We start from the raw sequence: 60,018 nt of genomic DNA, 5'->3' as shown, positions 1-60,018 counted from the left end.
TTCCCTCTCTTTGCCCCCCAGTAGGGGTATAAGTGGTGACACAGCAGAGCCAGGTTGCAGGGCTTTGTTATGGGATCCCAGCTCCTTACTTGCCTTCCCTGTTATTCATTAGCCAGGGGGCAAGCCAGGGAGCAGGTGGGAGCCCAGCACAGTTTGAGGTCTGTCTTTGTTTTGGGAGGGAAGGGAGCAGGTGATGGAAAGGGGTGGGAGTGTTATTAAACATTCCTCTGGCTAATGAGTTTGCACTCTCCTAACTGGAAAATAGAGACAAGGTGCACTGGCCCAACCCCATACACAGGGCAACCGCAGGCAGATGTGTCTTTCTCAATTAATCTGTCTGACAAATCCTTCTGTGGCTTTTATGTATTGCACAACTGCTACTTTCTGTCTCTACTATACCTGCTATTCCACTGCTACTATAGGCACCATCTCCCCCTACTATACCTGCTATCCCACAGCCCCAGTCCCTTCCCAGAGGCTATTATCCCACTGCTACTATAGGCACCATCTCTCCCTACTATACCTGCTATCCCGCAGCCCAGTCCTTCCGCAGAGGCTATTATCCCCCCACTGCTACTATAGGCACCATCTCTCCCTACTATACCTGCTATCCCACAGCCCCAGTCCCTTCCCAGAGGCTATTATCCCCCCACTGCTACTATAGGCACCATCTCTCCCTACTATACCTGCTATCCCACAGCCCCAGTCCCTTCCCAGAGGCTATTATCCCACTGCTACTATAGGCACCATCTCTCCCTACTATATCCTGCTATCCCACAGCCCCAGTCCCTTCCCAGAGGCTATTATCCCCCCACTGCTACTATAGGCACCATCTCTCCCTACTATACCTGCTATCCCACAGCCCCAGTCCCTTCCCAGAGGCTATTATCCCCCACTGCTACTATAGGCACCATCTCTCCCTACTATACCTGCTATCCCACAAGCCCAGTCCGCTTCCCAGAGGCTATTATCCCCCTGCTACTATGGCACCATCTCTCCCTACTATACTGCTATCCCACAGCCCCAGTCCCTTCCCAGAGGCTATTATCCCCCCACTGCTACTATAGGCCACCATCTTCTCCCTACTATACTGCTATCCCAAGCCCAGTCCCTTCCAGAGGCTATTATCCCCATGCTACTATAGGCACCATCTCTCCCTACTATACCTGCTATCCCACAAGCCCCAGTCCCCTTCCCAGAGGCATTATCCCCCCACTGCTACTATAGGCACCATCTCTCCCTACTATACCTGCTATCCCACAGCCCCAGTCCCTTCCCAGAGGCTATTATCCCCCCACTGCTACTATAGGTCACATCTCTCCCTACTATACCTGCTATCCACAGCCCAGTCCCTTCCCAGAGGCTATTATCCCCCACTGCTACTATAGGCACCATCTCTCCCTACTTATAACCTGCTATCCAAGCCCAGTCCCTTCCAGAGGCTATTATCCCCACTGCTACTATAGGACCATCTCTCCCTACTATACCTGCTATCCCACAGCCCCAGTCCCTTCCCAGAGGCTATTATCCCACTGCTACTATAGGCACCATCTCTCCCTACTATACCTGCTATCCCACAGCCCCCAGTCCCCTTCCCAGAGGCTATTATCCCACTGCTACTATAGGCACCATCTCTCCCTACTATACCTGCTATCCCACAGCCCCAGTCCCTTCCCAGAGGCTATTATCCCCACTGCTACTATAGGCACCATCTCTCCCTACTATACCTGCTATCCCACAGCCCCAGTCCCTTCCCAGACACCAGGTTTGGAGAAAAAAAGGATTGTGGGGCCCAACCAGAAACATAAAGTAGACCTGTCCAACAAAAGGATATTTAGCTCTTCTTATCATGTAATTTCCAGCACCCCCATCAACCAAAAGAGTTATACATCAACAACTGACCAAACTTTGCACTTATTTACCCTTCTTATCACTTCCACATGACAAGCTGATTTAGATTGATGGCTGATCCTGCCCAACTAATTTCCCTCAGTATAAAATATATCTCATAAAATCTTGACTGAAAGAGGAAGGAGAGAGATACCAGTCATGTCATTCCCATTATAAGCTCCCCCCTCGATTAAATAAACAGGCATATTAGTGGGTTAATATGATTTTTTTTTCTTACTAACCAGCTATTAGGGAGCTAAAAGTCTGGGGAAATAGACATAGGGAATCTACCCAAGGTTAGCAATATGGCAGCTCACTTATGTGCAAAATAAGCAATACTGTCCCACTCTACTGCCCAAGAGAAACAATCTGGTACCTCATACACACACATTATATATATATATATATTATATATGTAAGGAAGGAATGTTCTATGGTCAGAATAATGAATGCCTCCACACTTTGATGCCTCGGCCCTGTAGTTTTTCTGCATTTTTACTCCCGAATGTACCATATTTATTGGTTCCAGCTGGGCTGTGGTTACCACACTGATTCCTGGGGTGCAATGCACTTGAAAATTTTATGCAAATGCCCCATGCTAGGTCAGTAAGGAATCAATTGGAATTCCCACTGGTTCCATTCTGCAGCCTTTTCTCTTTGAATCTATTTACTTTGGGTTCACACCCAGGAAACTTTGTAAATTTGGACCTGTCTCAATTCAACTTGAAGTTTTCTCAGCGAGTTAGTGACTCCCTCACTTTGCATACAATAAATAGCAGCAGGGCAGAACCAGTAGGGCTCGCGACAGAATGAATTTTACTGCCCCATTTGTTGTGCACAGGGGTGCTTTCATAGGGAAACTAGGTCCCTTGAGGCCAAAAGAACAATTAAATATGCAATATACAGATGTATTCTAAACTTAGGCAAATACACTGGGTCTTGTACTTTGAAGAGCCCCCAGAGCTAGAAGTTCTAAATGCTAAGGAATGTGGAATAGTAGGGCAAGATGGAGACAGTAGGGCAAGATGGAGACAGTAGGACAAGATGGATAGAGTAGGACAAAATGGAGACATAGGGGCTAGATGGAGACAGTAGGACAAGATGGAGACAGTAGGGCAAGATGGAAACAGTAGGACAAGATGGACACTGTAGGGCAAGATGAAGGCAGTAGGGCAAGATGGAAACAGTAGGACAAGATGGAAACAGTAGGACAAGATGGAGACAGTAGGGCAAGATGGAGACATAGGGGCTAGATGGAGACAGTAGGACAAGATGGAGACAGTAGGACAAGATGGAGACAGTAGGACAAGATGGAGACTGTAGGGCAAGATGGAAACAGTAGGACAAGATGGAGACAGTAGGGCAAGATGGAGACAGTAGGACAAGATGAAGGCAGTAGGGCAAGATGGAGACAGTAGGGAAAGATGGAGACAGTAGGGCAAGATGGAGACAGTAGGACAAGATGGATATAGTAGGACAAAATGTAGACATAGGGGCTAGATGGAGACAGTAGGACAAGATGAAGGCAGTAGGGCAAGATGGAGACAGTAGGACAAGATGAAGGCAGTAGGGCAAGATAGAGACAGTAGGGCAAGATGGAGACAGTAGGGCAAGATGATGGATATAGTATGACAAAATGGATATAGTAGGACAAAATGGAGACATAAAGGCTAGATGGAGACAGTAGGGCAAGATGGAGACAGTAGGGCAAGATGGAGAAAGTAGGGCAAGATGGATACAGTAGGGCAAGATGGAGGCATTGGGGCTAGAAGGAGACAGTAAGGCAAGATGAAGACATTAGGACAAGATGGAGACAGTAGGGCAAGATGGAGACAGCTGGAGAAGATGTAGAGAATAGGGCTAGATGGAGACAGCAAAACAAAATGGTGACTGTAGGGCAAGATAGAGAAAGTAGGACAAGATGGAGACAGTAGGACTAGATGGAGACAGTGTGACAAGATGGAGACAGTAGGGCAAGATGGAGACAGTAGGGTAAGATGGACACAGTAGGGCAAGATGGAGACATTAAGGCAGGGGTGGGCAAACTACAGCCCGCGGCCCATGTCCGGCCCATTGGTCTTTTTAATCCAGCCCACTGACTCCACAAGTCTCATCACGCAAGACTTGGCATCTGGGGACTGTCGAGTGGAAATAGCGTAACACTGGCCTGGCCTGTCTGTCAAATTTTCAAAGTCAATGTGGCCCCTGAGCCAAAAAGTTTGCCCACCCCTGCATTAAGGCAAGATGGAGACAGTAGGACTAAATGGAGACAGCATAACAAGACGGTGACTGTAGGGCAAGATAGAGACAGTTGGTAAATATGAAGTCAGAGATGGAGACAACAAGGCATGATGGTGACTGTAGGGCAAGATGGAGAAAGTTGGACAAAATGGAAACAGTACGGCAAGATGGAGACAGTAGAGTGAGATGGAGACAGCAGGGCAAGATGGAGACAGTAGGACAAAATGAAGTCAGTAGGACAAGATGGAAACAGTAAGGCAAGATGGAGACAGTAGGACAAGATGGAGACAGTAGAGTGAGATGGAGACAACAGGGAAAGATGGAGACAGTAGGACAAAATGAAGTCAGTAGGACAAGATGGAAACAGTAAGGCAAGATGGAGACAGTAGGACAAGATGGAGACAGTAGAGTGAGATGGAGACAGCAAGGCAAGATGGAAACAGTAGGACAAGATGGAGACAGTAGGGCAAGATGGAAACAGTAAGGCAAGATGGAGACAGCAGGACAAGATGGACAAGTAGGACAAGATGGAGACAGTAGAGTGAGATGGAAACAGTATGACAAGATGGAGACAATAGGACAAAATGAAGTCATTAGGACAAGATGGTAACATTAGGGCAGAATGTAGTGAGTAACTAGATAGTTACCATGTCAGTAACCATGTATGGGGTTGCTCAGGACTGCCTGCCCAACCAATATGTGGCTAAAAAAAGTTATCTGTTGTGCAGGATTGAAAATCTCATCAGACAAGGACTGAATTAAATGTATACAATATGGCTGGGGGTCAACAATCCAATCTGTATGATTTGGGCAAGTTTAAACTGAAAGGTGAGCTTGTAGCTTTTCTTACACAGGTCAGTTGTATCATACATTACTGACCACCAATGGTGACTCTTCAGTCAACACTTCAAATAATCTCCCTGAATCTCATGCATTGAACTCAGATTGTAAGCTCTTCAGCCTAGGAATTTGTTGCTGGGAATAACCTTGTGCTCAGTGCCGTGTATAATAATTAACAATGTCTGAAAATAAAGATAATAAATCTGCAGCTTTTATAAAATGGCCAAAACACTAGAAACAAAACACCCTGTGCAGGTCTTTGTCTCCGGCGTGGAAGGTGGCTGCTCCCAAAGGTCAAACACTCCCAGGGCCCTTGTCATCAGACTAATCTTTATGGCAGGTTTTGTGATGAGACCATTAATGCGAACCCACCACACAATCCTTTCTAAACCTGCCTTGAAATTCCTCACCGGTTCCTCCTAATCCCCCTACCCCCCTCCTCAATCAGTCCCAACCTCCCGTCTTCTCTGGGCCAACAAAACAAACAGCCGGTCCCTTGGGGGGTGAATCCACTCTTAGAGAACCCATAAGGGGTTAAGGAGAAGGCTTAATTTTGCCAGTAGGAGGCTTGCTGGGATACGAGGGGGTCTTTCACTGTGCAAAGCCCCTTTTCCCTCCATTTTTACTTTAAAAATATCTGTATTTGTAGAGTGTAAGCTCTTTTGGGCAGGGCCCTCTTCACCTCTTGTATCGGTTACTGATTGCTTTATGTGTTACTCTGTATGCCCAATGTATGAAACCCACTTATTGTACAGCGCTGCGGGATATGTTGGCGCTTTATAAATAAATGTTAATGTAATGTAATGTATTAGTACTAGAACTTAATATATTTCCATTTAAGTAAGGGACCCACCAACATGGGGTTTTCATGAACTTATCATCTACTGAAGTAAAATGGTGGAGCAGAATATTCATTTTCTTTACATTGGGAGCTGCCATACTGTTTCGCTTACACAGTAGAGTAAAGTTGACCATCCGTGGGCCAATAAAAGGCCTCTCTAAAGCGAATCAGCAACATATACTTCTGTGTATGGGGCGCCATTTGCCACCTTGCCATGTGTATGTTTATCCAGACTGTGACTTAAGGGGGTGGGATGAATGCTGTTAGGAGCATGAGGATTGGGGCCCATTAATTGTCGTGCCAAACTGATATCTGGTTCAAAAATTGCCTGGATATCTATTGGGCAGGTTTAAAAATCCCACCGGACAAGGACCACATTGGCACTTGAAGGAGGTTCTTGTCTAACAGGAGCCACTATATGACCCGATTGATGGGCCAGTTGTCAGTGTACTATGGTCTGAAATAAATAGTGTTTTAGCAGAATTCTGCTTTATGGTGCTCTCCTCTATATTTGGATTGTATTGAAGGGCTCAGCGATGTGCCTTGTGAGGATTGATGCATCAAGCCTGAATAAGAGGCTGTGCGGTTGAATACCTATTTGTTGATGGGCCAGTTGGATCGGATGGATTTACCCTAGGCAGTAAGTTACTTGTTGGGTAACCTCACTGGAAAACTTGCCACTACATTGGCCTAACTACAGACCCTTTGGCTTGGTTCTCCCATCCTTGGCCTTCAAGAATAATGCCTACTTGTGATCTGAGTGGGCAGAACATGAGGGCAGGTATAGGGTCAATGATAAAGACCCTGGTAATCTAATGCAGACCGTGAATGTCCAGTGAAATTCTGAAGGTCCCCATACACGGGCAAAATATAGCTGCCAATATGGGTCCCTTGGACTGATTTGGCAGCTTATCGGCCCGTGTAGGGGCAGGAACGAGGGGCCTCCCTGACCGATATCTGGCCTGAAATTGGGCAGATATCGATCGGGCAGGTTAAAAGATTCAGTCGGATCAGGAACCGCATCGGCTCATTGATGCGGTCCCCAAACTGACTGCGACCTTAACAGTCATTCTAATTCGATCGTTTGCCCCCAGGGCCAAACGACCGAATTAGCCTAAATTTCCCTGATATCGCTGACCCGTAGGTGGGGATATCGGGAGAAGATCCGCTCGCTTGGCGACCTCACCAGGTGATCGGATCGTAACGTGTATGGCCAGCTTTAGGATTCTAAAGGAACATGTTTCATTGTTTCATTATTTCATTGTCTCATTTTGAAATTGTTTTTGTTCCGCAGAATGTTTAGAATTCAGTTTGGTTGCTAGGGTCCCACTCAGCCTAGAAACCAGACAGTGGCTGGAAGATGAATAGGAGAAGGGCTGAGCAGAAAGAGAAGCATAAAAAAAATAATATTATTGATTAAATTGTTCTATTTGATTTCTGCCCAGGTGGGACATGGAAGAACTTAGGGGTGGGGGGGAATGCTAAAGAAGGACAGATTGCCATTGTGGGCTATGGCTGATTTACAAGTGAAGGCGGCCAAGCAGAAATCCCACAATCCCTTTGTCACATTCCCAACTCAGTCGCTGGGCAGCCACCGTTTTATGGGCCTGGCGCTTCTCACGGGCAATGAAAGGACGGAACACTTTATAGGGCCACAGTGAAGCTTTCAGGAAGGGTATAGAGAATAACACCCCATAGGGGATATAAGGTTTATGGGACAATAGACCACCAAGGCCTCAAAACCCTCAGGCCTGGCCTTCAGCAGAGCTATTAACAAGGCCGCATTACTACGGGGCAGGGAGTTCTGAATGTGTTCCCGGCTGCTCATTGGCTGGGATCTCACAGGTCATTTCTTAGCTCAAATATAACCATATGGAATCTGATCTCTATAAATCCATGATAATAATTACAGGTATGAGGATCCCAGACTGTAAATGTACATAGCAGGGTCTCCCATCCTACACAGTAAGGAATGTGGATATTGCAGTTCTGCTCGATCGCTCTCTGTAAATACGTGGGCGAATGGCCGCTCCTTGACTCATCGCTTGCAAATTCTCTAAAGGTATCACCTGGGGTTTGGGAAATGTTCCATAATATGATTTAAAAGGCGCCTTACACCAATCAGAATGCAGACATTGATCACATGGCTCTAGGTTTCCAATTATACACTAGTAAGCAGTGTTGGGAGTGGGGCGTTTGAGGCCCCACTAGGGGGCTGTCACTCAAGGGCCCCCAACTACAGCCATGGAAACCCCCACTACCGTCACAAACCCTCCCACCATCCACATACCTGCTCTTATAGCCCCTGCAAACTGATCCCCCCCACCCCCAGACCAAGACAGGAGACCCATGGGCCTGAAGGACCAGATTTCGCCTGAGAGACAGGGTAACGGGATATTTGGGTCAGAATGTTCTATAGTGGAAGAGAGAGACCCAATGGAAAGTACCAATCATTTTACCCATGTGACAATTCCCTTTAATTTAGTTTGGACTGCAGTTTAGACTAAATGTAAAGGGTAAGTTAACTATAAAATGTATCCAGGTGTAGAGAAATTGAAACCACATTTAACACAGTGTGAGTAATAGGTTCATGTGTTGCCTTGCAGCTTTCCATAGGCTTCTCTGTAACCTTGAGTGAGCGAGTGAGTGTGGGAGCGAGTGAGGGAGTGAGGGAGCGAGTGAGTGAGAGAGCGAGCAAGGGAGCAAGTGAGTGAGGGAGCGAGTGAGTGAGCAAGGGAGCAAGTGAGTGAAGGAGCGAGTGAGTGAGTGAGAGAGTGAGCAAGGGAGCAAGTGAGTGAGGGAGAGAGTGAGAGAGCGAGCGAGGGAGCAAGTGAGTGAGGGAGCGAGTGAGAGAGTGAGCGAGGGAGCAAGTGAGTGAGGGAGCGAGTGAGGGAGTGAGCGAGCGAGTGAGTGAGAGAGCGAGTGAGGGTGCAAGTGAGTGAGAGAGTGAGTGAGCGAGTGAGGGAGCAAGTGAGTGAGGGAGCGAGTGAGGGAGTGAGTGAAGGAGCAAGTGAGTGAGTGAGGAAGTGAGCGAGGGAGCAAGTGGGGGAGCAAGTGAGTGAGTGAGTGCGGGAGCAAGTGAGGGAGCGAGTGTGTGTGAGAGCGAGTGAGGGAGCAAGTGAGTGAGTGAGGAAGTGAGCGAGGGAGCAAGTGGGGGAGCGAGTGAGTGAGTGCGGGAGCAAGTGAGGAAGCGAGTGAGAGAGCGAGTGAGAGAGCGAGTGAGAGAGCGAGTGAGGGAGCAAGTGAGTGAGTGAGGAAGTGAGCGAGGGAGCAAGTGGGGGAGCGAGTGAGTGAGTGAGTGCGGGAGCAAGTGAGGGAGCGAGTGAGTGAGAGAGCGAGTGAGGGAGTGAGTGAGTGAGGAAGTGAGCGAGGGAGCAAGTGGGGGAGCGAGTGAGTGAGTGTGGGAGCAAGTGAGGGAGCGAGTGAGAGAGCGAGTGAGGGAGCAAGTGAGTGAGTGAGGAAGTGAGCGAGGGAGCAAGTGGGGGAGCGAGTGAGTGAGTGCGGGAGCAAGTGAGGGAGCGAGTGAGTGAGAGAGCGAGTGAGGGAGCAAGTGAGTGAGTGAGGAAGTGAGCGAGGGAGCAAGTGGGGGAGCGAGTGAGTGAGCGAGTGAGTGCGGGAGCGAGTGAGGGAGCGAGTGAGTGAGGAAGTGAGTGAGGGAGCGAGTGAGTGAGGAAGTGAGCGAGGGAGCAAGTGAGCGAGTGAGTGAGCGAGTGAGTGCGGGAGCGAGTGAGGGAGCAAGTGAGTGAGAGAGCAAGTGAGTGATGGAGTGAGTGAGGGAGCAAGTGAGTGATGGAGTGAGTGAGGGAGCGAGTGAGGGAGCGAGTGAGGGAGCAAGTGAGTGAGGGAGTGAGTGAGGGAGCAAGTGAGGGAGCAAGTGAGTGATGGAGTGAGTGTGGGAGCGAGTGAGTGAGTGAGTGTGGGAGCGAGTGAGTGAGTGAGTGTGGGAGCGAGTGAGTGAGTGAGTGTGGGAGCGAGTGAGTGAGTGAGTGAGCGAGTGAGTGCAAGTGATCGGGATTCCCATTTCTAACGGAAATGTTTCAGGGTTTCAAAGCAAAAATCCAGTTTATTCAGTAATCCCATCCCAACATCCCTGGCTCACGTGCTGCCCAACACGGGACTCACATGTGACCTGGGCCCAACACTTTCATACAGGCTTAATCTCAAGTGAACCAAGGCAGCCCGGCTAAAAACAGAGAAAATTCCATGGATTGTATTGCAGCTTTACCCCCAAGCGATTGCTTGTACAGTTACACTCCATGTGTAATGCAAATATTTACTGTATGAATATGGGAACAGAGACAATATAACCCTTGCCTGCCCCTCTATATCCTGCTGCACCTCTGCACCGCCTGGGCTGGGCTCCTGTGTTTGGGAACAGTGGACATGCATTATTATATGGGATTATGTACCCCCTACTGTAAATGATAAGGATATTAGCAGTCACTGAGGGGTTCTGTGCCCATATAAAGGCACAAGGCTGCAGGCTGAGTTATACAGGGAACTCTGAGTATCACTCATGTATTATAAGGGATAATGTACCCCCTACTGTAAATGATAAGGATATTAGCAGTCACTGAGGGGTTCTGTGCCCATATAAAGGCACAAGGCTGCAGGCTGAGTTATACAGGGAACTCTGAGTATCACTCATGTATCATAAGGGATAATGTACCCCCTACTGTAAATGATAAGGATATTAGCAGTCACTGAGGGGTTCTGTGTGTGTATTATAAGGGATAATGTACTGTAAGACTATTAATAGTCAATGAGGAGTTCAGTAAGCATATAAAGGACACGTTTAGCTGGGGAGCGTTTGAGGTTGGACGCACCTGCGGTTAATAAGGTGTAGGCGGTGCCACTCCCAGGCGCATACCAATAAGTGCACTCCCTCTGCACCCCTGACCTCAAGCCATTCATCTTTACCTCCTCTACGCAATGAAGGTAAATTATTCTCAAAGGTAACAGGGGGAAGGCTGAACTGATACTCTCCTCTGTAGAACTCACACTCACAGAGCTGCTGTATGCAGAGTTACATCTCACCCTGTATGATATAAAAATTGAAAAAATGATCATGTATATCAGGGATCCCCAACCAGTGGCTCAGGGCAACATGTTGCTCCCCAACCCCTGGGATGTTGCTCCCAGTGCCCCCAAACCAGGGAATTATTTTTGAATTCCTGACTTGGGGGCAAGTTTTGGTTGAATAAAAACAAGATTTCCTACCAAATAAAGCCCCTGTAAGCTGATAGGGTGCATAGAGGCCCCTAATAGCCAATCACAGCCCTTATTTGGCTCCTCCATGAACTTTTATGGTGCTTGTGTTGCTCTCCAAGTCTTTTTACATTTAACTGTGGCTCACGAGTAAGAAAGGTTGGGGCCCCCTGATGTATATATACAAGCTGTGAATTAATCATGCCCCCTGCTCCAGCTTTCCAGGGGCCCCCAATTTAGCAATTTAAATACATGGAGACTTTCTGTGCCTCCCCTTCCCTTGGTTCTTGGAGTAAAAGTAATCGAATAAGATAATGAATTTATACCCCACACAGATTTCTGAACCAGCTCTGCTGACACTGGTTTTGCCCCATTTTTAAAAAACATATATCGGTCTGGACTGGGAGCCACAATAGTCCCTGGCACACAGAGGCCCAAACCAGGCCCGGCCCATTGAGTGTCTATGGCATCTTACAGCAGCCCCTCTGGCATTGGCCAGAACCCACAGATTGCCAGTCCGGGCCTTCAAATTACTGGTTCATGAGTTATTGGATATTACACGGAGGCAGATGCAGTAGTGAAAGAATTCAAATAAATATTTTAGAGTCTAGAGGCATTTCACATGAGAATCTCTGGAATCCAGGAGCAAGGAAGTGCCCCGGGGCCACAGCAGGGCATAACATACTGTAATAAACATAAATACACCTGGCTGAAAAACCTGTAGAATCTGTGGTGTGTCCGGCTGCTGCCCAAAGCAGGAACAGTTTCCCTTTGCCTAGTAATGCCCTACTGTGTATTACCTTAGCCTTACAACAGGAGGACAGGCACAGCTTTTATTGGCACAAGTGCACAAACGAAATCCCTTTAATATTTAATCAGCTAATTGGCTTTAAATTGAGCCGCTGAGTTTTCTGTTTCTGAGTGAGTCTGTGGCCAGTATGCAAATGGCTGGGGGTGAGGGTAGGACAGGAGATTTATTCCATTAGCCACTTTCAGCCTGTTTGGGAGGCCGCTCCTGCTGACACTCTGTCTGTAGTCACAATCTGCTCAATACTGTCCCCTTTACCATTTATACACATATATTTTTCTTATTTTGGTTCTGCAGTTTCCCTGTCTGGCATTTGGGCTAATCTTTTGGTTGCTATGGACAATCTCAACTATCTGGTTGCTATGGACAATCTGCGCCCAGCCTTCCAGACCTCATGCATCAAACTTGCAGCAATAGAGCTGCACTCTCAGCCAATGTCCAATTGAAAAATATATATAGGGGGGAGCACGAGACAAAATGCAAAATTTCTGCAAAAAAAGTGCTTTTATTTTTATGCCATACTGTCCATGTGCTATGGACAATCTACAAGGTGTTTGGAATTTCATTTCAGAACCTGACCCAATCGCTCATTTATAGTGACTTTTTTGGTCTTACTAGAGCTGACCAACCTGAGCTAACTGTTGATTGGTCCTTAACCATGATTTGATCGAACTTGCATTAAATTCCGACCCCTAGTGCTTGTGCCCCCCATATTTAATGAGACCCTCTGACTAATTAACATTTAAAAGTGATGTTTTCTCCTCCTAGACCAATGGGCTTTCGTTATAGTAACTCAATAATCTAAAGTGTTTGAGTGTAAACAAGACCTTAGATGTGTAAAGAGAGTGATAATGAGCATAACGAGTGGGCACAGGCAAGTGCAGGAAGTTCTCTGAAATGATTTAGATGAGGGACACTAAATTATAAGAGGCTCAAACCCATATTATATGAGTATAGTCCACATGCAGAAGACATAATTAGCAATTGGATGAGATGCAAGGTATGTGTCTGTGCAAAAAGCACTGCAGTCAGCAGCATGAACGCAAATCTTCTAACTGTTTACAGTGACATTTTGATTAAAAAGCTGCCCAGAAGGAAATAGGGGCAGGGGAGAAAATATCACATTAGCTTGAGTTGCCAAGGGAAGAAAGCAAAGCAAAGGAGCAGAAAACAAAACCATGGCAGTTTGGCAAATAGAATCCATGGGCAGAGGAGATGGGGAGTGACCCCTGTTCTATACACAGACATACATTATTAAAGGAGAAGTTCAGATTTCCTACAGCACTGAATGCAGGGAGCACAGCTACACAGGGTAGGGGGTGGCGAGGCTGGAGTAGGGCAGCGTGCCACCTGTGTGCACAATACAATAGAGTGCAGTGGGGAGAAGATATCTGATCCTTATGTGCCTATGGGACGTGTGTGTGTATGTGCAGGATCCCTAAACATCAACAATGGGCCACTGTATTAGGCTAAAGAAGGAGACACTGTCAAGCTCTAGGGAACACCAAGAAATATGCCCTCCCCTTTATTTATAGGAGAAATTACTTCAAAGTAAATTTAATCCGTTTTACCCCCAAAAGATCTTCCTTTTGATAATATGAGCTACCAACTTGCTTTCATGTTGCTCAAGTCGGCAGCCAATGTCAGCCTGTGTATGGCTAGCCTAAAGGTGGGCTAACACGGGCAGATTTAAGGTGGCCGTCGGTTCGGGGGCCGCATCAACGAAACAATGACGGTCCCCGATCCAACATAAAAATCAAACCTGCCCGATTAAGATCTGCCCGATTTCAGTTATTTAGTGCCCATACATGGGCCAATTTCAGCTGCCGATATCGGCCCTTTAGACCAGTTCAGCAGCTTGTCGTTAGTGCCCATACATGGGCCAATTTCAGCTGCCGATATCGGCCCTTTAGACCAGTTCAGCAGCTTGTCATTAGCTGCCCATTACACGGGCCAATTTTAGCTGCCGATTATCGGCCCTTTAGACCAGCTCAGCAGCTGTCATTAGTGCCCATACACAGGCCAATTTTAGCTGCCGATATCGGCCCTTTAGACCAGTTCAGCAGCTTGTCGTTAGTGCCCATACACAGGCCAATTTTAGCTGCCGATATCGGCCCTTTAGACCAGTTCAGCAGCTTGTCGTTAGTGCCCATACACAGGCCAATTTTAGCTGCCGATATCGGCCCTTTAGACCAGTTCAGCAGCTTGTCGTTAGTGCCCATACACAGGCCAATTTTAGCTGCCGATATCGGCCCTTTAGACCAGTTCAGCAGCTTGTCGTTAGTGCCCATACACATGCCAATTTTAGCTGCCGATATCGGCCCTTTAGACCAGTTCAGCAGCTTGTCGTTAGTGCCCATACACAGGCCAATTTTAGCTGCCAATATCGTCCCTTTAGACCAGTTCAGCAGCTTGTCGTTAGTGCCCATACACAGGCCAATTTTAGCTGCCGATATCGGCCCTTTAGACCAGTTCAGCAGCTTGTCATTAGTGCCCATACACAGGCCAATTTTAGCTGCCGATATCGGCCCTTTAGACCAGTTCAGCAGCTTGTCATTAGTGCCCATACACAGGCCAATTTAGCTGCCATATCGGCCCTTTAGACCAGTTCAGCAGCTTGTCGTTAGTGCCCATACACAGGCCAATTTAGCTGCCGATATCGGCCCTTTAGACAGTTCAGCAGCTTGTCGTTAGTGCCCATACACAGGCCAATTTTAGCTGCCGATATCGGCCCTTTAGACCAGTTCAGCAGCTTGTCGTTAGTGCCCATACACGGGCCAATTTTAGCTGCCGATATCGGCCCTTTAGACCAGTTCAGCAGCTTGTCGTTAGTGCCCATACACGGGCCAATTTTAGCTGCCGATATCGCCCCTTTAGACCAGTTCAGCAGCTTGTCGTTAGTGCCCATACACAGGCCAATTTTAGCTGCCGATATCGGCCCTTTAGACCAGTTCAGCAGCTTGTCGTTAGTGCCCATACACAGGCCAATTTTAGCTGCCGATATCGGCCCTTTAGACCAGTTCAGCAGCTTGTCGTTAGTGCCCATACACGGGCCAATTTTAGCTGCCGATATCGGCCCTTTAGACCAGTTCAGCAGCTTGTCGTTAGTGCCCATACACGGGCCAATTTTAGCTGCCAATATCGGCCCTTTAGACCAGTTCAGCAGCTTGTCGTTAGTGCCCATACACGGGCCAATTTTAGCTGCCGATATCGGCCCTTTAGACCAGTTCAGCAGCTTGTCGTTAGTGCCCATACACGGGCCAATTTTAGCTGCCGATATCGGCCCTTTAGACCAGTTCAGCAGCTTGTCGTTAGTGCCCATACACGGGCCAATTTTAGCTGCCGATATCGGCCCTTTAGACCAGTTCAGCAGCTTGTCGTTAGTGCCCATACACGGGCCAATTTTAGCTGCCGATATCGGCCCTTTAGACCAGTTCAGCAGCTTGTCGTTAGTGCCCATACACGGGCCAATTTAGCTGCCGATATTGGCCCTTTAGACCAGTTCAGCAGCTTGTCGTTAGTGCCCATACACGGGCCAATTTTAGCTGCCGATATCGGTCCTTTAGACCAGTTCAGGCAGCTTTCGTTAGGCCAACGGGCCTGCCCGAATCGCCTGATCATCCAACTTGTAGGCCAGGTATTTAGCTGCCGATATCGGGCCAATTTTAGCAGCCTATGCCCGCCGTTTTAATTCAATTCGACCAAATTAGCCCAATATCACCCACCCGTAGGTAGGTGGGCATATCGGGAGAAGATTTGCTCACTTGACGAGTTTATGGCCACCTTTAAGTTGCCAATTCGGGTCCTTCAGACTGATTCAGCAGCTTATCTGCTCATGTATGGGCGCCCCAAATGGGTCTTTCTGATCAATATCTGGCCGAAAATTGGTCAGGTGTCAATTGGGCAGGTTTTCTGGCCTTAAGAAGCCTTGACAAGTAGCTGCTACTAAGTAGCTCTGTGTGTCTTCACCCTTAAGTTGCTTGCAATACATGGGCAGATTTAAAGGACAATTCAACCCAAAATATTAATTTTTTGCCTAATAAAAGAAAACAAAATGTTAAGCAACTTTGCAATAAACGTTATTTGAATGTATAAATGTTAATAAAAGCAGTGTTTGTCCTTTTCTATTCCCTGCCCTGGGGGCTCCGACTGAAACAATGTAACACAAGGCAGCAGACCTGACTCGCTGGAGGAGGTCTGCAACTTTGTTTAAAAAGTAACAGCCAGGAGCTCAGCGAATGCTGCTTTCAATAGCAATTACATATACAAATACATTTTAAAGCACTGAAAATATGTAATCAATCCATATTGGAAAGTTTCTCAGAATTATGTTTTCTTTTATTAGGCAAAAAATTATTTTTGGGGTTGAGATGCCATTTAAGCTGCCTATTTGGCCCTTTCAGACCTGGGGGCCAAACAATCTCATTAGCGTGATTGGACCCAGAATTTAGGAGGCCAAATCAGGTAATTATCTGCTTGTTTGGCATTCTCACCAAACAAGTGGTTCGTATTGTGTCCGGCCGGCTTTTCACCCTACAGTAAATGAAGTTGGCCATATGCATCCCAATAAAAGCCCCCCACTTGATCCCCTTGAGTCAGCAGCTTATTGGACGGTGTATGGGAATCACCCAGTGGGTGGCCATAGGCTCCCATTATGATCTGATCAGATAAGTAAATAGCAAGTTTTGTACTGAAATAGTGCAGTAACCCATACACACCAGCCATCTGTAATTCCTTTATGTAAAAACTCCCATAGTGCCTGTCAGGTCAACATATCAGGCATTATTAGTATAATCCCTTATTATTATATTAACATTTACCAGAAAATAAGTGTTTTTTTAAAGCATCCTGTGCAGGGAGTGGTTGGGGGTAGGATGGGCCCCATTGATGCGCCACACAACCCAGTCCCAGGATAGGGTGCATACGGCTGCACGCATTACACTTCTGGGTGTAAGCAAATCCGCAGCGGCCTAACATAACAAGCCTTTGTGTGTCCCAGACTGAGCTCAGCTCGGGCCCTCGTTCTGCTGACTGTGAAAGGGCCTGTTGTCTTTAGCCTTTGTGTGGTGGATAATGTTACACTGCACAAGCGTCTCCCTCGCTCTATCCCTACCTGTTACACTGTATCCATTGCTTGCATATCCCCCAGAATTGCCCTGACAGCATGTTTTGTTAGAATCTAAAATCTTAGCCATAAAGCAGGGCAGGACTGCTGCTTACAATGGGGGGATCAGATAGGATCTGTGCCACTGTGACAGAATGCTCTGTTATACAGATAGCTAGAATCTCAGCCATAAAGCAGGGCAGGACTGCTGCTTACAATGGGGGATCACATAGGATCTGTGCCACTGTGACAGAATGCTCTGTTATACAGATAGCTAGAATCTCAGCCATAAAGCAGGGCAGGACTGCTGCTTACAATGGGGGGATCAGATAGGATCTGTGCCACTGACAGAATGCTCTGTTATACAGATAGCTAGAATCTCAGCCATAAAGCAGGGCAGGACTGCTGCTTACAATGGGGGGATCAGATAGGATCTGTGCCACTGTGACAGAATGCTCTGTTATACAGATAGCTAGAATCTCAGCCATAAAGCAGGGCAGGACTGCTGCTTACAATGGGGGGATCAGATAGGATCTGTGCCACTGTGACAGAATGCTCTGTTATACAGATAGCTAGAATCTCAGCCATAAAGCAGGGCAGGACTGCTGCTTACAATGGGGGGATCAGATAGGATCTGTGCCACTGTGACAGAATGCTCTGTTATACAGATAGCTAGAATCTCAGCCATAAAGCAGGGCAGGACTGCTGCTTACAATGGGGGGGATCAGATAGGATCTGTGCCACTGTGACAGAATGCTCTGTTATACAGATAGCTAGAATCTCAGCCATAAATCAGGGCAGGACTGCTGCTTACAATGGGTATCCAATAGGATCACCAATATTTTTTAAATCAAATGCTAAGAATGTTTCTGCCTATTTTTGTGTAAAACATCTCAGTGGTTGGGTTCATACAGTGCCTGGCCATGCTGAGGAGCCTTGCTATGAATGGAGTGGAGGCCAGTGAGGGCAGGGGTCAGTGAATGAGAGTGATTGGTGTGGTAATATTGCTTAGCAGGGTGCGGAGGACACCTCACTCTTGGACACTCATGCCCACAATTGCTTTGTCCTCTTGGTGCTTCTCTTGTTCTTGGCACAATAGGACCTTCCCAACGACGTCCAATCTCTGATGAACCCTGCCATTGTGCGCCAGAAGAAAGGGGTGACCTGGAAGAAGCTGCATGGAGCCTAACGGTACAGAGGGCAGGCAGGATCAATGCACACAAGGAAACCTCTCTATTCAGCTTGGGACGTGATGTCCACTTTCATCCTACTCAGTCACTGAGGGTCCAGCATCGTCTGTCTCCAGCAGGGTCAAGCAATGTCTTGCACCCCTTACACCCCACAAATCCCCCTATAAGGCTTACGTTGTGCATTTTCTTCAGGCCCCCAATATTTGGTTGAATGTCCCCGTAACACATTACATTCCTATTGAAATAATGAAATTCGGTTATAATGGTTATGCCAGTGTAATGCTAGGAAAGCAAGGATCCATTCAGCCCTCAAAATGGAACCTAACTGTCCATTAAGGGCCTGACTGGCAATCTGTGGGTTTTGGCAAATGCCAATGGGGCTGCTGTAAGATGCCACGGACAGTCACAATATTTTGGGCTGCTGGAGGCTGTTTGGGCCTTTGTGTACTTGAAATGCCAGGGCCTATTTTTATTTCCAGTTCAGACCTGAGTACCTCGGTCTGGTCACCCTAATATGCCCCATGTGCCCAAGGTCCAAGCCAGTGGCTCCCAAACTTTGGGGCTGGCCCCCATGGGATTCTTGGCTCACTGTCATGGAGGGCCAGCATTAAGGCCAGTTAGGTAAGAGGAGACTGGGCATAATGTACATAAATACATATACAGAGAAGGAATGTTCTGGGCACACAGATGTTTGGGGTCCTGCTATCCAATTGCCACTAATATTTATGGCCCTGCCCTATTGTATGTGCCTAGGTGCCAGACTCCGATAAATCAGAAAATAAACAAGTGATCAATTTTGCATTTGCTAGTAATTCTGTAACTGGGGGGGGGTTGTTTACGCCCGGCTTGGGGGGTTGTGTAACACACACTTTAGAGCCAAATGTTGAAACAAGGTGAGTTGATTGGAGGGTCTGTTTAGCGTCTGCGGTGTATTTCCTGTGTATGGCACATTCTCTCCCACAACCCCCAGCTCTGCCTATCAGGATTCCATCCCCCAAAGTCCATCTTGCTGACCCCAAATAACCTCCTGGCCCCTCAGTGTGTGGCATTCCCTTGTCTCTCAGGCCATTCTCTCCAAGGCCTTCTCAGCTATTCTTCTACATTATTAGAGCCCAGAATCGCTGAGAGACCCCCATCCACTTATTAGAAAGATAAACAGTAAAATTCCTCTCCTTATTCCCAGTAACTCCCTCTCCTCTACTCTTTGCTACTATTTGCCCCCAAGATTTGTCCTCACTGGCCAGGACGCTGGGCTTTGCAAGACTATTTAGTACAATTAACATTCACCCTAAATGTCACCCTTATTGGATTGTAATCCCCCACATTCACATTCACTTGGGTTCCCCCCTGAACTTAAGCACTAAATCCTCTCCCTCTGGGAATCCCTGTAGAGTTGCTTCCCTGTGTGCAGGTGATTAGTATTTTATTCCTGGCTTTGGAAGAGTTAAAAAGGGTATCCCATTAAGCAACAGATTTACACTTCATTGCAACTGTTGGTGGGGCATTGTCACCCCCCGCCCCACATACAGGTATAATGGGAACGTACCGAACTCCCTTCAGATGCAAACACTGACAGATAAGCTGCCCTGAATAGATTATCAGTGGCAATTCATTGAGCCTTCTGTACAGATAGCACAATAATTTGGGGGGCATACATTTGAGCACCACACACATTTCAGCCGGCCATACACGTTCAGATTTTAGTCTTCTTCTGCCAAACATTCAGATATTGATCGTACATTAAAATGCAACAATCACATTCAGCCTGACATTGTAGGATGAAGCCCGAAAAGTAACCAATGGGAGGATGTTCTGAACATGAAATACCAAGGCACCAATGGTACCAAAGTGACTCCCATTATAGGTCCCCCAAGGATATCGGCAGATACTTAAATGTTAATAATAATAATACACAGAGACACGCACAGATTTTATCCTTATCTGACGGAAATTTTCTAACCTGCCCGACTAAACGACCAATCGCCATGGTACAAAAATTATTGGGACGATAATTCGGAGCCTGTACACCAGTGATCCCCAACCAGTGGCTTGAGGGCAACATGTTGCTCACCAACCCCTTGGATGTTGCTCCCAGTGGCATCAAAGTAGTTGCTTATTTTGAATTTCTGGTTAGGAGGCAAGTTTTGGTTGCATACAAAGCCAGTGTAAAGCCAATCCGAGTCTTCTACAGGCTACCAGTCCACATATGGGCTACCAAATAACCAATTATAGCTCTTATTTGCACCCCCAGAAACTTTTTCCATGTTTGTGTTGCTCCCCAACTCTTTTTTCATTTGAATGTGACTTAAGGTCCCCATACACTGGCAGATCCGCTCGCTTGGTGATGTCGCCAAGCGAGCGGATCTCCTCCTGATATCCCCACCTACGGGTGGGCGATATCGGGAGAATCCAGGCCAAACGATCGAATTATAACGACGGGTATAGGAAAAGTCGGTCCGGGGACCGCATCGGCTCGTTGATCCGACTAGATTTTCTAACCTGCATGATCGAGATCTGGACGATTTCAGGCCAGATATCGGTCGGACAGGCCCGTCGGTAGTGCCCATACACGGGCCGATACAATCGGCCCGTGTATGGGGACCTTTACGGGTATAAAAGGTTGGAGATCCCTGTCTGAAAGCCTTCTTACGATTTTATCAGTGGGTGTATGGCCAGCTTTAGTCCCAAGTCTGGCAACAGGCATCAGTTTTTAGCAGGAGGGACAAAATCCCTTTTCTCAGGAGTCACAGAGGTGCACCTACCCAAATCTACCCTTGCTGCCAAGTTTCCTTCCTTCCTATATACCCATGCCAAGCTAAAATGGCATCTGTCCCCCCCTACTGCTGGCTACATAAACAAAGTGCCCCCAGGCCATGACAACTGTTTGTCAAATGCCAATGACTTTAAGGGTATAACAATAGAGGTAGCAGACCCTGCAACAACTGGGGAGCCCAGAAGATATAGGGGGCCCAGCGGGGCACTAGCTGATAAGCTTCAGTTTATGTTTATCTCATTCTACTATAACTTTACTGTAGCTGATTCCCATTCTGCAAATGCAAGTATCCTAATTGCCCAAGTTTTGTAAACAAGTTCCTGAAGCAGAAGCTAAATTAGCATAGCAAGGTCCAGGCAAACAGAGTAGATAGGGCTCCCCTCCCTTTGTCAGGCCTATGCACACCCTCAGACTTGCTAATGAGCCCAGGGAGCTCCTCACAGCTAGCACTACTGATAACATATCACTGTACACAACAACTGCCACTAATAGCTGTCACTTAGTTTGCAGCAGTGCTAGAGTGCCAGACAGTGCAATAACTACAGGGGAGCTGATTCTCTGACTGTCACTTTAGCACCAAGTGCCAGTATGGCAGCAAAGGCCATGTTAACATCCAGTGCCAGGAACTCAGCAAGGGCCAGTTTAAGGCCAGTGGCACACTAAGCGATCCTCTGTTGTTCTATATAAACAGTTTATCATTACATACAGTTTTAAAATGTAGCTGGCCACCCTACCAATTCACAAAACAATTAATACAATCAGAATTTTTGGTATATATATATATATATATATATATATACACTTCTACATAGAGGAAAAATAGGTTTTTGCCTTTAGTCCTAGGCAATGTTAAGTTCTGAAACACCTATTTACTTTTATATTACTTAATTATTATTATTATTATATTTTACTATAGTAAGTGTTGGTAAAGGTAACCGACAAATAGGACTTGAACTAATGAATGGGTGAATTATGAGTAATCGTTGTTTACATTTTCTACATAGTATAGGATAGATAATATAGATAATAGAATATATATAATCTAGAATATATAAATGAATTGGGCTAATACTCCATCTGGAAGCGAGACAAGAGAATTATTATTTTGGAGGTTCAGAATAGAATTTGGTGGAATAAAATGGGACTCATTGTTGTACTTTGTATTTATCCATTATCTTTAACCCCCTGTTTGTATTAATGAATTCTGCTGTACAGCGCTGCGTACATAAGTAGCGCTTTATAAATAAAAATATACATACATACATACATACTTAGGCAGAGATTAAAGGTAAAGTAAGTACCTAGAGGCTAAGGGTATTTAAACAACCTACACACAATCTAGAGTATAATGAATTTATGAAAAAATAAGAAAATGTTTTGACTGAATGTTATATAAACCTGATAGTGCTGTTAATAGAGGAATGAAATAAAGAGAAAAACTCTAAAATCTCTAAAAGAAGAAAGTCATAAAAAGTTGGATGAGAAGATCATTAGGGAATGTTGGAAAAGGAAACCTGGGAGGTTAAAAGGACAAAATATCTGAGGGATAAATCAGATTATGAAAATGGTAATATTTATAGATGGCAAAGATCTCAATAGAGATATCCATACCCTAAAGGTTTTATCCAACTTACCCTTTATATAGAAATAATAATTAAAAGCAAGTGTTAGTACCTAATATAAGGAAAGAGATAGAGGTTTCTGGAAGTAATTGGTTTTGTGCCTCTTTCTACTCCTCCAGCTCTCCGAGCAGCCTCAATGCAGATAGATCAACAGGGAAAAGGGAGCACAACCAAAAGAAAGAATCTAAAAATAGGAGAGTCCGAGAAGGATACAAAAAGAAATGGCCAGGATTTTCCATCATTAAAGGGACGGAGACAATGGTCTCCCATAGAAAGAAAGGATTGGGAGGAGGACATGGGGGAGCCCTGGAGAAGGAAACACAACTAGCAGAAAAGGGTATTTTTAACCTCTCTGAGACAACTCTGACAGGGCAGGATGTTAGTAATGGTCTTAAATATATCCATAAGGAGGAGGGGCTAAATCTGATGCATACATAGGCACACAGACATTTGTATGGAATTGGCCATTGGAGAACCTTTTTTTCAATAATAAAAAAGGACTGTTCCTGTGTATGTACCAGTAATCAGCATTTAAAAGGAATATGTTCAAAATGAATGTACCAGGAAAAAGGAATGGTAGACTTTATGAGTGAGAATGTGCCCTCTGATGATAGACAAAAGATTGTGCATTATATGGTAGAAATATAGTCTGTACTGAATCCATTACATCATAGGGGCCCATATTTGTAAACCTTTAGTAAATAAATGGAAAAGGATCTAAAGGAAGTTAAAACCAATAAAAGTAAAGGATAATGGCAACCTTACAACAGGAAAAATAGAAGTTATTTTTAATTTAAAGAAAAATTAATAAATTATAATTAGAAGTGCGGATAAGGCGGAGGGATTATACTATTATATTGGTACTATGCACCAAACTGGCCCTCGCTATTATACTGGTACTAGGTACCAAACTGGCCCTCGCTATTATACCGGTACTATGCACCAAACTGGCCCTCGCTATTATACTGGTACTAGGCACCAAACTGGCCCTCGCTATTATACCGGTACTAGGCACCAAACTGGCCCTCGCTATTATAACTGTACTAGGCACCAAACTGGCCCTCGCTATTATACTGGTACTAGGCACCAAAGTGTCCCTCGCTATTATACTGGTACTAGGCACTAAACTGGCCCTCGCTATTATACTGGTACTCGGCACCAAAGTGGCCCTCGCTATTATACCGGTACTAGGCACCAAAGTGGCCCTCGCTATTATACTGGTACTAGGCACCAAACTGGCCCTCGCTATTATACTGGTTACTCGGCACCAAAGTGGCCCTCGCTATTTATACCTGGTACTAGGCACCAAACTGGCCCTCGCTATTATTACTGGTACTAGGCACCAAACTGGCTCTCGCTATTATACCGGTACTAGGCACCAAACTGGCCCTCGCTATTATACCGGTACTAGGCACCAAACTGGCCCTCGCTATTATACTGGTACTAGGCACCAAACTGGCCCTCGCTATTATACTGGTACTAGGCACCAAACTGGCCCTCGCTATTATACTGGTACTAGGCACCAAACTGGCCCTCGCTATTATACTGGTACTAGGCACCAAACTGGCCCTCGCTATTATACTGGTACTAGGTACCAAACTGGCCCTCGCTATTATACTGGTACTAGGCACCAAAGCCCTCGCTATTACCGGTACTAGGGGCACCAAACTGGCCCTCAATATTATACTGGTACTAGGCACCAAACTGGCCCTCGCTATTATACTGGTACTAGGCACCAAACTGGCCCTCGCTATTATACTGGTACTATGCACCAAACTGGCCCTCGCTATTATACTGATACTAGGCACCAAACTGTCCCTCGCTATTATACTGGTACTAGGCACCAAACTGGCCCTCGCTATTATACTGGTACTAGGTACCAAACTGGCCCTCGCTATTATACTGGTACTAGGCACCAAACTGGCCCTCGCTATTATACTGGTACTAGGCACCAAACTGGCCCTCGCTATTATACTGGTACTAGACACCAAACTGGCCCTCGCTATTATACTGTACTAGGCACCAAACTGTCCCTCGCTATTATACTGCTACTAGGCACCAAACTGGCCCTCGCTATTATACTGGTACTAGGCACCAAACTGGCCCTCGCTATTATACTGGTACTAGGCACCAAACTGGCCCTCGCTATTATACTGGTACTAGGCACCAAACTGGCCCTCGCTATTATACTGGTACTAGGCACCAAACTGGCCCTCGCTATTATACTGGTACTAGGCACCAAACTGGCCCTCGCTATTATACTGGTACTAGGCACCAAACTGGCCCTCAGTATTATATCGGCACCAGTTCAGTTGGTCTAATTTAGTGCCTTGTACCAATATATTAGCAGGTACCAATTTAGTACCTAGTTCCAAAATAATAACAAGTGCCAATATAATAGTAGGGGCATGTTTAGTAACTAGTGCCTGTATAAAGGTTGTGTGTGGAAGGATGAAGAAAAAAATAGTAGGTGTCCCAAAAAGACTGTTCTGTAAATAGTAGTTAAGCCCTAAAGTCTATGGGTGGGCACAGAAAGGGGTGAGAATTTCTGCACCCACCCATAACTCATGCTTTTCTGCAGACAAAATGAAATCAACAAAACTGGCAAAGAAAATCCCCACTGTGTGTTTGTGTGTAGCCTCTTCTACCTGTGTTAAATAAATAAATAGAGAATGCCCCCCGCTGACATCTTGGTTCCCGCATAGCCAAACAATGGCCTTGGAGAAAGAAAAACAAAGAGCACAGAGGGGGTGTGGGGGTTCAAGTGGAGGAGGCAAAAGCTGAACTTGAAATGGGACTGAATTTGGGTCTGTGATTGGCTGCCAACAAGGACTGTGGTGGCCCTCACCCCAAACTTCTCCTGGATCCATGAATGCTAAACAAAAGGGGGCAGCAGGAGGGCAAGTGTGGGGGCTCATGAAGTATCTCCATTGGGGGGGAAGATGGAAGCTTGGTGCACAATGCAAGCTGTTGATTAACTATGACAGTAAATCAGCCAGTTCTTCTAGTACCTTCAAGTTCTTCTAAGTTCTTCTAGAAGTTCTTCACAATTAAACCTTTCAATTTTTAATTTATATGTAAGAGTTGATGGAGGACCCATCCACCATCCCAGAGAATATGGCCCACCAGTCCCTACCGTGATGGCTCTGTTGCTCCCTAATAAATGTAAAGGTGGCCATACACTGTAAGATCATTTGGTGAGGTCTCCAAGTGAGCTGATCTTCTCCTGATATGCCCACCAAACTGAAATTAGTGCTCAATATTTGTTTTGCATATCTCAGACTTGAGAAACTCTGCATAATACATGTGTCAGTTGGTAACGCACTCAGTTGGTAACACTGCTTCCCACTAGCAACACTTCTGAGAAGCTTTCTCCTCAGTAGGACTCATTTACTCACATAGGTGCCAATTCGCATTGGTGCAGTAACCCGTAGCAACCAGTCAGATTTGCCTTTATGAGTAAAACTGCATACACAGATCAAAGCGTGTTGTTGATGTGTCGCTATGAGTTACAGCACAGGTACAAATTTTCACCTATGGCTGAGTGTTACTATTTGCGGCCCAGCTTGTGGTTCTGTATCCTCGAAACACATTGATGGGTGGAACTGGTTGCACAGCATTAGCATTACAGTGAAACTGGCCCAGTCCTATCAAACATTGGTGTCGGTATCAGAGGAATAACCACCACTTTGTGGCTTCCCCCCAATCAGAGTCTCTTGTGCCTTGGGCAGTCTCACTACCTTATTGCCCTGATCCTTCATACTAAGCTTGAAGCATTGAAATTAACTGAAATGACAGAATTAAAACAGGAATTGCCCAGCCTGATGGTGCACCATGCCAACCCCCTCCAGCCCAATGCCTGGTATGCAGTTGGGCATATGGGGGTGTGGAGGCTGTTTAGAGTCTAATAATCCACAAGGCTACATAGGACCCTTCATTTTCAAGCAGTCATCTTCTTGGCAAACTGACCTAGGCAAAGCAGCATACAGTCTGTCTTAAAAGATGGCATGGCATGGCCGGGACTGGCAATCTGTGGGTTCTGGCAAATGCCAGGGGGGCTGCTGTAAGATGCCATAGACAGTCACTATTTATTGGGCTGGGGGGCTGTTTGTGCCTCTGTGTACTTGGAATGCCAGGGCCTATTTTGTATCCCAGTCCAAGCCTGGTCATGGTTCAGTTTTTGACCTATGGTACCTAGCTGAAGTACCAACTTCGCCAACTATCACCGCCGTGTCCAACTGTTGCCATCTTGCTTTACTGTAATTATTTTGTCCTGCAGTTTTCATTTAGTCCTAGAGTCTCCATCTTGCCCTACTTTCACCATCTTATACTAGAAGAACTGCTATTCCATGTTGGGTGTTTGTGAGAGAGTCACTACTTTTACAGTGAAACAATGGGCCTCAATTTGTCTAACTCCATTGCTGCCTGCACTCACCCTGTTGCAGGCTCTGTTCCTAATGGTACAGGTATGGGGTCCATCATCCGGAAACCCATTATTCAAATTATGAGAAGGCCATCTCCTACTGACCATTATAAGCAAATAATTGTAATTTTTAAAAATTATTTCTTTTTCTCTGTAATAATAAAACAGTACCTGTACTTGATCCCAACTAAGATATAATTACCCCTTATTGGGGCAGAACAGCCCTATTGGGTTTATTTAATGGTTAAATGATTCCCTTTTCTCTGTAATAATAAAACAGTACCTGTACTTGATCCCAACTAAGATATAATTACCCCTTATTGGGGGCAGAACAGCCCTATTGGGTTTATTTAATGGTTAAATGATTCCCTTTTCTCTGTAATAATAAAACAGAACCTGTACTTGATCCCAACTAAGATATAATTACCCCTTATTGGGGCAGAACAGCCCTATTGGGTTTATTTAATGGTTAAATGATTCCCTTTTCTCTGTAATAATAAAACAGAACCTGTACTTGATCCCAACTAAGATATAATTACCCCTTATTGGGGCAGAACAGCCCTATTGGGTTTATTTAATGGTTAAATGATTCCCTTTTCTCTGTAATAATAAAACAGTACCTGTACTTGATCCCAACTAAGATATAATTACCCCTTATTGGGGGCAGAACAGCCCTATTGGGTTTATTTAATGGTTAAATGATTCCCTTTTCTCTGTAATAATAAAACAGTACCTGTACTTGATCCCAACTAAGATATAATTACCCCTTATTGGGGGCAGAACAGCCCTATTGGGTTTATTTAATGGTTAAATGATTCCCTTTTCTCTGTAATAATAAAACAGTACCTGTACAATCCTACTACAATGTATACAAGCATTTAAATTCAGTCCACATTGTCTTTGTATTTTGCATATCGCTTATTTCTAAACCAACATGAGATTCTAAAGCTGGCAGTGATTGACCAGCACCCCCAAGTATTAGATCGCTATGGGGAAACGGGGTCCAATCCTGTTACTGACTGGCAAATGACCCTACACATGGGGGAAGTGAGGTCTATTACTCCAACACAATGGCCACAGATCATTCTGTGTCTTGCCAGTTTGATTCTGATGCCAACTTGCCCTCCTACCAAGCTTATCCTATTAGATTAGAAGCACATTCTCTAGATTGTGAGTTCTGCACCCTCTGGAGGGGGGGTGTAAACTAAAATCTCATGGGCACCACTTTGAGCTTTGTGTGTGACTCACAAACAACCCAACACAATCTCATCCACAAAATCAGTTTTGTAAACAGGACATTCAAGGTGTCATTGTTACAAAATGTTCACGAAGGATCAGTATTGTATTTCATAAGAGATAAAGTTGATATTCTGCGTCATTTAAAATCAAAGTCATTTGCCTAAAAATGCAAGGCGTTCCTCTGCCATTATACATTATACACTGTCCGGCATAATGGAACGGCGTGAGAATACTCCCATTGTGCGGAAAGGAAATAAATGGGTGTAAGTGAAATGTCAACCCATGAATCTAATTAGGCCCCTTCATGTGGGCTTTGTCAGTAATAATGCTACCATCATTTACATTTACATGGTACATTGTACCCAGGCATCATTATTATTCAGGCAAGTTGGAGTTAATTCTAGGGGTAAATTCCAAGAGGAATACATGGAATACAACCCAAAATGTATGGGCAAATTGAAATTTGCAGCCCACGGATATTCCTGAACATCAAAATAAAAATTTTGACTTGAGAGCAATTTTAATGGTTGATTTGTCTCTGCCCAACAGCATGGGTGGTTATACTTTGCTTCTCTATGGGGTAGCACCTCTGAAAAAACACCACATTTTGTACATTTTGGACATCAGACAAAATTTTGGACATTGAGCTATGTTTAGCAGTTGGCAGGGCCAAGATTTTGCAGGTCGTATTATCATTTAAACAGACTAAAACTATCCAACATTGGACCTTGCGGTGTTATTTAAAGGGATAGTGTCTGGTTGCTAGGGGCTTGTTGACCTTAGCAACCAAGCAGTGGTTTGAATGAGAGACTGGATTATGAATAGGAGGGGGCCTAAATAGAAAGAAAAGGAATAAAAAGTTACAATAATAAGAAAATTGTAAGCTCACAGGGCAATAGTTGCTTGGGTCAGTGACCCTGATATGAAAGCTGGAATGATGTAGAAGAGGAATGCAAATAATTCAAAACTGATAAAAAATAAATAATGAAGACCACTTGCAAAGTTGCTAAAATTCTATAACATATTAAAAGTTAACTCAAAGGAGAACCACCACTTAAGTACAACTGCTGTCAGCTCCTGCTTACTGCCAGTGCCATAGATTGTAGACTGTAAGCTCTTTTGGGCAGGGCTCTCTTCACCTCTTGTATCGGTTATTGATTGCTTTATATGTTACTCTGTATGTCCAATGTATGTAACCCACTTATTGTACAGCGCTGCGGGATATGTTGGCGCTTTATAAATAAATGTTAATAATAATAATATTAATAATAATAGTCACCATGTTATACTACTATAGCCATCTTGCCATGTTGTGTATGTTATCCCATAATTTCCCTCTGCTATTACAGGTACTGCTCAATGATACATGCATGGTGCATCCTGCTGCTTCTGTAGGGTCCCGGAGCTTATGGGGAACATCTGGACCCAAATTATTTCAAGTTCAGAGACCAATAAAAAGACAGTACCTTGAAGATTCATCTTGATAAAATAAAAGTGGCACAGTGGATAATGGTCCACCATGAGTCTGGATCCATTAACACTGCCCACGAAGAGAACAATGAGTTTTGGTTCAGTACTCTGTCATTCAAAACTGTCAAGTTCTCACCCCTGCCTGAGGTTCTGGCTCTTTTGGATCTGACCAGGCAGCATTTAGCTGAAGGAAAGGTGGAGGGGTCTTATTGGAAAGTGAATAAAAGGTGAGCTTAGCATGTGTCAGGGGGGCTGTTTTGGACACACAGGCCATATGGTGCCTAAGAATGGGCTTTGATGAGGGAATGGGAGCCATTGTCACCTGGATTTAGCTCTTCTTTGCACCTTTAGGGCATGTTAAGATCTTTAACTGCCATAATCCTAAACTGCCTGACACCTTCCTACCCTGCATGGGCGATCACAGATACGAGCCACTTTTGCATCTCACTGTAACACAGAAGGGGATTTAAAAATAGTTACATGATACATGCAAAGTATACCCTCTCGACACGGGTGCCATCATTTCCCTTTAAATTGTCCACAAATATTTAATAAATATTGGCAATTATTCTGCCCTAACACCCTCAATATATGACTTAGTATTAGACATAGTGGGCAGATTTTTCTCAGATAGCATATCCCAGGGCCGGATTCAATTAAAATGAACGTCATGCAGTGAAGTAGTCATAAAATTACAAATCCAGCCCGCAAGCCTCTAGTTGGACAGCCCTGGTCTATAATATCATAACAAAATGTAATTGAAATGTGAACTTGCCCTTTAATATTTTATGTTCATGTAATATCTGTTTATTTGCTCATTTTCTAAATACTTCAATGCATTTTCTTCTATTGCATTTGTCTTACCACTAATGGCAGCATGGTACTATATTAATGAGCATTATGTTTTCTTCACCCAGTATAGGGTTACCACCTCCCCCCTCTTTAATATCAGCCACATATTGAATTCACATAGTTGTAGTTCTGTGGTAACTTCTTCTAAAAACCAATTCCTGCCTCTCAAGTATTTTATATGCAGTATCATAGCTGCTGTAACCACAGGCATATCACTGGCACCTGGGCATATCACTGTAAATGGATTAAGGGAGACTATGCCCTGCTTGCTTTCATTTTCCACAAAAGCTCATTAAAAAACAGGGGTATATTTTTTAATTTGGTTGGAGCCATGTATATCTGCATATTTATGCTTATAGCTATAAGAGGGAGCTGCCATGTTGCTGTCTTTGTGATGGCAGGATGCAAAAAAATCCACTGAAACCATAATAGCAAATTAATGTGCTCATTGCTATACAGGTAGGGAACCCATTATCCAGAATGCTCGGGACCTGGGGTTTTCCACATAAGGGATCCATGCCTTAAGTCTACTAAAAGATTATTTAAATATTAAATAAACCTAATAGGATTGTTTTGGTTCCAATTAGGATTAACTGTATCTTAGCTGGGATCAAGTACAGGTACTGTTTTATTATTACAGAGAAAAGGGAATAATTTAACCATTAAATAAACCCAATAGGGCTGTTCTGCCCCCCAATAAGGGGTAATTATATCTTAGTTGGGATCAAGTACAGGTACTGTTTTATTATTACAGAGAAAAGGGAATCATTTAACCATGAAATAAACCCAATAGGGCTGTTCTGCCCCCAATAAGGGGTAATTATATCTTAGTTGGGATCAAGTACAGGTACTGTTTTATTAATACAGAGAAAAGGGAATCATTTAACCATGAAATAAACCCAATAGGGCTGTTCTGCCCCAATAAGGGGTAATTATATCTTAGTTGGGATCAAGTACAGGTACTGTTTTATAATAACAGAGAAAAGGGGAATCATTTAACCATTAAATAAACCCAATAGGGCTGTTCTGCCCCAATAAGGGTAATTATATCTTAGTTGGGATCAAGTACAGGTACTGTTTTATTATTACAGAGAAAAGGGGAATCATTTAACCATGAAATAAACCCAATAGGGCTGTTCTGCCCCCAATAAGGGGTAATTATATCTTAGTTGGGATCAAGTACATGTACTGTATTTTTAAAAATTAGAATTATTTGCTTATAATGGAGTCTATGGGGGACGGCCTTTCCGTAATTCTGAACTTTCTAGATAATGGGTTTCCAGATAATGGATCCGATACCTGTAGTCTCTTATCCACAAGCAGGACATATAATATATACAGTACAGTAACAGGGTATAGTGTGATATAGTATAGTATATATAACCCGCACGTGTGATTTAGCTGACATGGTTCTGGTATGCAGCGCCCAAGCCTGTCATATTGTGCAAACACAAACAAGCAGGGCCCTGACTAACACAGATGCTGCAATACCAGTTATTTCAGAACATCTCTGCTGTTTTGACTTGCATGCCTCTCTTTTTGTTGCGGGTGTACCTTATTTTCATGACAATTGAGCTCCACGTTACCAGCACAATCCATTTCAATGGCCTCTCCCTCCTTATCATAACAAGATCTCCCGCATTTTTAGCCAAATCTCCCACCAAAGGCCACTACTTCCCCCCTAATCCTATCTGAAGCATCCCCCATCTTTCCTTTCATCAGCCCTTTACTTACTGTATACTGACAGACCAAGATAATAGCAGTCACTTTATTTACCTCACAAGATGCCCGCTTAAATCTCCTTCATGATTAGAACGAAGTTTCCCGCTTTTTTTTCTGAATCATCCCACTTTGGCCATTTCTCTCCCGCCTGAGCCTGTTGTACAAAATTCACTCACTTGGTTACTTATTCTTGACTTATTTTGACAGATCAGAAAAATTGCAGTGTTATGTTATTACTTTTTTAAGATGTAGGCCTCAGGCAACCTGAGATTACATGACTTTTACCTCAGAATCATGTTAGACAACATTATAATTTATTTGTAAGGAAGTGTCAGCCTATCATGAACAGGTTTCACTGAGAGAAAATAGAACATTGACACTAGGCCCGAAGCCTGAACAGGGACCACTTTGTGCCAAAGAGTCTTTTGTCCAGTCTTATGCATTTGCCTTCAAGCGTGATGATAAAAAAATATTGTTTCAGAAACAAGTATTCAAACGTGGCTTCCACAATGTCAGCCTGTTGCCACATATGGGAGCAATTAGAGCCTCATTTTAACAGCCTTATGTTTCTGTGCCTCCAAGGGTAATTTCAGTGGGGGAGAGAAAAAGTTTATAAATAAACACAATGTGCCCAGTTGAACCTTTAAATAGATCTGATTAGCAGTTCATTTTTATATGAGATATAAATCACAAGCCATACAGTGTTTCTTGAAAAGGATGATGGGAAATGTAGTATTGGTTAGTATTTACACGTAACAGTATGCTTGAATACATGTTTGCTGTTTCTAAATGATTATAGTAATAGCAATTAGTTTTACCACAAATTTCTCACAGTTATGTTGGAAAATATTTTTCCTAAAAGTCCAGAGGGTTGATAATGATTGCTTAATTGTTTCTTACAAGATGTTTTCCACATTTATATCTGCACATTCCCACTGTGTGTTCTACAGATTTCCTGCAGAGAGGGGGATGGAATTATCTCCGCTCCACTCACTCTTGGTGTTTGTAAACCAAATATATAGTGACTAAAGTACCCACTATTGTAAAATATAGAGACATTATAAGTCACCAAGGAATTCCTTATAATATATAGTGAATAAAGTACCCCCTATTGTAACATATAGGGATATTGTTAGTCCCCGAGGAGTTCCTTATAATATATAGTGAATAAAGTGCCCCCTATTGTAACATATAGGGATATTATAAGCCCCTGAGGAGTTCCTTATAATATATAGTGAATAACGTACCCCCTATTGTAAAATATAGGGATATTATGTCACCGAGGAGTTCCTTATAATATATAGTCAATAAAGTACCCCCTATTTTAAAATATAGGGATATTATAAGTCCCCCAGGAGTTCCTTATAATATATAGTGAATAAAGTGCCCCCTATTGTAACATATAGGGATATTATAAGTCACTTAGAGTTCCTTATAATATATAGTGAATAAAGTACCCCCTATTGTAACATATAGGGATATTATAAGTCACAGAGGAGTTCCTTATAATATATAGTGAATAAAGTACCCCCTATTGTAAAATATAGGGATATTATAAGTCACTGAGGAGTTCCATGACTATATAAAAGTACAAGGCCGAAGGTGACTTCTAATACCCTCATTTTTTACAACAGGGGGTACTTTATTTATTAAAATATACTTGTTTTAGTGAGTCATGTGACAGAAATGACATCACTAAGCTCTGATTATAACTGATGACATCACCAATATATATATATACCTTTGTCTTCTAAACCTTGCACTAAAATGTAAGTGAAAGTCTGTTTTTTTCTTAAATTAAAATATAAATCCAACATTTCTACAGAATTTAGCAGGTTATTTTACCCCCCTATAAATATTTAGAGTTCTGGTTTACAACCCCTCCCTCTCTCACCTAGATTGTGAGCTTTTGGGGCTTTTAACAGCTCATCTGACAATGTTTGCATTTTATTTAGAGTTCAGTCTGTCTCTTATCTGTGGGGAGGAGAGAGGGTTGGAACATACAGAGGCTGCACCCAAAATACCCCAAAGCATCCTCATATTTATTTATAAGGACAGCAGGAAGATTAGATTTTATTGTATGAATACATATATGTATATGTTCCCCTTTGCAGATGACCAATTACAATAATAACAAAGCGGTACCAGAGCCCCACAGTACCACTACACACATGTGGCTGTGACTGACAGCCCGGATTCCCGCCTACGTCTATGACAGCCGCTGGCCACGCCCCTCCCCTCCCATTGGCTGTTCGCTGCCGCCTGGCTGTGTTATTTTTCGAATATAAGAGCGGAGCGCTGGGACTGCGGGCAGAAGCTGGAGACTGGCGGAGAAGCGATTGTCGGGCCCCTGTGCCTCTTATTTCCTTTCCCTGCCCATGATCTGCCTGAAATAGGGACGCCCATGTAGGGGACAGGGCACATTGGAACCCCCCGATCCCATCGCTGTATATTCTTTCTGCTTGTGCCCCCCCACCCCTCCTCTGCATGTGCAATATACTGCCCTCTGCTGCACCCCAGGATCTGCAACAGCCTCTGCACCCCGGAACCTGACATCAGCTTTGCACCCCGGAACCTGACATCAGCACCCTTGCAGCTTAGCACCTTTCCCGTTCTGCAACAAGCTCTGCACTTCTGACTCTGTGACTCTGAAGCCTCTGCACTTCCTGCTCTGCATAAGGATCTACTAAAGCCTCTGCACCCCGGGATATACAAAGGCCTCTGCATTGCTCTGCACTTTTGCCTGCTCTTTGCAGCCCCCCAGTTTGCTGTGTTGCACCCCATCTTTGCACCCCTAGTTCCTAGCCCAGACCCCCCAACAATGGAGCTAGAGAAGCTGCTGAATGATTTCAGTCCCAGCCGGAGCCAGGTCCCTGTGCCCAGACCCACCCTGCTGCCAGGCTTTGCCATGGTTGGAGCCCGGGGCCTACTGTGCCAAGAATCTGGGGTCTTGTCCCCCGTCACCAGTCTGGCTTTCACCATGAACAAGCTGGCCGGCCTAGGAAGGTGAGAATTCATTTTAAATATACTATACATTGCTTTTGTACTGTACCTTGGCATGATGGGTAAAGCATGGCAGCCCTTAGGGTCAATGCCAAGGCAAGATGGGTAAAGCATGGCAGCCCTTAGGGTCAATGCCAAGGCAAGATGGGTAAAGCATGGCAGCCCTTAGGGTCAATGCCAAGGCATGATGGGTAAAGCATGGCAGCCCTTAGGGTCAATGCCAAGGCAAGATGGGTTAAGGATGGCAGCCCTTATGCGCAATGCCAAGGTATGATGGGTAAAGCATGGCAGCCCTTAGGAGCAATGCCAAGGCATGATGGGTAAAGCATAGCAGTCCTTAGGAGCAATGCCAAGGCATGATAGGTAAAGCATGGCAGCCCTTAGGCGCAATGCCAAGGCATGATGGGTTAAGGATGGCAGCCCTTAGGAGCAATGCCAAGGCATGATGGGTAAAGCATAGCAGTCCTTAGGAGCAATGCCAAGGCATGATAGGTAAAGCATGGCAGCCTGTTGGAGCAATGCCATGGCATGATGGGTTAAGGATGGCAGCCCTTAGGCGCAATGCCAAGGCATGATAGGTAAAGCTTGGCAGCCCTTAGCGCAATGCCAAGGCATGATGGGTAAAGCATGGCAGCCCTTTGGCGCAATGCCAAGGCATGATGGGTAATTCATGGCAGCCCTTAGGCGCAATGCCAAGGCATGATGGGTAATTCATGGCAGCCCTTAGGCGCAATGCCAAGGCATGATGGGTAATTCATGGCAGCACAGAGCAGTGGTAAGTTGCAATAGAATATATTCCCCATGCTGTGTGTGGTTAGTGGCACCCTATGGCAGTGCCAGGGGCAGAATGCTAAAGACATTGGCACTAAGTGGCCACTATATCTGCTGCTATTGTAACCCTGGTGTGAATTAGATTGCAAGCTTCTGTGCCTTGCTCCCCTCTGTACTGAGTATCCCTTGTTTGTATGGGACACAGGAGAATGTGTACGCCCTACAGGGCAAGGAAGCAGGGAGTTGCTGTTAATCAGCTGTCAGGCTTCACAATTGTTCAAACAAAGCTCTGAGCTTGTGTTACTGAGTGAGGTTTCACACCCTGCGCCTCTGGTAAAATCTGCCCCCACTGCCTGGGTTTCTTTGCTTTCCATACTGAAATGCAGTACAGGCTGCAGGATACAAGTTATTGGGGGGGGGGTTCTTCTGTTGCTGGGTGGTACATACTGCGGCCTGTTTTCATGCAGTAAATAGATCTGTCCCTAAGGGTTTCTCTGTTTCCCTGCCATTTCCTGCCTGCTCTGGCTAAGGGTCCGCGCCTGCGCACTACCCCCTCACCCCCCAGGAATGGTACTTTCATTCAGATCAGTGGACCTATAGCCTCATACTGTAAGTACCTAGAGAAAAGGCAAAGTTTATGATTATAGGGGTTCGTAAGAGTGGGAGCTGCCATACATTGTTCTGCTACTGTACTTGGATATCAGTTTGGAAGGCAACAGTTGCATTGTCTTGGAAATTCGTAACGCTGACAAGTTCCCCTTTATGTGCAAAGCTTCCGTCCTGTGTTCCGTCCCATCCCCGGGCTGTGTAGCAATGCCTCGTGGGCCGATACCTGCGCATAGGATCTGTGCTTATCTGTGCCATTTGGTGTGGTTTGGACTATGCCATTACCATCTGCCATCTTCCCGCATCTCCCCCCAAGGATTTGCCTAATTAGAGTGAAATGAGCTTTGGGAGATAACGGATACCATCAGGCTTGGCTTCCTCTACAAACGGCTTTGTCCCCTTTCCCTGGGGAGGTGCAAATGTTTGTAATTGGTGATTAAATGGGATATTTTCTGCGGAGAAAGCCCCCATTGTTCTGGCCAAAGAGCAGAGAGATCACCTGAGTGCGTGGGAATGGGAGTTTGCTGTATAGGACTGCGCTCTGCACTGTGTAATATGCTCTGCTTCATGGTGATATATATATTTATTTCTCTGCAGCCAAAGTGACACGCCAAAAAGAAAACATGGCATCTCCTTCCGGACTCAGTGCACCTCCCTGTCGCGAACGTCGTCCTCCGATTCATCCGATTCCGGTGAGGATCCATTGATGATGTTTTTTTTATCCTCAGATATATATAGAAGTGTGGTAAATAAGAGCACTTATGTTTCCTGGTGTGTGTGTGTATATATATATATCTAAAGGAAGTTAGATGTGCAGGGAAGGTATATATACAGGAATGTTAGATGTGCAGGGAAGGTATATATACAGGAATGTTAGATGTGCAGGGAAGGTATATATACAGGAATGTTAGATGTGAAGGGAAGGTACATATACTGAGATGTAAGAAATGCAGGGTAGGTACTTGTTCAGGTACATTAGATGTACAGGGAAGGTACATAAACAGGAAAGTTAGATGTGCAGGGAAGTTATATGTGCTGGGAAGGTACATGTGCAGGGTAGGTATATGTGCAGGGAAGGTTTATGACATGTACAGGGACGTTATGTGCAGGGAGAGTACATATACAGGGAAGTTAGTTGTACAGGGAGGGAAAGTACATGTGCAGGGAAGGTACATGTGCAGGGAAGGTACATGTGCAGGGAAGTTACATGTGCAGGGAAGGTACATATACAGGGAAGGTACATGTGCAGGGAAGGTACATGTGCAGGGAAGGTACATGTGCAGGGAAGGTACATATACAGGGAAGGTACATGTGCAGGGAAGTTACATGTGCAGGCAAGTTACATGTGCAGGGAAGTTACATGTGCAGGGAAGTTACATGTGCAGGGAAGGTACATGTGCAGGGAAGTTACATGTGCAGGGAAGGTACATGTGCAGGGAAGTTACATGTGCAGGGAAGTTACATGTGCAGGGAAGTTACATGTGCAGGGAAGGTATATGTACAGGGAAGTTACATGTGCAGAGAAGGGATGTTCCCTGTTCCTGGGTTGCCATGTTGTCTGCATGCCAGGGGGGTATCTGGGTAAATAATATGGTGAAGGAGCCTTTCACAGATGCTATAGCTACAGACACAATCACAGTCATCTGCCGCCCGTCTGTTACAAGGGAAGGTGCCTGAGGTTCTGTTTGCAGTTCATTTAAACTCCCCCCCCCCACTTCTTAAAAGACAAGTGTGATTCCCCGTGTTCTCACAACTGTAACATGTTCTTCCTGGAACGTCCCTGTTCCCTCGACTGTGCCACCTAGGTGCAAGGGGAATTTGTCACCCTCCCTTCCGTCAATAAATATTTCCATCTTCTTCTCCACCGACAGGTCTCTGCTTGGATTCCCCCAGCCCCCAGGACTCGGAGCTCCCCCACGAAACGTAAGTGTCCGTATTTACTGCCCGACTCTGCTGCTGCCGCCCCCGTTTACCTTGCACCTCACTCCTGTGTTGATGTTGGGCCGGGTGATTAAAGGGATGTTGACTCTGCTGTGTTTGCCAAATTACAAACCCAGTCGGTTCCTTAAATAGTTTTTCCTATAATTAGCAGAATATACGCCATTAAAGTTGCAGTTTGACGTGGAAAACTAATACCAAATACCCCCTTGCACTCTCCCCATCACTCGTCTAAAGGTCCCCATACATGGGCCGATTCTAGCTGCCGATATGGGTCCCTTAGACCGATTCGGCAGCTAATCAGCCCGTGTATGGGCACTACCGACGGGCCTGCCCGACCGATATCTGGCCAGATCGGCCAGATCTCAATTGGGCAGGTTAGAAAATCTAGTTGGATCAGGAACCGCATTGGCTCGTTGATGCAGTCCCTGGACTGACTTTTCCTATGCCCGTTGTTATAATTCCATCGTTTGGCCCCAGGGCCTAACGATCAAATTAGCCTTGATTCCCCCGATATCGCCCACCCGTAGGTGGGGGATATCGGGAGAAGATCCGCTTGCTTGGTGACATCTTATGGTGTATAGGGACCTTTAGGGCAAAAGCCCATAATGGAGACAATTTAGCACTGGCAACGTATAGTAAAATCCTTATCAGTTCTAATAGGGGGTTGGGGGGCATTGGCACAGAGACACGCAGACAGTTGCTAAGTGTCACTTGTTACCCGTGCAGTCTGTGCTGGTATGTGCAACAGCAGCTGCTTCTAAGCCAACAGCTGCCGTCCTTTTAACTCCTTGAACAACTGCAGGGTGTATGGGGCCCCCGGCTCGGGCTCCTTCACAGCCCTCTTTTGTTTTAAAGTCCCCATCCAACTGGCAGGGCTCCCAGAGAGAAATATGATTCCTTCATTCAGGGGACGCAAACTCATGTTACTGATCCACAAAGCCTGCAGTGTAGGGAGGGGACAGGCCGGGGTATTGGGGTTTTTTGCATCTGATGGGAGGGCTCTGGAATTCAAATGTACATTCCTAGCCGGGAACTGTGCGGATTTAACCCTGTCACTCGCGCTTGAGAGGAAAAAAGGAGAATAACAGAAGCGTACAAGGCATTGTGGGCCCTAGAGATTTAGCCTCATACATTGTTCCTTTAGTCGGGCAAACAGAGTAGAGAAATAGACAGATACTTCTCTCAGCTGGAATTGCAGTTCCAAATAAAACCATGGGCACTTTTATAATGAACAAATATAGGGAAGCTGCTTGGGGAGGTGTTTGGATTTGGTCCGTTAAAGATGTAGTGACAATGTCCCCTTTAATATCATATGGGAAACAGACAAGTACTGGGTGTTCTGTGGGTTTAAAGTGCGTAGTCAGCTCTCTGGTTGGCCCGTGTGGTTTGACATTAAAGAGGCGAGGGCAGGAAGATGTCTGTTGTGAGGAGCGGCTGAAGATGAAGGGGGTGTACAGTATGTGCACCCAATTTTAAGAGAGTGTATCTTATATATTATTTTTCTGTATATATATATATATATATATATAGTGAATAAAGTGCCCCCTATTGTAACATATAGGGATATTATAAGTCACCGAGGAGTTCCTTATAATATATAGTGAATAAAGTGCCCCCTATTGCAACATATAGGGATATTATAAGCCCCCGAGGAGTTCCTTATAATATATAGCAAATAAAGTACCCCCTATTGTAACATATAGGGATATTATAAGCCCCCGAGGAGTTCCTTATAATATATAGCAAATAAAGTACCCCCTATTGTAACATATAGGGATATTAGAAGTCACCGAGGAGTTCCTTATAATATATAGTGAATAAAGTGCCCCCTATTGTAACATATAGGGATATTATAAGCCCCCGAGGAGTTCCTTATAATATATAGCAAATAAAGTACCCCCTATTGTAACATATAGGGATATTATAAGTCCCCGAGGAGTTCCTTATAATATATAGCAAATAAAGTACCCCCTATTGTAACATATAGGGATATTATAAGCCCTCGAGGAGTTCCTTATAATATATAGTGAATAAAGTACCCCCTATTGTAACATATAGGGATATTATAAGCCCCCGAGGAGTTCCTTATAATATATAGCAAATAAAGTACCCCCTATTGTAACATATAGGGATATTAGAAGTCACCGAGGAGTTCCTTATAATATATAGTGAATAAAGTGCCCCCTATTGTAACATATAGGGATATTAGAAGTCCCCGAGGAGTTCCTTATAATATATAGTGAATAAAGTGCCCCCTATTGTAACATATAGGGATATTATAAGTCCCCGAGGAGTTCCATGTCCATATAAAGGTAGAAGGCTGAGGTCATTTATACAGGTCATGGAACTCCGAGGTAACTTCTAATATCCTCATATATTACAAAGGGGGTACTTTATTATAATATACACGGTTTGGTGAGTCATGTGACAGAAATTATATTACCGAGCTCCCATCATAACTGATGACATCACTTTTAATCGTTTATAAGGATATAATTAGTATATAGTATAGTATAAACAGTTATGCCCCCCTCCAGGGTAACCAATGCTTCCTGCTCTCCAACTGCCCCATTAGTCGCATCCTGTTTGTGTTTATAGTGAAACCAGCAGTGAAGGGAAGTCGACCTGATCATATGGTACAGAGTCACATCCTGAGACTGTTTGTGGTGGATCTTTGTTGTTTTTAAAGGAACAGTAACACCAAAAAATGAAAGTGTATAAAAGTAACTAAAATATAATGTGCTGCTGCCCTGCACTGGTAAAAGTTGTGTGTTTACTTCAGAAAGTCTACTATAATTTATATAAATAAGCTGCTATGTAGCCATGGAGGCAGCCATTCAAAGGAGAAAAGGCACAGGCACATAGCAGATAACAGATAAAACACTATTGTATTCTACAGAACTTATCTGTTATCTGCTATGTAACCTGTGCCTTTTCTCCTTTGAATGGCTGCCTCCATGGCTACACAGCAGCTTATTATATAAATTATAGTAGTGTTACTGTAGCAAACACACCAGTTTTACCAGTGCAGGGCAACAGGGCATTATATTTTTATTACTTAAAAGCTGTTTCATTTTTTGGTGTTACTGATCCTTTAATTATGAGGCAGGATAGTTACTATTTTAGCATTATCGGTATCTGTAATTACTATGGAAAGCAGTGTTGGTCCTTTCTTTTGCCTACACTGCTGCTACTGACACCTGAATAATATAGCTGTGAATAAGACTTTAGTGCTACATTGTGGCAAGAGTCAGAACCGCCAGTGCAGGAAGGGACACATCCATACTGTTTAACACACATAGCAGATCCTGTGAGTTAAAAAGAAGCAGAAATGTCTCTTATCTTGATTTATGGTTTTATTGGAGGCGACAGTTGGTCGGCAGGTGAGGCTGGGGCAGATACATATCGAGTGTTTGACAATTCTCTGTCCTTTGGCAAATATCAGAGCATCTGTGCAGTATGATATGCACCTCCCTCCCCCAGACTGTCCAAACCCTTGTATTAGGTATTTGTTCACCAGTGAATGAGGGTATTATGGCTGGGCAGCCAGTTCAGCACCTGTCCTGACTCAAGTGATGGGGCAGATGGGGTCAAACTCTGGGCTGGAATAGCAAAGGACATTTGGCCCCAGATTCCTTTACCTATGCCCCCCTGTAGTGTGGGTGGCACAGGGCAACCTGCCCAAATAGATAAGGCTTAATGAAAATGAAATGGCATTGATTAGTTTCAAGGGGAAGTTAACATTGCTAAGATTGCTCATGTCTATGAATTTACTGAATGTAAAAGGGTGGGGGGGGGGGTCTATTGAAGGATTTTAGCAGTTATAGTTAAAAAGAATTAGGCACTGAAGTCTCTTACCCCCCATGGGCTTGCACTTCTCTTGTATAGGGGGGGCAAGGTGGAGGAGTGTATTTTATGGGGGTTATTTGTCTCCCCACAGACAGTTATTGTCCCAATAGAAAAGCCCTGCACTGCAGGCCCCCCCACCCCAGCGGAGAAGGGGCTATGAATGGGTTGGAGGAGGTGCCTGTATTTAAGGTGGCTGAATGCAATCTGCCCAAGACACAAAGCCCGGCTAAAGTATAATCTGCCCTTTCTTGCAGAATGCTTGAGTTAATTGGGGCTGCACGGAGCCTCCATCTGCCAGTCCTTGGTGTGGGGGGGCTTGCAGCACGTGCTTAGTGGGGTCGGCCTGCTGCCTAGTGCATGAATGGGCTGAATAGAGGCTTTGATATGCCACACTTGTCCCTTCCCGATCCCCCTACCCCCCCCCCAGGCAGGGGGGCCGAGCCTGATGCTTTCCTTGGGACATATGGCTTGGGTGCAGAGCCAAACAAAGCCGCACATTTACATACAGGTGGGGAGCGGTGACCCTTAAACCCCTGCTATAGAAAAGGCCGGGGCACATTAAACCCATTTACAGCCCCTGTATCAGGGCGGGGGGGGGCAAGCGAGGGGGCTTTTGTGCATTTATTCTGCTTTCTTTTATTTATCATTTGCATGCACAGACAAAATAGGTCAGGGGGGCGCTGTTCCTGGATGTAAATGAGGGTAATTATCAGGGCGAAGGGACCCCAGATCAATACCGGGCGAGACTCATTTATACCCATTTTCACTCGTTCTCTCTCTTTTTTTTTCCAGGTTTGAAAAGGTTATTTTTGAATCAAGAATCCCCCCCAACGAGTAAGTATAGGGACAGTGTAGGCGACGTTTATTGGTGTATTTTATATAGCAGCTTCTCCCATAGCAACATCAAAGGCCTCTGCGGGCAGCAGTGCTGTAAACGTTAAAGGGCACTTAATTAAAAGACAAATTTAGCCAATGTATTTTTTCCCCTGTCGTACATCCTGCTGCACATTGTTTTCAAGGATAAGTAAACACTTTTAATCCCGACGTGTGCCGTTAGGGCCGTTCCCCGATGCAGAGAGAATGCGCAGCTCTCTAAACGCCGCTGATACCAAATGTTTATTTAAAGGCGTGTTTGGGTGTTTCTGCTGCTTACAAGATAATACCCCTCCCTACAGCTAAATAAAGCTTTTATTGGACCATTAATAACATTATTGCTTAGCGAATAAGGCCCACATTCTGCAGTGCCAATAGGGTGATTCCATTATTGGGGTTCAGACATAGAATTATTCTAACCCGTCTCCTTTTTTCTTAATTTCCAGTATCAAGCTCCCAATCAGAAGAATCCACTCCTTGCCGGTAAGTTAATTTCCGCCTTTTTTTAGCAAACCATTTACTGGGCGGGGCTAGGGGATCATCATGGCAGCTCCTGCATACTTAGGAATACCTTAATAGTCTATATAAAGGATAACGCTATGCTTACTGGGGGGGGGAGGGGGTATCTGATTGCATATAGGCATAAAAGCTGGTCACAGTATATGAAATGATCAGGTATCTTGTACACAGGAGACTCTCCAGGGGGGCAGCCCCGCTCTCAGAAGACTCTCCCACCCGTTGGACTTGGATCTGCCCAAACCCCTCGAGAAGATCCCAGCGGAGAAAGACAATAAGGAGAATGTAAGTCTCACCTGTTGCACAGACAGGAAGTGCAGATTGTGCCTGTTTGATGATGGAGAAGGAATGCCTTGCCCTTTAACCCATGCCTGACCTTTATAAGCCTGGGGGAGGGGTATTTAAAAAAACATAACTTACATTTTTGTTGTGAATGTGGTCAGTCAAAGCCTATGGTCCTATACATGTGGCTCTAAACCTATAACAGTCAAAGGGCCCCTATATAAATATCCCAAGGTTCCATACATTATTATTATTATTAACATTTATTTATAAAGCGCCAACATATAGTGGGTTACATACATTGCACATACAGAGTAACATATAAAGGTGAAGAGAGCCCTGCCCAAAAGAGCTTACAATCTACAATTTCAAGATGGATCGTTGCTAGGCATCTAAACATTAACCCTGTATGTTTCTGTCCACAGGAATTACTTCTCTTTAAGAAGCCGCGCCCATTCCTCCGCACCAGGCTACGCACCTTCGATGGCTGCAGCGACAGAGAGGCTTTTTCCGAAAGGCCAAACTCCGCCCCCACTCTCATGGTAGGTACTTTTCCTTGTGTCGTGACCGCGATCCAGCCAGCTTCTTCCGCTGTTAGATTTGCCGGATCTGATCGATAACGCGATCCTTTCTCCACCCTTAGTTTTTCAGCCCTGACAAGATCAACTCTGAAATGGAAAACGAGAGTCCCATCCGTTTACGCAAATCCTCCCTGACCTTCTCTCTGTGCAATGACGATGACGACGATGACGGATTCATGGAAATTATGGATGATGAAGAGATAAAGGTACAAAATGAAGGGGACATATACCCACCCATATCAGTTTATGTCAGTTAGCTTAGGGTGCTCTTCTGAGCACTTTTGCACTTAACTATATTTTTTTTTAACACTTTGTGTCCCCCCCTTTGCAGACTGATATTCCCTCTGGAATGCGGAATCTGCTGACTGCCCCATTCGTCAACAAAGAAGACAAGAGTGACCCGGTAAGTATGTCAGCCCTCTCTATCCGTCAGCCGTCTCTCTCCATACTTAGTGGATCTATTTGTCCGTCAGTTTTTGGCTGTGAAGGAACGAGTTCCCTTGCTCCTATTTAGGAACTGTGTTTCCATCTTCCCCCAGGATCTGATTATTAAAAGCAAATGCCGCCGGCTGTTCCGATCACCCTCCATGCCTAGTAGCATCATCAGGCCCATACTCAAACGATTGGACAGACCAGAGGATGGTGAGACCCCTGTGAAGTCAAAGAGGTTGAAGAACTTGCCGCAGTCACATTCGGAAGAATGGCCGGAGAACGAGGAACCGGTATGTAGAACCTTTGAGTTCTTTCTTTCACTCGGGGCACATCCCTGGCCAATAGAATATTAAATAGGTCTTCAGCTGCCTTTGACCATCTTGGCCTTAGCCTTCAGGTGTCTCCCTTTGTTTCCATGAAGAGTGATATCTGTCCAGTAGTTGCTGTAGGTTGGGGGCAGAGACATAGTAACATAGTAAGTTAGGTTGATAAAAGACGAAGGTCCATCACGTTCAACCATAATGCCTGTATATAACCTGCCTAACTGCTAGTTGATTCAGAGGAAGGCAAAAAAGACATATCAGGCCTTAGAGGTTTAGACTATATTGTTGGCCAGAATTTGGGGGTATAGCAGCTATGTCCATGTCTTCTGCTATAGCGACCGGTAATAGAATGTCAAATACTGGCCATTTTCCCTCTTTCCTTAATATTTATCATTCATCCTTCAATGTAGAAAATGAAGTTGGGAAGGTCCAAGTCTGTGTGCCTCGCTACCGTGGAAAAGATACTGGACAACGATGAGAGAGAGCTCATTGGTGATTCCTCAAAGGTGAGAAGCAGCAAATTACCCTTTTACCCATCACCTTTATATTATATTATCCTCAGCCAGAGCTGTCCAACTGGGTGAAGGGGAGGTGAGGGGGTGTGGCCATTCCCAACAGATTTTTTTGACCCCCCCAGCATGCCCAAGAACTTCATAGACATGTATGTATGATATCATTGGTTTAACCGAATCCAGCCCATGTGGAATAACTGATTATTGTCAGCCCTGCGTTTCCAAGGGAAAATATAGATGCAATGGATAGACCTTTAGGTGCGAGCCGAGGGTATTAGTAATGATTCAGAAGTTTATGCACCAAATTGACATCATTTCTCTTATTTTCCAGGCGTATTTACTGAAAACAGTGGAAGGGAAACACCAAGATCTGAAATACATCACTCCTGAAATGGTATGTTGTCTCCAAGATCTGATCATAGAACTTATACAGTGGGGAGGTAGGGTTCAATTTGAAAACCATACACCGTGTCTAATAACTCATAGCAACCAATCAGCAGGCAGTATTTGTGTCAGAAGTATCTGATTGGTTGCTGTCATTTTTATGACATCATTACATGACTTTATTCTGTTTTGTTCTTTCAGATGGACTGTGTGCTGAGTGGGAAGTATAAGGACACGATTGAGCGCTGTGTGATTATCGACTGCAGATACCCCTATGAATACGAGGGTGGGCACATCAAGGTGAGAGCTCTTAGCCCTTTTTTTTTCCTATCCAAACAGAACCCAGGTGGGTGCTGCCATAAAGCACTTGGGACATTTTACAGCAGTAACTGAAACTTTTGTTTCTTGCCCTATTTTCTCAGGGAGCCATAAACCTGCCCCTGGAACAGGACGTAGAAGCCTATTTGCTGAAGGAGCCCATAGTACCGCAGAGCCCAGACAAGCGAGTGATCATTATCTTCCACTGCGAGTTCTCCTCAGAGAGGGGCCCCAGGATGTAAGTTACTTTTATCTAGCTTAAACACTATATGATTATAGCTGTGATTCTGACTGCAGTTTCTGCCATAAAGCAATGCAGCTCTGTTATGCTCAATAGGATACTGAGACTGCCTTTCATTATTCCACAGGTGCCGGTTCATTAGAAAGCAAGACCGCAATAGTAACGAGTACCCCAAGCTACACTATCCTGAACTTTATGTCCTTAAAGGAGGCTACAAGGATTTCTTTCCCAGCTTTCAGGTGAGCTTATGGCCTTTCCATTGGGCTTAAGGTGCCCATAAACAGGCCGATTCTAGCTGCCGATATGGGTCCCTTAGACCGATTCAGCAGCTAATCGGCCGTGTATGGGCACTACCGACAGGCCTGCCCGACCGATATCTGGCCTGAAATCGGCCAGATATCGATTGGGCAGGTTAAAAAATCTATTTGGATCGGGGACCGCATCGGCTCGTTGATGCGGTCCCCAAACCGACTTTGCCTATACCCTTTGTTATAATTCGATCGTTTGGCCCCAGGGCCAAAAAAACGAATTAGCCTGGGTTCTGCTGATATCGCCCACCTGTAGGTGGGGATATTGGGAGAAGATCCGCTCGGTTGGCGATGTCTGAAGGTGTATGGCCACCTTTAGACAGAGCTTGGTCCAAGACAGTTGCAGTTGGTCTCTCCAGACAGAGTTTTAACGTGAGTTTATCTCTGTTTCTGCAGTCCCAATGTGAGCCGCAGTCCTACAGGCCGATGCACCACGAGGACTTCAAAGAACACCTGAAGCTGTTCCGTTCTAAGAGCCGGACGTGGGCCGGAGACAAGAGCAAGCGAGAGATGTACAGTCGGCTGAAGAACCAGTAGAGGACAAAGATGGCAGGATAGAGCGCTCGTTGTCTTAAACTGGGGCCAGGGCTGGTCCCTTGGAGGTGCTGCACAGTTGGATCCACGTGGGCACTGAATGGAGGTGTTCCATGCATGGAACTCCCGGATTTGGCTCGGCCAAGCCGGACAGTACTGGAGAGGTGGGCTTGGGTGGACAGTGGCTTTGTTCTGGAAGAGAGAAGCTTCTTGTCATTGGACGAAGTAATCGTTTCGTCATTGGTCTTTTTTCACAACGGCATTACCTTTGCCATCACTGGACATGAACGTAATCAGGTTGGCCGCAGTGCCCTTCAGAGCTGTGAACCTCCACCGTGGAGCGCTAATCACTGTGACTGCGTCTGTGCCTCTGTTATAAGCCCCCGGCAGGCTGGTTTCTGTTGGAGGGACCCACTTGAATATTCCCCCTTGGCTGTCCTGCTACTCCGTCTCCGTAACCCCTCGCAGTTGTTATGAGGCTGCTGTTTGGGATTTTCATCGCCAAATGGCTCTGTGTGTTTCTGTAGTTCTGCGTGTGTCGCACTTGCACTTTTATCAGCCTCTCAAGGTGCGTGGGGGGCTGCACAGCATTGCTCCGCCCCCCGCCTCTGAAGAGGCCAATCAGCTGGGAGTTTCAGTAACTGCCGGCTCATTAGTGTGTGTGCATTGGCTGCATCAATGTGTTTATAGGTTAATTTGTGTATTTGTGCAAATGCTTGTGCCCCGCTGCTGCATTATGGGTGAGATCCTTATTTTATATTATTTAGCCCCCTTGTTGAAATGATATTTTTATAATCTCCCTTGATTTCTTTGTTTATAAAAACAACAAAATATGAATCAAAATCCAGGAACCCAAAACCCTGAGAAGAACATTTATCTGTGCTTGTTCCTTACAGAGTAGTGATGCATGGGGCGGCCCCAAACCTGCAGGACCCATGGATTTACCTGTTGGTTAGACATGTTTGGTCCAACCAATTGCCCTGAAGGCGGGCTGTATTTGCCATCAGCCTTTCCCTGTTCTCTCTGTCAGCCACACTAGTAATGGGGCGGTGCTTATGTTTATACTTGCGCTTGCCCCGCCCCTCTGGAGATGGGACAGGCATATAAATTGGTGTTGCCGGCCAGGTATGGGTTGGGTTAGGGTTGGCCATGGTTCAAGAAATCAGTGACTGGTACATAGCAATAACTAGCTATATATTCAAATGCCAGCAGGGGGAGCACCCCAACCCAATGTACCCATAAAGCTGCCATTATTTATATACATGTGCCTGACCAACCCATCTCTGATGAGGAGGCAGACTGTGTGACTATATAAATAAGTGGGTGTCCAATTGGGGTCTCACTAATATTTGGCCTGCCCACCACCCGCTAAAGATATTATTTGCTGAAACTGTTGGACAGTTGGGTCGACCCACACATTACTACTGCCAAGCCACCCAGTACCAAGCTGATTTGCTATTGGACTCACAAGCAACCAGCCCTGTTCATATATGTAATTCATAGAGCAATTCCAGTTCAAGAAAATCATATTTTCTTTCAAAAAGTAAAAGCACTTCATCTGGTTTTGCTGACTTCTTAATAAACAACCCCCCCCGAGTAAATATGTACTCCCCTCTCCCTAGTTTAATCTATACCCAGACCTTACTTTAATGATGTGAGGAGTCTATTATTCTATTATGTGAGTGTTATTTAGCGATGATTTGATCCCGTGTGCCCAGTTGGGTATAATAGATATGATTTATCCCTTTCCAATGATGGTAGAATCTGAAAACGTTATATATATATATATTTAGTTAGTAGTTCCAGATTGCCATTGGCCTATAAATGGCCACTTTCCCTAAATACGCCATGTTTTCTGCATTCTGTTCATTGGAACAAGTTTGTAATAAGAAAACAAATTATTTATTTTTTGGTTTTGCACAGTTTCAAAATGAGAACCCAGCTATTCCCATAGCTATACCCAACGGTGACTGCCAGGGAAAGTAGTGTTCCCATTGGAAGAGTCTCCACTTATTATTTGTGTTATCCCCTTCTATTGAATGTGTGATTGCAATGCTTATTATATACCCGCTCTGTCCCTGTTCTGCACAATGTTCTGTGTATTCATTCAGGGGAAAAATAAAATCTTAACCTTTTTATGTATTTGAAGTGTGGATTTTTTTTTTCAACCATCAATTTAAGATGGCATAGCAGCAGTCCTGCCCTGCTTTATGGCTGAGATTCTAGCTATCTGTATAACAGAGCATTCTGTCACAGTGGCACAGATCCTATCTGATCCCCCCATTGTAAGCAGCAGTCCTGCCCTGCTTTATGGCTGAGATTCTAGCTATCTGTATAACAGAGCATTCTGTCACAGTGGCCACAGATCCTATCTGATCCCCCCATTGTAAGCAGCAGTCCTGCCTGCTTTATGGCTGAGATTCTAGCTATCTGTATAACAGAGCATTCTGTCACAGTGGCACAGATCCTATCTGATCCCCCATTGTAAGCAGCAGTCCTGCCCTGCTTATGGCTGAGATTCTAGCTATCTGTATAACAGAGCATTCTGTCACAGTGCAACAGATCTATCTGATCCCCCCATTGTAAGCAGCAGTCCTGCCCTGCTTTATGGCTGAGATTCTAGCTATCTGTATAACAGAGCATTCTGTCACAGTGGCACAGATCCTATCTGATCCCCCCATTGTAAGCAGCAGTCCTGCCCTGCTTTATGGCTGAGATTCTAGCTATCTGTATAACAGAGCATTCTGTCACAGTGGCACAGATCCTATCTGATCCCCCCCATTGTAAGCAGCAGTCCTGCCCTGCTTTATGGCTGAGATTCTAGCTATCTGTATAACAGAGCATTCTGTCACAGTGGCACAGATCCTATCTGATCCCCCCATTGTAAGCAGCAGTCCTGCCCTGCTTTATGGCTGAGATTCTAGCTATCTGTATAACAGAGCATTCTGTCACAGTGGCACAGATCCCATCTGATCCCCCCCATTGTAAGCAGCAGTCCTGCCCTGCTTTACGGATAGAATCTGGCTTCATAATAGCTACAACAGTCAGAAACAGGGGGTACATTATATATAGTTACATAGGGTTGAAAAAAGACCAGAGTCCATCAAGTTCAACCCTTGCAAGTAAACCCAGCACCCACAGCCTATACTTACCAATCTATACACTCACATACATAACTATATATACAACCATTAATACTAACTGTAGATATTAGTATCACAATAGCCTTGGATATTCTGATTGTTCAACAACTCATCCAGGCCCCTCTTAAAGGCATTAACAGAATCTGCCATTACCCCATCACTAGGAAGGGCATTCCCCAACCTCACTGCCCTCACCGTGAAAAACCCCCTACGCTGCTTCAAATGGAAGCTCCGTTCCTCTAATCTAAAGGGGGGGCCTCTGGTGCGTTGATTGTTTTTATGGGAAAAAAGAACATCCCCCAACTGCCTATAATCCCCTCTAATGTACTTGTACAGAGTAATCATGTCCCCTCGCAAGCGCCTCTTTTCCAGAGAAAACAACCCCAAACCTGACAGTCTAACCTCATAGTTTAACCCTTCCATCCCCTTTACCAGTTTAGTTGCAGTCTCTGCACTCTCTCCAGCTCATTAATATCCTTCTTAAGGACTGGAGCCCAAAACTGCCCCCATACTCACTGTAACTGCCCCCCATACTCACTGTAACTGCCCCCCATACTCAAGGTGAGGCCTTACCAGGGACCTATAAAGGGGCAAAATTATGTTCTCATCCCTTGAGTCAATGCCCTTTTTTATACAAGACAGCACTTTATTTGCTTTAGTAGCCACAGAATGACACTGCCTGGCATTAGACAACTTGTGATCTACAAAAACCCCTAGATCCTTCTCCATTAAGGATCCCCCCAACACACTGCCATTCAGTAGATAGTTTGCGTTTATATTATTTCTACCAAAGTGCATAACTTTGCACTTATCAACATTGAACCTCATTTTCCAGTTTGCTGCCCAGTTATCTAATTTTGTCAAATCGCTCTGCAAAGCGGCACATCCTGCATGGAACTTATAGTTTTGCCCATTTTAATGTCATCAGCACAAATAGAAACAGTACTGTCTATGCCCACCTCCAGGTCATTAATAAACAAGTTAAAAGCAAAGGACCAAGGACTGACCCCTGCGGTACTCCACTAACCACACTGGTCCAATTAGGAAATGTTCCATTTACCCCACTCTTTGTAATCTATCCTTCAGCCAGTTCTCTATCCAATTACATATAAATCAGAATAAATACATGAAGTGCAACAGTTTTTGAAACGAGGTTCCTGCCCCAAAGAGAAATAGGCAGCATTATATTATATATATATCGCTTACTGCATGTACTTACTGCATGTACTTACTGCATGTTGGGTGCAGCTAAAAGTATGCAAATAAGGAGGGAATTCATTAGGGACATTTAGGGTAAAACATGCAAATAACAGGCAAATCAACTTTTCCTATGAATGAATCTGTTGGCTGAGCAAATAATCCCATGCAAATGGCTCAGAGACGGTTCCTTGGCTGAGAGCTGCACACACTTGTCTCCTATTCCTAGTAAGGGATTCTGGGAAGCCTCCAATAGCTGTATATATTGAAAACTACACTATTTACACATTTTATATATATACCGGTATATATATATATACAAAGCGTAGTAAGGGTCCGCACTACTCAGGACTTAAGGCAAAATAATGTGCTTTATTTGGAGGCTAAATATACATATACAGTCAGCGGCTGGTAATTTGAAATGAAATACAAAGTCAGACACATCAGTAGTGCCATTACTGTTAGTTTCTAGCAGGCCAGCCAATCAGATTTCATATATTATTCTATGTGCCCTACGTTTATCAAAGCTAATTGCTGATTGGTTGCCATGGGATACATTTGCCACACAATCGCGTACAGAAGCTGCACTGATCTGTGGTAGGTCAATTCCCATTCCTGATTGGCCAATAAACCCCTACACATGCTGAGTAGGGTAATTAGCCACATGATCACATGAGCTAATTAATAAGAAGTAGAACCTGCTGTAATGTGAGTGTTTTCTTTTTACACTTGGACAATAGCAGGTTATAACAGGGGGGGCCCTAGAGCATCAGAAGGGCCCGAAGTCTGGGAACACTGATTATGGCCAGGGTAGTGACTTAAATTAGAAATAAATTAGAGCCTATTTACTGACGGAACACAGTGCCATTTGCACCCTGCCCTCTGGCTGCAGGACCTTTACCCTTGTGAATACTGTGCTGCCTGTGTTCCGCAGAGCTTTATTCATCATTCAGAAAAACGAGTCAGGGATGAACACGAGGTGCAATGAGCATCAGTTCTTCTGCACTTGTGTAAATGACCACCATTGTGTTTATTCCTTATACTCCTGCCACAACAATGGTACCATGTTGAGAGAGCCCTTTGGATTGGTCAGTATAGAGGTCGCACAAGTAGGGCCTATTTATAAGTGCAAGAATTGAGCAAGAGTGAATTTCCGCTGCTCTGGCTCAGGCTCATTTACAAATGCAAGGCGCTGTGCTAGGGGCACATTTTGGCATATAATACATTGTAGGGCGTAATGTGCCTTCTGTAGTTGGCCCTAGGGACCCTTTTGCCCAAGCTTATCAGCCACTAACATTCTGATAATCAATGGCCACGGAAGGTTCCACGGGACGATATTAGGAACCCTCCCACTGTGTGTGCTGTGAGCTTCTATCCCTCGTACATCTCTCGGGCCCTCTGTCCAGCCCTGGGGGCTGCGTGCATTCCAACAATGCTCAGAAAACAAATTCTTTCAAACCGTTTCAATTCCAAAGAAATGCTGTAAATTCTTGTATTTAGGAAACACATTCTTTAGGAAAAAGTCCTTTACCTGCAGGAACCTTGGCTTTAATGAACACTGAAAATGTGTAGTTTGCCCACTCAGTGCAGTTCCCACAATGTCAACCCAATATAATGTAGGGCTCAACCCTGTCTTTTGTCCTTAACACCTCTTCTATTTTCATTCCTTTCTGAATAGATTGTAAGCTCTTTTGGATTCGTTCTGTTGGGGCTCAGCCAGTAAAAGAAAATAGAAATAAACAATATTCCGTCATACAAAGAATTTATAGGTATAGAGAGTTCCTTTACAGGATGACATGGCAGCTGACAAACATTCTTGGGTGCCACCTCCCTTCCTGTGTGGTTAATACTGCTTGCCAATCGGTTTCCAACTTGGCCCCCTATACTGCCAGGGCCCCTTAGCCATATTATGGTCTTCTTCCACTATAGAGGTATGGCATTATCTAGAAATCTGTTATTCAAAAAGCTCAGGCAGTGTCGGAGTGGGGTGTCTGGGTGTCTGGCTGCCGCCTGGGGGTCCCCCACCCCAGTTGGGAGCTGCTAAACTTTCCACACTTACTCCTTGTGACCAGCAGGGGAGGGGAGCACAGGGGTGCTGCTGCCAAGAGGCGAGTTGGGGCATACAGTGCCCCCAAAGTTACCAGGGGTAGCAAAAAGCAGGAGTAGCATTGTCTCAGGGCAGGTCTGGGCCCAGAAACGCCCCTGAAATTGGCTAGATCTCGATCGGGCAGCTTTCATTTTTCCATCGGATCAGGGACCACAATGGCTCGTTCATGTGGTCCCCAATCCTGGGGCCAAATTATCTAATTAGCCCCATATCGCCCTCGATATTAGCCCATATAAACCTCACCAAACGAGTGGATCTTACAGTGTATGGCCACCTTAAGATATATTTAGTCTTTATTGGAGGCAAAACAATCCTATTGGGTTTAATGTTTTTTTAAGTAGGCATCCAAATTACAAAAAGCCCCAGGTCCCGAGCATTCTGGATAATAGGTTCCATACCTGTAGTCATAGCCCTGCCTTCTTCATTGACTCATGTAAATCTGAATTGCGACTTTAAGTGATTGTTTTTCACCCTGAACAATATGTTTTTCAGAGAAGGGACAGAGAGAGAAAGCAAATGGTATATTTTGCTGGGGAGCGTGCCATTCCATGCAAGTGATTCCTGTTCCACTCCATTAAGCAAATGTTCCTCCCAGGGGGGCAGGCAGAAAGGTGTCTGGGCTCCCCAGGGCCCACATACAACTTGCACGAGCCGGAGAAAGGTTTATGTTGCTATTAACATTTTTTGGAACAATAAAATGGGAAGTGGGTGCTGAGTGCCGATCATTTCGCCCGCATTTTCACTCACAGCAAAAGGGGGTCTGCTGGCTGGAAATGGGCCTTTCCTGTCCCGGGGCTTTTGAAGTGAACAAGCCATAAAGGAATTATTGTTACTAAATAAACAGCTGGCTAGTAAAGTGACCCCACTGCCCCAAACTGCCCTTCTGCTGTGGGGCTTCTCTGGAGGGGGCTAGACGTACACATGTCCCACTAAAGTCTATCTTTGATTGCTTTTTGTGAGAGGTACACCTAAAGGGAGGGGGGAGTCTAGGGGAGTTAAGGGCCCCATACACGGGCCGATAGTAGCTGCTGATATGGATCCCTTATACCGATTAGGCAGCTAATTGGCCCATGTACGAGCAATACCGACGGGCCTGCCCGACCGATATCTGGCCTGAAATCGGCCAGATATCGATCGGGCAGGTTAAAAAATCTAGTCGGATCGGGGACTGCATCAAAGAGCCGATGCGGTCCCTGATCCGACTAGATTTTTTAACCTGTCTGATCGATATCTGGCCGATTTCAGGCCAGATATCGGTCGGGCAGGCCCGTCGGTATTGCTTGTACACGGGACCGACTTTGCCTATACCCGTCATTATAATTCCAGGGCCAAACGATCGAATTACCCTGGATTCTCCAGATATCACCCACCCATAGGTGGGGGATATTGGGAGAAGATCCGCTCGCTTGGCGACATCGGCAAGCGAGCGGATCTGAAAGAGTATGGGGACCTTTAGGTAGGGAAGAAAACGATGTGGTACGTGTAAGTGGTGATAAGGCAATGCCAGGAATCAGTCAATTTCTACAATGATTTTACTGGCATATATAGAGTTAATGCCATGCTCCGACCAAAGATTCTGCAGTGATTTTACTGGCATGTATAGCGTTAATGCAATCAGGGCCTGACTGGGCCAGCGGAACCCTGGGGAAAAAAGTGGTTCTCCACCAAGGATAGCAGGGTGGTTTTTTTAAAACTGACCCCTGACCTGGCATTCATGCTTATGCTGGCTTATGGCCAAACTGCCTGACCAAATCTGAGCATGTATGGCCAGCTTGATTGGGGTGTGCAGTTGTTAAATATTTTACATAAAGGGGAAAACATTACTAGGTCAGATTTGTAGACTGAGGGGGAATCAGCAGGTAACTGTGTAGCAGTATTATGGGATGTCGCACACTGGGGTATAGTTTATACTACACTGACTGCATCCAATGGTGCAAATCAGTGGTCAGTTTGCCCACATTTACCAACCAACAGATAGGATAGCAATATCTGCCCATGTGTAGCCTTGTGTGCTATATCAAGAAAGACAATTAGAGTTCAGAGAGAGACAATTAAAGAGACAGTAAGAGAGAGGCAGGGAATGTAGAGAGTGCAGAACAGCTGGTGGTTCCAGAATGAGGAGAAGTGGAGTTTAGGTCGGGGCAGTTTGGCCTGGGGCATGAGCGTATGTACATAGGTATCAGGAAGATTACAGGAAAGAGATGGTACATAGGGGATAACTGGGACACTTAATGCTGGGGTAGACATAACTGAAGAAAGAAAATATTTGCCATGGAATGGAGTCCAGAGGGACAAGTCTGACCACTTCAGCGTCGGTTTAAAGCAAAGGTTTTAATTTTCTACTTTCTGTCCCAAAAACAGATGGGGATCAAGGCAAACTAACCTTCCGCAATCATTTTCTTTTGTATTTGTCTAACAGAGAGATAAAAGAAAGAATGTGTGACAGTTATTCCTGTGGCAGCGGTTTCCCCTTTGCTTCTGTAAAGGTGCAGATTCTGCCTGTAAGAGGCCATTGTTCTCTCTCTTCCAACAAAGCCTTTCTGTCAATCACTGCCCTATACAATAAAACGGCTTGGGGAGTTCATCAGTGGGGTCAGTGGCAGAAGCAAAGGAAGCTACGGTGGGCAGTAGCATACAGGGGCTGATCAGGTAAACTCTGAGACCCTCAGGCCCATGGGATGGAGAGCGGATGATGAGCCACACACAGAATGGCCACCTTTCTGTTGTTCTGATCTTCATACAAAGATCATGGAGGACCTGCACCTCTTTCCTTTTATCACCTGCCATTGACCATGGTGTACTGGCTGACAAAATGATGAACCTGCCCAATCCCCAAACCAACTGATACCCGCATGCATGAATACTGGCCGGGATCGGCAAGCCACCATACATTGATAATCGTACAAAACTAAAGGTGCCTGTAGCCACTTTTAAAGATCATTCCCTATTTACTCCACCATCACTCCACGTTTAGGGATGAGATGCCAACACTACTGCATTTCTCAGGTCAATGGAAGTGGATAAGGCTACAATCCTTGGTCATGTATTAACCTGTATCCTAAAAAAGGCAAATGGCAAAGTAGACAACTAATAGGGGGGTAAGGAAGGTTGTTTTGTTGGGCACCAAGACAGGCTCCTCTTCTGTCTTCTGCTCCTTCCATCCCTTCCACCCAACTGCCCAACTGGATTGCTCCCTGTCTGGTGACATAGCGCTTTGACATCTCCACTGGTTTGTAGCATCATAAGTCATGGCTCACAGGTCTTTGTGGCATGGGTGTAAGAACTCACTGCCCCAACAAGCTAAACAGTCAGCAGTTAGTCCCCCAAATAAGACATTGCTAATAGTGTTAAGGTCCCCATACACCTTAGACCAATTCGGCAGCTAATCGGCCCGTGTAGGGGCACTACAGACGGGCCTGCCCGAACGATATCTGGCCTGAAATCGGGCAGATCTTGGTCGGGCAGGTTAAAAAATCTAGTCGGATCGGGGACTGCATCGGCTCGTTGACTTTGCCTATACCCGCTATACCCGCTGAATTAGCCTGGATTCTCCCAATATTGCCCACCCGTAGGTGGGCACCTTTAGTGAAGATTGTTTTCCGGTGAGGGCCTAAAGGTGGTTCTTCTGAAAGCAAAAACTGTGAACGTTAAGGAAGAACTAGTAGGAGGCACCTAGTGGGTGGGTGACTTGTGTGGGTGTAGGGAGGCTGTGGGCATATATTGTTCTGCAGAATGTTCATTCACAAGCAGTAGATATTCCTTGGGAAGTGTCCACGTGAAAAGAAGCCATCAGCCTTAACTCTTTACAAAGTATTGCATTGCTCTATGTTGGTTAGATGGGTTAGCAGCCTCTAAAGAACCCAAGGAGATCAATTCAGCTCATGGCCCCAAATAGTGATTGTCGCCTAATCCTTACCGCAGGGACCCCAACCTTTCTTACTCGTGAGCCACAGTTAAATGTAAAAAAACTTGGAGAGCAACACAAGCATCATAAAAGTTCATGGAGGAGCCAAATAAGGGCTGTGATTGGCTATTAGGGGCCTCTATGCACCCTATCAGCTTACAGGGGGCTTTATTTGGTAGGAAATCTTGTTTTTATTCAACCAAAACTTGCCCCCAAGTCAGGAATTCAAAAATAACTCCCTGGTTTGGGGGCACTGAGAGCAACATCCAAGGGGTTGGGGAGCAACATGTTGCCCCTGAGCCACTGGTTGGGGATCACTGCCTTACAGTGTAGGGTGAAAAGGCCAAAAATGTAGGGTCATCAAACCACTCCTCTCTTCTCTACTCTTCATACCAGCTTTTTATGGTAAGTGGGAAAACCAGCTGCACGCACCCCCCACAATTCCATCTGCACCTTCACAGGTTTTTAAATGATAATCAGAACTTGCTGACGAGGGGCCCATATGTTTAGCATCACAATCGGAGCCTAATTGAGCACATGTGGACACCAAGGTCGTAGGTAGTTGATGGCGAGCTAATTTCCTCAGGTTTCAATGGGCCTAATTAGCCAACAGTGTTGGCGGACAACAAAAGCCAGGCTCAGCATTGGGCATGGGATAAAGGGACCGACCGCGGGTCTGCAGGGTCTAAGGGCCTCTCAACAGGGGAGGAAAAAACAGTTTGCAAAAGGAATTTAGCACCAAAACATAAAATCAGTGACCTTGGCAACCAGAAAGCAGACTGACTGTCAGCACATTTAGTGCCCCCAGTTTGGCTGTCAGTAGGATTATAGATTGTAAGCTCTTGTGGACAGGGCCCTCTGATGCTATTTCTATTCTGTAACCCTTAGTTGTTGGATTATTGTTAGTTATAAATAAATGTAAAGTGCTGAGTGATGATGGGGGCTGCAGGTTAAAGCTGGGGTGGAGGGGGGGGCAAAGGATGGACATTACTTGGATGAAACCCAAGACAAAACCATTACAGTGGAATAATAGGTTAGATGTAGTTTCACCTGTGGCACTTTCTAGTCAGGAGGGCATTCACAGGTTGGGGGTCAAAGCTAAATATCATCTCTGCTTTATCCCCAAACCGGCCCTGCTCTCCTATAAATCTTCCAGGATGACATAACCATTACTTGGTTGCTAGGGTCAGTGACCCCACTAACACCTTGATATTCCTGTTCATCTACTTTCATTATTACCGATGCCTTATTGATATCAGAATGCTTTCACCAGTGCTGCAGACAAACTACAGTGGCCTGGCAGGGACATGTGCAATCTACCCTCCGTACTACCAGACAATGGTACAGGTGCAAAACCAATATCTGCAGTGTTGGGGCAATTGTGGCCAACCAGGAAACTTCATTGCCGGCCTGGCCTGTGCCTTGAACATGCTGAGCCACTTCTGCCATTGGAAGGGCCATTTAGACACCCTGTCCAGGGCAAGTCGGGGGCTTTTATTGGCCAGTGTATGGCGACCTTAACTCAGGCTATTAACAAGTTGAGTGGGTGGAACTATGTCCTATGTCCCAGGGCAAGTATTTCTAGAGGGGCTAAATACACAGCTCTTTGTAGTCGACACTGTGCCAGCGTACGGGGGCTTGATGCCATCACAGCGGTTTATTTTCATCCCCCTGGGTATGTGGATGCAGTTATTGCCCCCCTTGAAGCTGGAATGCCCAGGGCCGCTTGTTTATAACGGAATGGAGGCTCGCTGTGCCCCAAACTATTCATGTCTTAACACAAGATCTTCCTTCCTCCCATAAAACAACAAACATCTCCGGCTAAAATAAGCACTTCAAAAGCCACAGAGAGAGGAGCTGCCCTTCCTGTTTTCTGCCGTCTCTCAGCCCAAAGCAATGGGGAACCATTAACTCCTTCACTCGCAATGTGGGTGGCACCGGGTGGCAGAGATAACACAGATATGAGGGTG

At 45.1% G+C, this 60,018-nt stretch overlaps 1 protein-coding gene across 1 annotated transcript; it reads left to right on the top strand.

The window, feature by feature from the left end:
- Nucleotides 1–34,519: 34,519 nt before the first annotated feature.
- Nucleotides 34,520–49,839, top strand: cdc25b (cell division cycle 25B). The gene is made up of 16 exons (XM_002936293.5): nt 34,520–35,229; nt 37,201–37,295; nt 38,475–38,526; nt 43,186–43,227; nt 43,713–43,749; nt 43,957–44,067; nt 44,490–44,606; nt 44,708–44,851; nt 44,977–45,048; nt 45,185–45,367; nt 45,811–45,906; nt 46,244–46,306; nt 46,498–46,596; nt 46,719–46,852; nt 46,983–47,094; nt 47,560–49,839. The coding sequence occupies exons 1-16, from the start codon at nt 35,045–35,047 to the stop codon at nt 47,698–47,700; spliced, it is 1,683 nt and encodes a 560-aa protein (XP_002936339.2). The 5' UTR covers nt 34,520–35,044; the 3' UTR covers nt 47,701–49,839.
- The last annotated feature ends 10,179 nt before the right edge of the window (nt 49,840–60,018 follow it).

Source organism: Xenopus tropicalis, chromosome 1 (assembly GCF_000004195.4).
Source record: "Xenopus tropicalis strain Nigerian chromosome 1, UCB_Xtro_10.0, whole genome shotgun sequence".
NCBI lineage: Eukaryota > Metazoa > Chordata > Amphibia > Anura > Pipidae > Xenopus > Xenopus tropicalis.
The sequence above is the reverse complement of the archived record's forward strand: the minus strand, read 5'-3'. Positions and strand labels throughout refer to the sequence as shown.

Excerpts from the sequence above, each read along its gene's own strand:
- cdc25b (XM_002936293.5), top strand. The coding sequence starts at position 35,045 with ATGGAGCTAGAGAAGCTGCTGAATGATTTCAGTCCCAGCCGGAGCCAG. Across the intron at positions 38,527-43,185 it reads TCGGAGCTCCCCCACGAAAC|GTTTGAAAAGGTTATTTTTG; the intron begins GTAAGTGTCCGT and ends TTTTTTTTCCAG. Across the intron at positions 43,228-43,712 it reads TCAAGAATCCCCCCCAACGA|TATCAAGCTCCCAATCAGAA; the intron begins GTAAGTATAGGG and ends CTTAATTTCCAG.